Source organism: Lampris incognitus, chromosome 8, assembly GCF_029633865.1.
Source record: "Lampris incognitus isolate fLamInc1 chromosome 8, fLamInc1.hap2, whole genome shotgun sequence".
Lineage (NCBI taxonomy): Eukaryota > Metazoa > Chordata > Actinopteri > Lampriformes > Lampridae > Lampris > Lampris incognitus.
Genome location: NC_079218.1, coordinates 23758616 through 23830704, shown reverse-complemented (window position 1 = coordinate 23830704; position 72089 = coordinate 23758616). Strand labels below are relative to the sequence as shown.

General features: G+C 42.4%; 4 protein-coding genes across 4 annotated transcripts in view; 2 read left to right on the top strand and 2 right to left on the bottom strand.

Annotated features, from left to right (window-relative positions):
- The window catches only part of vps37d (VPS37D subunit of ESCRT-I), a 24134-nt gene extending 20571 nt beyond the window's left edge, over positions 1–3563 (top strand). The window contains exon 4 of the mRNA XM_056285514.1: positions 3015–3563. Coding sequence (XP_056141489.1) covers positions 3015–3563 — 549 coding nt within the window. The remainder of the gene's footprint in view (positions 1–3014) is intronic.
- Positions 3564–19306: 15743 nt separating this feature from the next.
- Positions 19307–20455, bottom strand: kcnj1b (potassium inwardly rectifying channel subfamily J member 1b). Its single transcript, XM_056285461.1, has one exon. It carries the CDS (start codon positions 20450–20452, stop codon positions 19307–19309), a length of 1146 nt encoding a protein of 381 aa, XP_056141436.1. The 5' UTR covers positions 20453–20455.
- Positions 20456–29669: 9214 nt separating this feature from the next.
- foxred1 (FAD-dependent oxidoreductase domain containing 1) lies at positions 29670–39220 on the bottom strand. The gene is made up of 11 exons (XM_056285047.1): positions 38682–39220; positions 38214–38434; positions 37791–37901; positions 37293–37411; positions 36795–36889; positions 36413–36514; positions 36047–36123; positions 34377–34531; positions 33412–33541; positions 33205–33309; positions 29670–32816 (listed from the first exon to the last, which is right to left on the bottom strand). The coding sequence occupies exons 1-11, from the start codon at positions 38827–38829 to the stop codon at positions 32562–32564; spliced, it is 1518 nt and encodes a 505-aa protein (XP_056141022.1). The 5' UTR covers positions 38830–39220; the 3' UTR covers positions 29670–32561.
- A 1619-nt stretch (positions 39221–40839) lies between these two features.
- Positions 40840–69697, top strand: LOC130116689 (tubulin-specific chaperone cofactor E-like protein). Its single transcript, XM_056284686.1, has 9 exons — positions 40840–40869; positions 43720–43820; positions 47660–47814; positions 48047–48186; positions 59265–59452; positions 59582–59832; positions 60033–60159; positions 60329–60445; positions 67323–69697. The coding sequence occupies exons 3-9, from the start codon at positions 47670–47672 to the stop codon at positions 67666–67668; spliced, it is 1314 nt and encodes a 437-aa protein (XP_056140661.1). The 5' UTR covers positions 40840–40869; positions 43720–43820; positions 47660–47669; the 3' UTR covers positions 67669–69697.
- The last annotated feature ends 2392 nt before the right edge of the window (positions 69698–72089 follow it).

Here is a 72089-nt window from a genome sequence, read left to right as displayed (position 1 = left end):
TGGACTTAATTTTCTCCATATGTATGTCCTGAATTTCGGTGGTGCACCAAGCACATTGTCATTATCTCCGCCAGGCGGTTGTGTGTGTGTGTGTGTGTGTGTGTGTGTGTGTGTGTGTGTGTGTGTGTGTGTGTGTGTGTGTGTGTGTGTGTGTGTGTGTGTGTGTGTGTGTGTGTGTGTGTGTGTGTGTGTGTGTGTGTGTGCGCGCGCACAGGCCTGTCCACAGCTAATCTCTCATACTACTGGACCTATCAGCCTAATATTGATTGTGCACAGTTATGACTGTATCATCAAGAACCTCTCATGGTTGTGGTGATTCAAAATGTTTATTCTTGCTACCGCTGCTCCCTCTCTTCATTCACCCTCTAGCTCGCTCGACCAACGATGCTCTCTGTCACTGCCCAATCTGAATCAACCGTAGATGTGGGTCGCACATGCACATGGTTGACTTAGATTGGGAAAGTGACAGTGTCAAAATATTAAGTATTCAGGTATTAGCCTTGAAAATAAATGAGAAGTTGATCATATTTTGCAAGTCAGCAAATTTTCACTACTGAGCTCAGCACAGGAGAACTGGAGGGACACTGGATGAACCAAAAATAATAACCTCTGTCTTTATTTTCATAATATAATAACACTGGGTAGACCAGTTGTGCACACTCAGATCGGGCAGCGACATGATCAAAAGTTATTAAAAGAATTTTGATAATTCAAAAAATGTGTAAGTTATATAGGAACAAACTCCTCTAGGTTGCAGTCAAAACAGAAAGCAATGCATGTGCTTGTCACTGCCTGATCTGAGTCAACATGTTTACTCAATATGTTGAGTCTGACTCAACATATGAGTTGCGCAAGTGTAAGCGGTTTACCCTACTTTATTGTCAAAATAAAGACAGGGTTAGTTTTAGGGGAAAAAAATGGTCGCACAGTAAACCTTTCTTTTTGGAAACTGCAAGTTCATATTAGACTTGGTCGCATTCGTGCGAGGAGGCTGCACACCCACATACTGACAGGCAAAATGTTTTTATTAGGTAGATTAGCTTGAGTGCTGCATATTAAAAAATTAAAAAAGGTTGAATCAGTTCATCGGGATACATTTATTGACAGATACGTTTCATCACTCAACTAAGTGACATCTTCTGTTTAAACTGACTGCAGGTATCCCCACCCCTTATAAACAATACAGTACAATACAGTGCCTAACGACCGAAACCAACGACTAGTTTCATGATCAAATATGGGTGTGTCCATTAACTAGAGGTTCGAAGGCCATGTGTACTATTCACAGAGGATTGGGGAATAGTTGCAATCACAGCACTGTAAGATGGTAACAGATGTACTCTTAGCCCCCCCCCCCCCCCGGTTCAGGGATGGTCATTCCCTCTTAACATAGATGGCCTTTTTGACTCCCTGTTCAAACCAGCATTCCTCCCTGTCAAGGATGTGCACATCCTCATCCTTGAAAGATTGGCCACTGGCCTGTAGATGGGTGTAGACTGCGGAGTCCTGGCCTGATGTGTTAGCTCTCTTGTGTTGTGCCATTCTTTTGGTCAGCGTCTGTTTAGTTTCTCCAATGTACAAGTCATGGCAATCTTCCTGGCACTTAACAGCGTACACTATATTGCTGTTTGTGCCAGGGGACCTGATCCTTGGGGTGGACCAACTTCTGGCACAGCTGTTTTGAGGTTTGAAAGCAACAGAGACGCAGTGTTTTGAAAATACACGCCTCAGCTTTTCTGACACTCCCGCCACATACGGAGTCCGTATGTGGCAGGAGTGTCATTGGTTTCGGTCGTTAGGCACTGTATTGTTTATAAGGGGGGGGGGATACCTGCAGTCAGTTGAGACTGAAGATGTCACTTAGTTGAGTGATGAAATGTATCTGTCAATAAACGTTGTACCCAGATGAACTGATTCAACATTCTTTGGTTTTCTTACCTGGATTATCGAGCATGCGTCAATGCATATTAAAAACTTTTTTTTTCATATTTCCCATTCAATTGACTTGGGCGCTGTACAAAAGCCTTATAACAGCAGGAAAATTTCAGTCCATGTGTGCATGTATCTGTCTGCTGCTAATCTCGCATACTAGTGGGCCTGTCAGCTTAATAATTTTTGTGCACAGTTATAACTGTATGGTCAAGCACCTCTCCTGGTTGCAGTGATTCAAAACCTTTGAAAAACCTGTTTGATACCCCAATTGTGTGCTAACTCCTCAGCTGTTTATTTTTTGCCTAAGTCTGAGCACAAGAGAAGGGGAGATATGCAGCCAGTGCCTCCGTATTTCCCCTTCTCCGTGTAGGCAAAAAAGGGGATGTTTTTTGCAAAATCCGAGCACTGGAGGAAGGGGAGATATGCCTGGTGGCCATTGGCACTCTACTGAGTGCACGCTTCTCGTTTTTTTTTTTCAACATCATCCATGTCAGCTATGTTTTAAGTCTGTCAGATTGCAGCCCAGGGGGATAAAAGTAGCATCCTAGTGGGCTTATGTTGTCAGGAACTCTTCATATGAGAGCTGTAAGGCATTGAATAGTCGTTTTTGTGCCAAAGAGACAGTTAATGTTACTTTGTCATGAAGGAAAAAGTAAATGTGAAACTAGTCATTTGTGACGGTGAGCCTCCATCACTCTTTAAAAGTTTTTAAATTTGTCTATGTTAAAGGAGTGGTTAGTATGTCAGAATGAGTTTGCTTTGCAAAAAATGATGTCACTTGACCACCTAGCTAGGCTGAGCTATCTACTACCTCTCCACATAGGGGTCAAAGTCAGAGACATGTCGCAGGTCAGCCAAATCTTGCACTGTTGCAGCATCTGGTGCTTCATCAGCCATGTAAAAGACACTCATAACAAAGTGCTCCAACTCACCAACTATGTAAAAGTTCATACACAGCCCAAGCCCCTGTCAAAGCCTCTTCAAACACAAAAGTTTGTTTGAACAATTCCCAGCGGCTTGAACGCTTTGTGTCTGTCATCCTGTACTCTGATACCTGTTTATTTGTCTGCACTGCTTCCCAGGAGCTGTTGGAGAAGTTTATGGAAGGGAACATGGCCCTGGAGGAGTTCCTGGACTCATTCCAAAGCTCTAGGAAGGCCTACCATATCCGCCGGGCTCAAGTGGAGAAGATCCAGGAGATCACCCATGCGAAACGGCAGCCAGGTAAAGGGAAGAGAACCGAGGAGCAGGAGAGCAAGACTCAAGAGGTTAGGAAAGACTCCGAGCAGCCCCAGGAGCCTCATCCACGGCCCAACGGCTTTGTAGCCCAGGGACCTCTGAGAGTCTTCCAGCTACGCTATGGCCTCACACCAGCCATCCTGTTGCCCCATTACCCCCTTTCTCCCCCTGCCTCGGCATCAAGCCATCAAAATGCTACATCTCCATCCGAATCGCAGTTAGGACACACCCGCCTCCTCAGTCCCAGCACCCCACTCCCCGGACACGGCCAGCCTGTTGGACTTAGGGTGATCGGACAGTTATCAGGCGGCTGGCCACCCAGTGGGAGACCAGTCCGGGTACAGCAGCTGTACAGGCCTAACCCTCAACAGCCAGAGCCGCCGTACCGATAACTGGCGGGGAGAAGACACAAAGCGAGCCGACAAGTCTTCCAAGACTTGGAACCAAACAGTGGCTGTCAGACTTATGTAAGCAGAGAAAGCCCAAGGATGCTGAACTTCTGTTCTTTATACATGACACACAAATGTACGCAAGATACAAGGGAAGACCATAAAACATGAGATTGGTACAGAAATATAGGAAACAATTGAGAGAGATAGGGGAAATGAGGCATAGGGTTTTTTTTAAATGTGACATTGTTACACTGTCATTGTGACACTGTTATGAAGCACATCTCATGTAGAATGGTAGTTTGCCATAAAGGTCCTAATTGCCCACTCATTCAAACTAAATACTCAATTATGAAATGCCAAGTGACATCAAACATAAATTGATGATTAACTTGTCATGGTGTTGATGATAAATTCTTTTCTTTTTTTTTCATGCATCAGCATTCATGCTTCAAACTTTTCCTAAGCAAATAGATGCATATGGCAAAAACTGTCATGCAGTTAAGTGGAAATATTTAAAAAACAGGTGGACTTTATGGGTAATATGATCAGCAGAGTACTTACTCTCTTGCAATATTGTTTGTAAGCATCTTTTCGACTGCCTTCCAAAGAGTTTTTTTTCTCAGTCGATTTTTCACCCAGAACCCGATTACCATTACAGATGAACACAGAGGCGTGCCCAAGTTCTTCTGCCATTTGGTTTATCCTGAACAGTTCACATGAGTGGGTGATTTATTTATTCATGTAAATCCTATTTTAAATGCCTGACTTCAAAGGTTCTTGTTTACTCTAAAAATGAGAAGCTGCTTTTCCTTTCAAAGCACCCAGTGTTTCTATACCCCCCCCCAAAAAAAAAAAACATGTAGCAGTGAGTGAATTTTATCTCTGTGAGACTGCCAGCATTTTTGCAGGCCTGATGTTATGATTTAATATTGTAAGGTGGCTTCTTTCTCATTTCCTATTTTTCTCTTATCACTCATGCTTTGCTTTTTAAGGGAAAAGCCTCAGTTCGCAGTTCTTATAGTTCATATCTTGAATTATATCTGCGGCATACGTGTTGCTCATAAATAACTTATATAAATGCATGTGTATTACAGAATGGCACATTTTGGAAATGCCTTTTTTTGGGCCAGAACTCTAAACCCAAACATGCCACTTTGTGTCCACTCAGGGTCAGTCAAAAAAAAACATGAGGTGCCACTTATAAACCCTGAAAGTGAAGGTGAACTTGTACCCATGGATTTCATGCTGTCCTCAAGGAATCCATTGCAAGTGCATGCAAGTGAAACCATAACCGGCTATGCTGTGGTCCATTTTTGCCTCAAACATGTTGTTACAGTATGATCATCTTTATTACAAACCGAAGATTATAATTGACTTACAAGTTATGATTTAGCATTTCAGTTCTCAGAAAAATAAGATCTTAACCCATTTTGAAAATGCTGTTTATTGTCACATTTAAGGCTGAGATCTAGTATATTCGGTTATCAAATTGAAAGGGTATTTATGTTGGGCCAGATGATTAACTTGATAAATGCAAGATTGGACAAGAATGTGCTTGGAATAGAATACTCTTAAATTGTAAAATGCTTGATTCTGCGACTGTGGTTTTGTTTGTCGAGTCTAATATATTGTATATTATTTTTTTCTATCAAGGACTTGAAATCCCAGCCACCTCCGTGGAGAGAAAAAAGCAGGAAATGAATTTATAAAAGTATATTGCTTAATAGTTTAAGTACCGTATGGCTGCTCAGCCAAATGCAATTCTCTTTACATGATCCCACATTCCCGGGATGGAGCTGAGGCGGCAGGCTCTTGTATGAGATGATTACAAGCCATGTCAGCGGCGCTTCAAGATAAAACGAGCTAATAATATCCCAGTCACGTCAGTTCAGTCCCCCTGCCTCCGTTTGTCACCGATGTAATTGCATCATCTCAGGCAACATGTGCGGGGCTTCGAAAATAACTGGAAGTCACCCTTCTGGCAGACTGAAATCATGTCAAGTCCCTCCAAAGGAATTTCAGCTCAAACAAATCTCTGGACATTGACCTGATTACACTGGAAGGAAAAAATGACCACGCTCGCCGCTAAACAGTACCCTATAAATCTGACACAGTGAATGCCTTTGAGAAGGGAAACATCTTTGCTGATTTAGTCATGCTTCCCCCCCCCCCCCCCCCATCTTTGGCCATGGAAGTAGCTGATATTTTGCATTACACTGTCTTAGCCTTGACTTAAATAAATAACCATTCAAAATTATGGGCAGCTAACATGCAGGGGCCTCATACAAGGAAGTTTGTGTAGATATTCAAGATTTGCACATGCTTTACGGTTGGAAAATGTGTTGACAATTATGGGCAGATTTTTCCAATTCTGCACTGGTCTAATTAGTACCGACTCCCTTATCATAAATGGCAAACATTGTAAACCATTATCTTGCTTTCCTCCTAGTTGTCATGAGAAGCCATGATCGGCATTTCAGATGAACCAAGTCTGCCTGTTGTTATTGTCATTTCTCGTTGGATGGGAAAAGTTAGTATCAACAGACATTAAAAGAATCAGTGCAGACTGCAGTTGAGGTTCACAGCTTGTCCAGGAAGAAATAGACTAGTAAAAAGTCATTTTTATCAGCATCATCAATAAAAGAAAATACCGCATGTAAAAAGGTAAGAGCTCAAGCGGCAGATAATTATCAGCATTATGACTGCAAGACACTTTTTCTTGCAGACTCATCGTTTCTGTTATAAGTGACAGTGCAGCCATTGTGCATTATTATTCAATGCTATGACAAATAGTTATGATAGTAATTTTAGATATTTTGCTTGATTTTTAAACTAAAAGAAAAAATAATTTCCACACACCAATGTCTGCCTTAAAAACCTTAAATTCCTAATTTTGATCAGTAAACAGTGCGGAGATTTTTGCTCATGCATTGAGGCACAATGAGCTCAAGATGTAGGGTGATAAAAGCTCACAGAAATTTCATTTTTGTTTGGAGTACTTTTATTGAAAGTCCCAAATCAATCGTGCTGTTTGACTAACAGACGTTCCTTGTTCATCGGATCAGTTTGAGCTTCAAATAAGGTTTTATGTGGTGTGGTTGGAAAAACTGCATTTCAAATTTTTGTGCAGCTATGCACAGAATGTCATTTATGGTCCTCAACCAACTGGTGTGTAATCCTTTCAGTTGAGGCACTTTTTTTTTATAGACATTTTCAAGAGAAAATACATGTAAAAGCCCCCCCCCAAAAAAAATCATTATACACATCATGTTTACAAATGCTCCATTAAGTTTTTAGAATATTTAACTGAAAACCTCGATTGAGTAGAGGATGAGACTGTCTATTAACTTTAACTCCCAGACTATCTTTACTGATGTGCACTTCTAACACAGTGAACTGGGGCAGCGTTTTCAGATGCCTAATTCTCATAGACCCCTCGAGCGCAGATGGAAGCACATTCTCCAGTCGAGTGAGTCTGCTGTTAAGTCCACATTATCTGATTCTATGCTCATTTGTTGTGCAAACACACTATTCATATACACTGAGGAGCCAAAACATTATGACCACCTGCCTAATATACTGTTGGTCCTCCGTGTGCTGCCAAAACACCGCCGACCTGCCGAGGCATGGACTCTACAAGACCCTTGAAGGTGTCCTGTGGTATCTGGCACCAAAACATTAGCAGCAGATCATTCAAGTCCTGTAAGTTGTGACGTCGAGCCAACGTGGATTGGACTTGTTGGTCCAGCCCATCCCAGAGATGCTAAATAGGATTGAGATCTGGTGAATTTGGAGACCAGGGCAACACCTTGAACACTTCATGTTCCTCAAACCATTCCCAAACAATGTGTGCAGTGTGGCAGGGTGCATTATCCTACTGATAGAGGCCACTGCCACCAGGGAATACCATTGCCATGAAGGAGTGTATCTGGTCTGTAACAATGTTTAGGTAGGTGGTACATGTCAAATTGATGTCCACATGAATGGCCAGGCCCAGGGTTTCCCAGCAGAACATTGCCAAGAGCATCACATTCCCTCCACCGGCTTATTGTCTTCCCAGTGCATCCTGGTGCCATCACTTCCCCAGGTAAACGGTGCACACCTACACGGCCATCCACATGATCTAAAAGAAAATTGGACTCATCCGACCAGGTGAACTTCTACTGCTCCAAGGTCCAGTTCTGATGCTCACGTACCCATCGTAGGCACTTTTGACAGTGGACAGAAGTCATCATGGACACTCTGACCGGTCTGCGGCTATGTAGCCCCATACACAGCAGGGTGTGATGCACTGTGTGTTGTGACACATTCCTCCTGTAACCATCATTAAAATTTTCTGTGACATGTGCCACAGTAGACCTTCTGTCAGTTCAGACCAGATGGGATAGCCTTTGTTGCCCTCACGCATCATTGAGCCTTGGATGCCCAACACCTTGTAGCTGGTTTGTTGTTTGTCCCTCCTTGGACCACTATCAGTAGGTAGTCACCACTGCCGACCGCGAGCAGCCCACAAGCCTTGCTGTTTCAGAGATGCTCTGACCCAGTCGTCTGGCCATAACAATTTGGCCCTTGTCAAAGTCGCTCAGGTCTTTACTCCTGCCCATTTCTCCTGCATCCAACATGTTGACTATGAGAACTGATTGTTCGCTTGCCATCTGATCTACCAAGACCTTGACATGTGCCCTTGTTTGGAGATGATCAACATTATTTGGTTCCGCTGTGAGTGGTCATAATCATAATATTTTGGCTCATCAGTTTTAAAGTCCAGCCTTATATGATGGTAATGTTTTTAAGCAACACTATTTACTTCACCCCTGTTGAACCTTTATAAAATTTGGATCAACACCAGTATTTGGATGAACAGGGGTGGTTGGCTGGGCTGGACTGGTGGTCAAACACAATGGCCACCACACCATTAGTAACAGGTCCAAGCCCCATGTGAGTTGCCTCTCTAAAAACCACAAGTGTAACTTCTACCCAGAACCCAAATGTTAACCCATCTTGTATTTCTTGTGTTGTGTAAGTGACGCAAGTCATTACTTAGCATTTTCTCAGACCCTGACTGAACCATTTTTTTTTTTTGCTGCAACTTAACCGTATGATTATAGTCTGCAGTACTACTGTCACTTGTCAGAAGTGAGAGTGAAGGGAGGTGGCTGGGCAAGTCCTTGTGCATGCTTAATTGTTCAAAACTGTTCTGCTATCCTACTTACTATTTGCCACTCGTCCATCATGACAATATGGTGAAATATTGATGAACAAAAATTTCAGAGGAATAACATCTCTTATTGCTATGTGACCTGCCACACTCCACCATTTAAGTGACCTTATGAAACGTTTACATATGAAATAATGACCATTATTTTCATCAGGATCCAGATGTTGTTAATAAAGTTCATTTGTTGCTGATTTGATAGCTTCTTGATTTTACAGTTTTAATGGTTATGTTCAGTCTACAATGGTGAAATTGTTTTCCATATGGTGTATGTACGTATGTCTTCCACATAGTGTGTGTGTGAGATTTTCCTCATGGTGTATAAATGAGAAAAAAAAGAAAAGATTTATCAATCTTTCTATCTAAAGTGTAAGAGTGTGTGTGTGTGTGTGTGTGTGTGTGTGTGTGTGTGTGTGAATGAGAGAGAATGATTATTTGGCCATTGTTCCTGAATATTTGCTTGGTCTTTATCATATCAGAAAAGGGTTTCGAGTCAGAAAAATATAAGATAAATTACCATAAACCTACAGCACAGACATAGCAGCTCAACCAATCAATCCCAATCTATTTTTCTCCTTCTTTCCTGCTTAGTACTATTAAGATGCTTGACATGCTTATGAAGCACAGTTGTACTTGTTCTGCAAACGCAGTGGAGGGAAAAAAAGCAGTTTGAAAATCTTGTCTTGTTGAACAAAATATTGAATGCAAGAATGCTTGCTGCAGCAAAATGAAAGCAAGTCCCTGGTCTCAGTTATGCTCTAAAATGCCACAAGGGCAATAGTGGTACAATGACAGTTCGGGGGAGGGGGGGTAAAGAAACTTTTTTTTTTTTTTATTGCAGACAATGCATTATGTTCATATCCTTACAATTCAAAATGAACCCAAAGCCATATTAAAGCCCAAATTTTGAACTATAAATTTGTTTTCATGCCTTTAAACATGTTGAAGTGTACCAATCCTGGGCATGACTTCAAAGCTCTTGAGTCCGTATCATACAGCCAACCCATGGTTAGTACTCAGTGTTAGCTTTCATATGATGTAAGCTTGCAGCCAAGATGTCGGCAGATAGAGTCATAGTCACAGTGTAGTACATAACCTGGTACTCTACTGCAAAACCTGGCCACTCCGCCACGGCCGCACACATGTAAATGCCAGGAATAAGGCACAGCTGTCATGCAAATTGGTTGAAAATTGTGAGGGAGAGTCCGATCTTCCAGAACGGCCAAACAAATGACTTGTCATCACATCTGCAAACATTGTTCTACAAGCCATACAATACAACCAAGATACAGATTTTAGCAGACGACATGGATAAAGACATAAAATGGAGGGAAAAATACATTTTTATATGACTAGTCTGAAAAACAGTACTTTGCCGAAGTTATTATCTGTACGGGGCTGCCAGTTTTGATTAGCTGGCTGGAGTGAGATGTGCAGGTCATGAACTTTTTTTTTCTTTTTCTGCACATTTGCACACTTGATGTCATTTACTAGGCCTAAATGTTTAAACAAATGACAACTAGCTGTTAAGTTTTGCAGTGGAGAAATTTTGCATGAAAAATTCCTGTCTGGACACCAACATTAGAGTACAATTTAGAAAATTTGCATCCTTGATCTTTTATTTGGCATTATCTTAAATCAGCACTACCACAATGGCAAGTTTGGTAACTTCAGGCCCACTTGCTCAAGCTGTGCCCTTAACAAAAAAACAAGGCATACTAATGCAGTCCCTGTCAAATAAAACTCGGAATGGAGCTTTTTTGTTCTATGAGCAAAGAGACAACAACTCTTACACCCACAGAGTCACTTCAGCCCCCCTCCCAACAAACAAACAAAAGTGAAACTCAAGTTTAACTGCCTCGTGTTTTCAATTCAAATCAGATTCAAGGCCTCAACACCTACACCTCTACAAAAGCCAAAGAATTCAAAGCTCTCTTCTTTCATTTGAAGAGGTCTTTGTTATATGCGGCAACTGCACACCAAGACGATTTTTGATAACTTGTGCAGGCGGCTCATATTTACAATGAGCTTCTGTCTATCTAACTCATCCTCATGCACATTATGGATGATGGTGCGCCTTAAAGGAGATGCAGAATTGTAAAGGTTGCCTTGCTTGCCTTCGAGTCCATTTCTGGGCTTAGTTTTGTCTTGTTATGACCGATTCACTGAAAGTCTTCACTCTGGATCTGCGCTAAGAGACAAAGTACAAGTTGATCTATGTTACTCTGTCTTAGGTATTTCAGGGATGTCATTTTCTTAAGGTAACTGATACTCCACTTCCAGTGTGGGAAGATGGGGGTGTGAACTTACGTTTGCGGCAGCCTCACCCAATACTGTCCATGCAGTGTCTTTGTCCACATCTGCGTCTAAGTTTTTGTCTTCGTTTGATGGCTGGGAGAGCTGGCACTGGATCAGCTGGGGGAGCTTGGTCTGCTGCGTCCTGTGGGCCTAGGGACCATGGCCCTGCCTGGAGCTGTGCCAGAGGAGGAAACACTGAGGGCGGTCTGACAGGACACGGAAGAGGGGCAGGCTAAGCTAACTGCTAGCCCATGCAGACCAGCAGTTCCAATAACACCAAGGGCAGTCTGGAGGCGACCTCGCCTAGCATTGACTGTGTTTTTGGTGTCATCGTGTGGAATGCGGGGAGGTGTGTCGGTGTGTGGCTGGGGAAGCTGGCGTTGGATCGGCTGAGGGAGCCTGGTCTGCTGCATCCGGTGGGCCCAGGGACCACGGCCCTGCCCAGAGCTGCACCCGAAGAGTAAACACCGAGGGCGGTCTGACATGGAAGAGGAAGTGGGGAAGGCTAAGCTCACCGCTACCCAGTGCAGATCGGCAGTTCCGACAGTCATCCTGACTGGCGTTCGTTCTCTTGGACAGTGATTTTTTTGTTGTTGCTTATTTTGGATTAGATTAATGTGTTTAGTTTTGATATGTGTGTTTAGTTTGAATATATGTGTTCTTAGTTTGGATATATGTGATGTAGTTTTTGGATATGTGTTTTTGTCTTTGTGTTGCACTGCTGTGGGCTTGGGGAAATGATATTTTGTTTCATTTCATGTACGCAAGTACATCAAGTGAAATGACAAAGTGTTCCTGGTTCCTGATTCCTCTTTAAAAATGTCACTCGGTCTCGTTCCTTCTTGGGTCCTCAATTGGAAAAAGGTACTATAATGGTTAGACTAAAAAACACCCTAATCTTTTTTCTTTTTTTTAAAATGTCTGTCCCACTAATGATGTTCTATGCTCTATTTTTACTTCCCTATCTATTCACCGAATGGCTCCACTCTACTCAGTAGTCATTCTTTAGATTGTCTCCCACTTCTGTATCTTTGTTTCCTTTGTTATTCTCTCAATGTCTGCCTTTGGCTACATCTACTGCTCAACTTTAATGCTTTTACTACATTCAGTGACAACACATGAACATTAATATCTTCACATTTTGGAAGACCAGAGTGCAGAGCAGCCACATTATCTCTGAATCCATCATTATGTGCTTGCCTCTGTCTGTATCTTGGGAGTTTTCTAAAATATTGGACTAAGCCAATTAACCAGGGCTGTCACCTAGTGGTCCATTACAGGTTCTGCAGTTAATATCCATAGGTAAAGTGCATCCAATCAGGTAAGTGGAGAGTAGGCCATATAAAATTTATCATTACTTTTGCAGGTTATTACATGTATCTCTCTGATCTTTATTTTAATCTACCATTGTACTTCCTCCATGATTCTTAACTCTCTCTCTCTCTCTCTCTCTCTGCCTTGTTTCAGTTCCTCTCCCCTCTGTGAAAGGGAAAAAATTCAAGGAACTGAGAACAAATGAATAAAAATGTATCGTTGCACAAAGTGGAGTGCACATCACCCCACTGTGGTATCCAGTCTCTGCCAGAAATCAGCAAACTGGGCATGCAGCAGCTTTGAGGGAAGCTTGCCCAAGGCGGCCTGTAGACCTCTGGAGGGAAGTTCCAAGCTGCAGTGTTGAATTTGGCCACAGCGACAGCAGAGACCTCTCCAGCCTGCAGCCTTGCATAAAAACTCTTTGTTGTCAAGATAAAAGTCTTAAGAGCATCATAAGAGCATGGGAAACATTTTCCAATTATACGACAGAGAACTCTTGTATCAAATTATCTTTGTTCTCTAATTATTTACTTGGCGGTTGCGTCCCCTCATTCTTCACATCTGAGCGCCCCAAGATGCTTTCTCTGAAAACAGTGGGCTTGAGGAACTCTGACATAAGCTTAAGGATCTAAGTCCTCATCCTCATCTGGTATACACAGACAATATTTGCTTGTGATTGAAGCTTAAAGTGATTTTTAGGTGGCTAATCAACTAAATTTACATGCACTATAAACTAAATGAGAATCGGTGTCTCGTATCTATCCATGGGGGGATAGACAAGGATTTGCGGCTACAAGAAAAGGCTGAAATCTAAATCTGGCCAGGATTGCTCAGTAGAAAAACAGATGGATCATTGGATCCTTTAACTCTTCTTGCAGCCTCATGCACCTGGCTTGATTTTCCTCTTAAATATACAAGTTAAGTTAGGCATTGTTAAGGCAAGTTTTGGCATTGCAAATTGGGCATCTTTAATGTTAAAACATGTTAAATCACATCTTAATTAGTATGAAAACACTTCTGGAAATCCCATCACATATTGCTAGAGCAGCTGATCCTATTTGGCATAGTTATTCATATTTTCTAGCCAAAAAAAGAAAATTAACTCAGTCTTACTGAACACAATTAACAAAATCTTTGTGGCTCTGTTGTGGCTTCTGGAAGTGTGCAGATTAGAGGCAGGATGTTTAATTCGCTGAGGCTATGCCGCCTGATTCTTACACATAAGAGGATCTCTGCATATTTTGTGTCACAAAATAAGCAAGAATTCTGTAAAGATACTGCAAGTTATTGATCAGTTGTTTCAAACTGCAAACACATTGGTTGTTGCTTAACAAAAGGTTACATGTCTCAAAAAAATGTCAGCCGAGGATCGTTCAACATCAGTCATATTTTTCTGTTTTGTGTCTACCTTGAATCAGTATCCAATATCAATACTGATGTACTGTACTGATGTACTGATGATAAATTAATTGCATTGCCGTTTTGCATTGCTTAGGTAGTGGCTGTGCAGAGAGGACCAGAAGGCAACTCATGTGTGTTATCTTCTGCTGGAGCAAATAAATGCTGGAAAACAACCCCTTGAGTAGTCACTTTTCATGCCCTACCCACATCTGTTACACAGAGGAACCTCACACATTTCCAGAAAATGCACTTTGCTTTTTTACCACTAAAACCTGAGACCTGTAACTAAATGTAGATTTTACTAAGTTTGCAATTCTTTTTTTTCCCTTGTGGAATCAACCAAACCAACCAAAGGAGCAAAAAAAAACAACAAAAAAACAACAAAAAAATCCAACAGATTCAAATGTTAACAATTCACCTCATAATTCACTGACCCTCTATAGTATAGCACAGGCCGACATTGTTATGCACAATACAGTCACAGATAAACGTTTTTTCTAATGGATTCATACTTGTGTTGTTTGCTGATAATGTCACACAGTTCCCCCACAGAATTGGGTGACCTTGTAAGACCTTATCAGTGTTCCCAAACATTGCATCCATGGTGCTGCAATCAGCTGCGTATATAACCACCCCCATGTCCAAGAACCTCTGGCCGACTCCTTCTCCACTCCAGACTTTAACTCTTGGTAGATTAATTTTCTCACTCGCTGTAAGAAAACACAAACACATCAACTCCTACAGAGTCCCCCATGCACCTTACATTGCTGTGCTATCATGTACTGTATGTATATTGTGTATATAATGTATGAATTCCCTGTGTACATAGTCTGTTTTTTTATTTGTTTTGGGAAGGTTTGTCCTTGTGTCATTTGTCCTTGTGTCCCTTGTGTTAAGGCAGAGAGAGCCAGCGCACAAGAATTTCATTGTATTCGAACGACACATGACAATAAAGTTGAGCTGGAAGAGATGGCTTAGGTCTTCCACAAATGCGAGTGATGTGCTGTGTTGGACCACAGGCATGGCCAACTTCACTCAAGCCTTTGTCTGTGATCAAGAAAAAAATAATGTTTGGCCCATCATGAATCAAATGGGACAAAAAAGTCTTTCATTGTCGCCCCCCTCCCCCCTCTTTTTCTCCCCATTTGTATCCGGCCAATTACCCCACTCTTCCGGCCGTCCCGGTCGCTGCTCCACCCCCTCTGCCGATCCGGGGAGGGCTGCAGACTACCACATGCCTCCTCCGATACATGTGGAGTCACCAGCCGCTTCTTTTCACCTGACAGTGAGGAGTTTCGCCAGGGAGACATAGCGCGTGGGAGGATCACGCTATTCCCCCAGTTCCCCCTCCCCGAACAGGTGTCCTGACCAACCAGAGGAGGCGCTAGTGCAGTGACCAGGACACATACCCACATCCGGCTTCCCACCCGCAGACACGGACAATTGTGTCTGTCAGGACGCCCGACCAAGCCGGAGGTAACACGGGGATTCCGTCCGACGATCCCTGTGTTGGTAAGCAACGGAATAGACCGCCATGCCACCCGGCCGCCCCATTGTCCCCTTTATAAGCATGTCTGCTCATGTAACACGTTCCTTGCAACTGGTGGTGGAAAGATTCCTCCATAGGAAGCTGTAATCTTGGGCTTTGTATCTGTAAGAAGGTTGTTGTTTGGTGGTGTTGTTAGTGGTGGTGGCCAGCTTAACCATTTTGCTGGCTTGTGTAAGCAGGTTAAAATTAATGTTTTTATTTTATTTTGTTTGAAATATCACCAAATCCTGTCTGTGTGCTGTTATTTGTGTTTACTACATTTTATTGTATGTCATTATTTACTTTTATGTATGTTTTATAACGACCGTCATATACTTGTACTGTCGCTTTAAGAGAGAGGTCTTGTGGGTACACGGAAGAGGGAACGCGGGAGAGGCCATTTTTGTTTGGTGGGAGAAGTCTCAAGCAGCGATCGAGCCGAGCCACGCGTGTTTCTGACCGTAGCACAGTTTTGCTGGTTGAGGAGAACGTAACTTTGAGTATCCCTGTAAGAAGATACTGCAAGCTGTGGGATAAAATACTTGTTTATCCTTTCTTACATCGGAGTCCCGTGGACGGTTTCTCCTTCTAACGCACACGAGTGAAGTCCGGGCAGTGGTTGAGCTTCGACCCCCACGTCCGTAAGAAACACCGCTCCAGCTGGAGGACTGGACGTTTGTCGAAGGGTTTGAAACCAAAATAAATGGCAAGGTGGGCCAAATAGAGTCCAGTGTGTCCCCCCTCCTTCTTTGATCATGATGGTGATGATGAGAGACTGAGGGCCCCCCACAACACCTGGGGCCCCACCCAAAATAGAACACAACGCAGAGCTAATGATGAGAGTGACGGGCGTGCAGCAGGCTGACCAGCATAGAACAGCATAGGACTGCCCCCGTTACACTTGTAAGGAGCAAGGTCAGAGATGGGGACTCCACAGATCCTCTGGCTGTGCTGAAAGGGACAGTTTCTTCTCATTTTAGAGTGGGGTTCATGTAATTCGATTTGAAATTACATTGTGGTCACATGAGGGCTGTAGCATATAATATGTGCAATGGAAGAAAAGGGGCTTACCGATTGTATTTCAAAGGCAATCTCACCCACTGGAGCCAGTATCTGTCTGTCTTTCTGACTGTTTTTCTATCCGTTTGTTAGTCTGTCTGTTTGTCCTTCCGCTCATGTGTCTATGTCCTTCCTTCGCATGTACCACCCTATACAAAGGGCCCCATCATAAGATAAGAGGAACCTCACACATTTTCATAAAATGCACTTTGATTTTTTACTTTATTCAGAAGACGGGATGGTTATCACTTCTCCCATCCATGCTCTAATATTAAAGGTTGCACCACTACTTTCATCGCCGCTTACTTCCATACAGAGGAGAACGGTAGTTTTCAGATGAACTAGAGTGAATGGAGCTGATGTGTTAGGGCACCTCTGAGGGGGACTCATTTTGCTCCTCTGGAGTTCTGTTTTGATGCTTTTTTTTTCAATGATGTAGCACAGGCCCACTGTATATGTCAATTGGCAAATTACAATTGCAAATGTACATATACTATGTGTTGTCTACTTCCACATTCTTTACACTAGGTCATTAGGTTCAACTTTTAATTTTGCCACATATTTTGTCGTGTGCTTATATAAGCCTTAAGGGACTTTTCTGTGGCGCTTACCTGTGAGAGGTGGTGCAGTCATGCCAACAACACTGGAATAGAACACTGGAGCAGCAGAGTGGTCCAGTGGTTAGCACTGTTGCCTCACAGCAAGAAGGTCCTGGATTCGAACCCCAGGCCATCCCAGGTCCTTTCTGTGTGGCGTTTGCATATTCTCCCTGTGTCTGCGTGGGTTTCCTCTGGGTGCTTCGGTTTCCCCCCACCATCAAAAAGAAAAAGACATGCATGTTAGGGTTAATACTCCTGTCTGTGTCCCTGACCAAGGCAATGGAAAGAAGAACTGGAGTTGGTCCCCAGGCTTTGCTACTGCTCACTGCTCCTATACAATGGGATGGGTTCAATGCAGAGAACAAATTTCATTGTGACCTACAATGACAAAATAAAGAGGCTCTCTTTCTTCTTCTAGAAGACCTAACAGCCTGCAGCAGGTTGTAAACAATGAGTTGTAAATGTCTTGATGCATGCTCAGTAATCAAGGTAAGAAAATCAGAGAAGGTTGAATCAGTTCATCTGGATACAACGTTGTAGACATGAGTTGTAAACAATGAAGCGACAATGTACTTTCATAAATCAGTGCTGTGGTCTCTAGTTTGAATGATTTAGTTATCATTCTCCTTCAAAGGCTTTCTCCAATAAGAGTGTTTTTTGTTTTGTTTTGTTTTTTTGCCCACTGGCCTGTTGCTTGGTGTTAACAGTCTGGCTCAGTGAACTCCATTCATCTTTTCTGATCTCAAGGTTATGTGTGTAGTGTTGAAAATCAAAACATTTCAAGGGAAATCTGGGGGGGAAAAGTCTTTTTTATTCATTGGCTTCCAAAAAAAAAAACAGCGTTAACTGAAAGAAACAATCTCAGGGCAGTACTCCAGGCAGTAGTTCCCACTATTGGTCACGTCATTGGTGTTTTGTTTTTGTTTTGTTTTTTTAATGATGTACACTTTCCATTTGGGTCTACTTTTTAATCACTGATGAATATGTATTTAAATATGAATATTTCTAAACAGCTTACTGACTTTTTTTTCTTTTGAGTCTGTAAATCGTTGTCATTCGACAGATGAATTAACAGAAGTTATATCCATTTGAGTGTTTTGTTTCAAGTTTCATGTTTAGATGATATATAATTTGGGGGGGGGACAAGACAGTTTTTAAAAAAAAAGAGGTAAATGAATCAAGAACTGATTATGGTATTTTTAAAGGATAATTAATTCATTGACAATGTTATGATGCTTCAACAAAATTGATCATCTATTTTTGAAGCGTTTGAATAGTCTTTTTCTTTCCTTCTGCAAAGTTAGCATTTGAAAAAGCGGTTCAGCGTGGTCATATTTGTGTTATTTTTCATCAAAGGATTGTTATTCATAAGTGGGAGTCCTGCCGGTGAGACTGGATTGCGGAGTTAATTGAAATTCAGTTGTCAAACACCAACCTCTCATACTGTTCAATAACCGCCACCTCAACAACATGCTACATATGAAAATCTCAGAAGATCCCAACAGCCAAAAAACGCAGATGAGTCGCCGTTTTTGTAAAAATGTTAAGTTTATTCTGTCCAAGGCTACAGTTTTCCCTGAGAGCAAGTCATTTTGTACAATGCATGATCTACAACATGTAGACTGGTCAAAATAAAAGTCATTGCCATTAGCAGCTGTGCTCACAGTTTCCTAATAATTATTAAGGCATAAGAGATATGTCAACTTGGAAAAAAAAACCCACCAAAACATAAATTTAGTATTTTTAGTAGCAGTAGTGTCTCAAATCTAAAAAGTATTACCATACCTTTTCTCCCCGAGCCCTTATGGCACAGGGTTTTAATTATAATGGGCTCAGGGCTGGTCATCATCCTTTCTGAGTTCCTACTGTGCTGTGCAATACTTTCCTCCCTCATTTTCTGCATCTCAGCATGTTTTCAGTCCACAATCAAGCCAAAGTCTGGAGTCAGAAAGGTGCCTTAATTGCAATGAACAGTAATCAATGGCAGCTTCTCACAAGGAGAACAACTGTTTGGCAAGGATAACCACTTTAAATGTTTAGTCTATTGAAGACAAAGAGACTGATGAAAAGGTTTACTTTAGAATACCTGGCATGAAGTCAAAAGTATTGATATGCTAATACCTATATCTTGCCTTTCATCCCACATAATTTCCAGTGTATATCACTATGCAAACTCAAGTCTCTTAAGTATACTGACAGTCTAACTGACAGTAACCATATGTACAAAGAAAATAACAAACCCGTATTTCTTCTCAAATGATATCCCAAGTCTTGATGTACTCAGTACCACTTTACAACAGAGAATGTTATTAGCTCTCCTTCTGACTGCTCACATTTTAGTGACATCCATAGATTCATGAATGTCAATCACCTGGAACCCAGGGTTGTTGATACCCAGCTTCCTGTGCTGATGCTGGTTGGGGTTGTTATGGTTATGGTGATCTACATCCGTCTCAAAGCATAGAGCACAGTGTGGTGTGGTGACACATACACTTCTGGAGAAGTTAGAAAAGTCCACTCGGTACTTGCCCACCTTGGTGCGGGAGATGACAGGCAGGAAGCTGTATCCCCATTGGATCTCCTGTGGAATGTACGAAGTCCGAACTTGACAGGAAGAGCTAGTGGACTCTGCCATCCCGTCCAAGAAGACCACCAATTCAAAGTCTTGCTGGGAAAGGCTGTCTGCTGATATCTCATAGAATGGACTTGATTTGTCGATCACATGGTACAGTGTCAGTGGGCACACAAAAAACAAGTTGTCCTTGCCAGCATCCACCACAAAGTCCACATCCACCTGGTCAAGAATGATAGTCTCTCCCTCTGGTGTGATTGTTGTCCTAAGCAGCTTGCCATAGATCTGGCTTCCTATTAATAAGGTCTTTCGTAGGTTGGCCACTCTGATCAGGAGGCAAAGACTGCCTCTCTTCAAACAGATGACAGCTGTGTCACTGAATGTTACAGTCTTTGCCCTTTTCTTAGGTAGTGAGATCTTGGCCAAAATGACTCCACACATGAAACAATTGATGAAGACTCCAATGAGAGACTGGATGATAATAAGAGCCACTGTGCCAACACAGTGCCCAGTCAGTGCTCTGCCACCATACCCAATGGTGGTCTGGGTTTCCAGAGAGTAGAGGAAAGCTGTTGTGAGGCCATTAACGTTGTCTATACACTGGACATGCCCATCTGTACGGTTCTGTCCTGTCAGATCCCCATTGCTCTTTGCAATCCAGTACCACAGCAGGCTGAAAATGAACCAGCTACCTGTAAACGAAGCCACAAAGAGGAGAACGACGAAGCGCCAGCGGATCTCAACAAAGGTGGTCCAGAAATCTGCCAGAAAGGCAAAGTGGCCGCTGTACTCAATGTTGCCAAACTCAATGTTGCAGTGCCCGTCTTTGGTAACAAGTCTACTTCTGTAGTTTCTGCGTCCAATTGGCTGGCCATGGATGTGACTCTGGGTCAGCTGGAACATCTTGGAGCTGGGAAAAGAAGCATAAAGTTACCCTGTTTGGTTCACATGAAAAATCCCCTAGAATCTGTGCAGAGCCTTTTAAAGAAAAAATTGCCATGTGGACCTTTTGATTATTCATATTTGTTTTTTTTCTTTTGTTTTATTATTTGCCCCCTTTTTCTCCCCAGTTGTATCAGTTGTATTACTCCACTCTTCCAAGCCGTCCTGATCTCTGCTCCACCCCTTCTGCCGATGCGGGGAGGGCTGCAGACTACCACATGCCTCCTCCGACACATGTGGAGTCGCCAGCCGCTTCTTTTCACCTGACAGTAAGGAGTTTCGCCAGGGGGACGTAGCGCATGGGAGGATCACACTATTCCCCCCAGTTCCCCCACCCCCCAAACAGGCGCCCCGACTGACCAGAGGAGGCGCTAGTGCAGCGACCAGGACACATACCCACATCCGGCTTCTCACCCGCAGACCAATTGTATCTGTAGGGACACTCGACCAAGCCGGAGGTAACACGGGGATTCGAACCAATGATCCCCGTGTTGGTAGGCAATGGACTGGACCGCTACGCTACCAGGATGACCCATTTCCGATTTCTTTAAATTATGAAACGTTTTGCACGGCTTTGAAGTCTTTTATAAAGCCAGATATTGCTACAGATCTGTACATTTTGGCTTGTTAATCCAGCAGTCCCCCTGCGGTTTCTGTTATTCTTCATCTTTATCATATTCTCCTTTTCCCCAATTGTCAAAACAGAATGAAATTACATCATATTCAAATACTCTTCATTGGAAGAGTTGGTACGGTATCTCAAGCACTGTCACAAAACATGGCAGTTATCGTATGAAAGCAACAGGGGACCCTAGACATTATAACTTTACTGATACCAGTTTGTCTCACCACCTTTTAATTTTTATCACATTTTAGACAACTACGTGTAGTACCAGCTATTACTCAAACATATTTTAGTATGTCAGCATGTAGACATCGAGATTATATATCGACCTTGAATTAATCCATGGCTTAGTTTTTTTTGGGGACAATATAATTAATTCAGAAAATGAAACAACTACTTTTTGGTCACATATTCGGTTGACCTGAAATTATGAGGTGCTATTCAACACTGTTTTAAAAAAAAAATGTTTTATTGGAAACCAGTGTTACATACATGTTAGACACAAAGAACAGATCAGTGTTTCACAACATTTTCCCCCTTTTTTGGTGTGTTAGAACAGAGACCTACAATAACACCTTGTTCCAACCCCCCACCCATCCCAAATTCTTAAAGAAAACAGGGAAGAAAAAAATAAATAATGCACATACAGAACTGAGTAAGTAAATAAGACACACACACACACACACACACACACACACACACACACACACACACAGGGAGTTGATAAAATGAAATAAAATAAAGTAGGGAGGTCAGTGCAATAAAAAGGATGTTCGGGATGCCCACCCCAAGGAATGGATTCATTGATAATCAGTTGGGGTCCAGAGAGGTAAGAGAATTTACATATGAGATAATAGGCTGCCATTTTTTGTAGCACTTAGCAGTTGAGCCTCTTAAAGAATACTTCAACTTCTCTAATGGGAGAAATGACATTAAATCCTTTAATCAGGAGGTAACAGAAGGTGGATTTGGGCTTTTCCTTCAACACTGTTTTTATGTTGTTGTTGTTGTTGTTTTTTCTACTCAAGAGGTCAGCATTTCAATGCAAGATCTTTGCGAATGTTTCAGTGGTGTTGGACGTTGGACTTACTGGTGGCCAGAAGATGTCACAAAGATCATGGAAAAGGTTCTTTTGTATAGGCCAGTCATACACGATAGGTGCACAAAGATGTTCTATCCTTACGGAAGAAAAAAAACTAATTGTTGTGTGTGTGTGTTTCTTTGTTAGCGTTTTCGATTTGGGTTTTTGAGGCAAATCATAGTAAGGGACCAAGCACTTAATCTCTTTTGCTGTAAAAATAGTTTTCTGTTTCTGGAAAAACAAAGTCTATCTTAAATGTATTCTTCATTGTTTGCATTATGTTGTATGTTTTAGCGCGTCATAATGTGCCAAGATAAAGGTTTACAGAAATAACTTTGCGGTGGGCCACCTCATACCTCTAGCATAGCTCTCTTTCATTTCTGTTCTCTCTGGCTCAACAGTTCTCTCATGCAATTGGCATGGCCAGAATTGTACTGACTTCCATATACCACAATATGTGCACTGTACAGGTATAAGATCTATGCAGTTTACATTGCTAAATACAGAAGTACTTCAAGTAAAAGTAAATATGCATTTATTTTTGTGTACTAGTTTCGAACTAAAGAGAAGGATTAGGGTGTTGAAGCTATCTAAAAGAAAACTAGACACATTTATATAACCCCCCCCACCCACACACACACACACAGTCTAACCAAAAAGTGACTTTGCTTCCTATTTCTGCAAATACTACTTTATAAAATCTTACATTTTACCTTACCTTCTAAGTGAGACCATGAGTGAGACCAAAGTGCAGACTGGGTCTTTTTAGGAACTTCACACTCTTTTCTTCTTCCAAATGGCCATGAAGGCGTTAGAGAGATTTTAATCCACAGTGAAATTTCCTAATCCCAGCCACATGCCACCATGTACACTGGCCTCATACAGACAGGGGAGCCAGCCAGAATGCACCCAGTGTGCATCAGCTTTCTAGCAGCGTTAGACACCCCTCAATACTCCCATCAAAATTTCTCAGAGTCCCACGCAACCAGTGTCTTCAGTCTTACCGGATTTGAAATTAGTTATGGTTTTCGCTGAAACAAACCACAGAATAGGAGAGTTGCCTGAAAGGTATGGGTAACTCTAAGAGTTAAATATTCTGGACACAACTTGCCATAGAGCTCACATCACTGTTGTCCTGGCAGAAGGTGCATCTATTGAAGGGGCCAGTGTGGCCACTGCAGCGCCCATGCTGTTTTTGTTTTCAGGCCTGAGAACATTCAGGATTTGTGTTGGGCCTCACAAAGAAATCCTTCAATTGCACTTCCCCGCAGTCCCCCTCCCCCTCCAACCTGCAAGCCTTCTTAACATTTGCATCAAAATGAAGCCCTACAGGAACAATGCGTCTATGGCATACTCCGGTGGCGAAACTGGTTCCAAAAGAGCATTTTTCATACCAGTGGAACTTTTTTTCCCTCCCCAAATCTTTTATATCTGAGTAGATGAGAGTCAGTGGAGAAGGGTGTGCTATGATGGTTCTTTGCAAGAAATAGATTGTGTGTAAATCATAACAGCAGGATCTTTTTTTTCAAGATGTAGTTTTATGAATTCAGACCACCATGACAAAGTCATAATTTATAACAAGTACCAACATCTTTTGTAAATGTATGCGACTGAAACCTCTACTTGCATTTTAATGGTGCTAGATAGGGTGCCCTTTAACTCACTCTTGCACAAATAAGTGCATCTTGAACAACCTTTGTAAAAAAAAAAAGATTTGCTTAATTTGATACAAGTGGATATCTTTGGCACAATTCCAGATGTTTTGCAGACTAGATGACACGAAGACGCTTGATATGGAAAAAATTATATTTCCCGCTGATCATTCTTGTAGTGGGTCTACATTGCCATAGCGCCATCAGCCATGGAAGGGGTCATAATCTAATGATAAATATTGCATCCATGGGCATCCAGATAGCAGTCTATTCCGTTGCTTACCAATATGGGGATCAGTGGTTGGAATGCCTGTGTTACCTCCGGCTTGGATGCGTGGATGTGGGTATGTGTCCTGGTCGCTGCACTAGTGCCTCCTCTGGTCGGTTGGAGCACCTGTTCAGGGGGAGGGGAACTGGGGGGAATAGAGTGAGCCTTCCACGCGCTACATCCCCCTGGTGAAACTCCTCACTGTCAGGTGAAAAGAAGTGGCTGGTGACTCCACATGTATCGGAGGAGGCATGTGGTAGTCTGCAGCCCTCCCCGGATCGGCAGAGGGGGTGGAGCAGTGACCGGGACGGCTCGGAAGAGTGGGGTAATTGGCCGGATACAACTGGGGAGAATAAAAAGAGGGGGGGGGCAAAAAACATTAAAAAATATATGAAAATATAAAAATATATCTTGCACCCATGATTAACTGATGTATCCATGAGAGATTTCCAGTGCAACTGCTTCTCTCTTTTTTTTTTTTTAGCAAACCTTTCCCTCACAATCACTGTTATGAATGTTCACACCTTGGAACTGTCCAGTGCAACAACAGCCTTCTTTCAGCTCCATTGCAGCAGTTAGAGGGGAGTTTCCTTCCCTCAACTTGTCTGAACCAGACATTGAACTTCTGATCTCTGTTGTCCCAAAGTTGCCTCTCCACCTAAATGAACATTTGGTGCCGATCTTCTAATGTTGTGGATTTTCACTCGGCATACCACATAAGCTGGTTAAAACTATCATCATCAAAGGTCAATTGCTGCAATGCTCTCTCACCAGGGTGAAATATCTGTCAGTCCAAAATATGCATTTACTTATAAACCATATGATGTTTGAATTTACTGCTCAGTACAGCAGAGGAAAATTTTTGTGGATAGGACAGAAAGTTCTAGTTGCTTGGTCAGGCCAGTGTTAATGTGAATGTGGGGTTTAAGAAGAAAGGAAAGTGAACCCCCTTTGCAGACAATAAACGATGACTCTTGAATCTTCCAGCGCCTTTATGGCTTGTGTAATAGCCTGCGGTATGAGTCTGTTGAGAACAATTCCAACTGAAATATGAGTATTTTTCCCAACTAAAACGTACAAAATAACTTAACATGTTCATGTGTATCTTGAATAACATTTAGACCTCAAAATTACAATCAGGATATAACTGCAGTTTTGTCAAGCAAATTTGCACTTGCATGTAATTGGCATGCTCACTGAAAACTGCATAGGTCATTGCCAGCTGTCAAACTTGAATATCCAAGTTTAGTAGGCAGGGGGATAAAGGTATTTTGGAAATAATAAGATATTTTATGTGCAGACTGCTGGGAGAAGAACAATTTCACAAATTGGAAAAATACACAGGTTGTGGTTTTTTTACTATATATTATTCAAACATATTCAGTACTGCAGTACTAAGGAACGTTACCAGGAATTTACACAGATGAAATCAAGTCCTTAAGCTTACAATCATCTCAACTGTTTTCAAAGCACTGGGCTCCAGGTTGTTGTGACTCTACTAGGAACCGTATTTGTATGAACCTAATCAGCATTGTGTCATTTCTCAAGTTCAGGAGCTGAACAGTGTGGCCCCTGGAACTCCACTCACTGTTGCAGAAGGAGTGGAGAACATCTATGTGGAGTACCAATGCTAAGAGTTGATGTAGCTGATGTGTGTTTAAACAGTTACCAAATGATATGTTTTTTCCTGTATGTTAGGGAATTGGTGATTCATTGACAGAATGGGTCTAGCACAATTCGCTGGGAAAGCTTAGCCTGCACACGCCCTGACACAATAACACTGAATGTAGGAGTAGAAGACCACAGAAAGGATGAGGCACTAAGCTCTCAGAGGTCTTTGTCACCACTTTGGGTGAAAGGCTTCTTGGGAACTTGTACTGTGGTGCGGCTCTTACAGTAGGTAAGAGTAATGTAAAGGTCCATAGCAGGGCCAGATGGTCAGCACAGCACTTCATGGGGTAGATGGAGAGACCGAGTTTTCGCTATTAAGGAGTTGTTCTAGTTTTCTATATCCTGAAGAGCATGTGGTGGTCCTGCTTGTTGGTTTTAAGATGGGAGGGGGAGTGGAGGGAGGTTAGATTGATTGATGCATCAAGGATAGGTTGCTTAAAATAATGTGACTGGGTCAAGTCAAATTTATCTGTGTAGTCCAATATCACAAATTACAAATTTGCCTCAAGGGGCTTTACAACAACACAACATCCTGTCCTTAGACCCTCACACTGGATAAGGAACAAGTGACATAAACCTCATTCACACATGCCACCTAATGCATTAACTTCCCTCAATTTTATGTATCAGGCTCATGTGTGAATGTGAGCTGTTTTCAATATTCCGTAAAAGTTGATTCAGCAATTTGCCAGCTAAAGACTTAGTCACATGTACAGAAACATTACCAAACAATGGTAGTGTGAACAAAAGCCATCATATTGCCGTATTAATTTCACATAACACTCTTTTACACAAGCGACTGAGCCAGTCACAAGTAACATATCTGCAACTTATTCACAGCAGGCATTTGCCTTAGCCAAGAGATTCGTTTGTAAACCAGCAAAAGAAAGAGCATATCTAAAAATGTCTGGAAAATGGACTGACCTAGAAATAATCTCATCTTGCACAGAGGATGAATTCAATCTGTGGTACAATCATACGGTAAAATGAGAGTGCCATAATAACAATTAAATGATTAAGAGTTACAGATGCGGTAAGCTGACAGCATGGTCAGCCACCGCTTCCTTTCCACCTGCCAGATGCAGGTTTCTCTAGGAGGAAGAAATGCCTGTGGAGGCTCACGCTAGTACTGTACAGTTGGCTGAGGTGACTCTTCCCTGATTAATGGACACTAGTGCGGCCGCATCTCTACTCAATTCCAGCATGTACTACAAGTTGTTTTTCTCACCTGCCATTGGACCAGCCTGCTACTGCTCTATGTGGTTATGATAGCTCCAGAATAGATATCCTGGGTGTGTTCCACGTCCCCATTCACTACAGCTCCAAGCACTTACCATCATTCCCATTTCACATTACTAGGAGGGGGGCCAACCTCTTGGGGCTTGACCTGTTCACAGGCTTGGGGTTCACGCTTAGGGATGATGCCGGCTCTGACTATCACCACATCACCTTCACCTGGCAGAAGAAGTGGCCAGCACTGTTTGATGGCCTGGGCTGTCTTACAGCCTTCACCCACAGGCCTCTGGTGAATCCTGATGTGTCACCTGTCACCCAGCCCCGCGCAGGATTCCCCTTGCCTTGAGGGATGAGGTCACCCATGAGCTCAGGACACTCCTGAACATGGGCATTATCGAGCCAGTCAATGCCTCCTCCCGGACTTCAAACCACGTCATTGCAAAAAAAAAAAATTGGGGGGGGGGGATAAAGATCTGCATAGACTTACGCTTAGTGAATAAGGCAGTGATTCCAGACAGATACCCTTTGCCTACTTCTGAGGAGCTCACCGCACAGGTTTATGACTCGACAGTGTTTGCAAAGCTCGACCTGTGCCAGGGCTATCTGCAGGTGCCACTCCACTCAGCCAGCAAGGACCTCACTGCCTTTGTGATGCACGCTGTGGTGTTCTGATACACTCGGGTGCCATTCGGGTTAGCGGTCTTCCTCGACAACATTGTCGTTCACGCTCCAGACATCAAGACACACAGCAAGCCCTTCCAGAGGGTGGCCCAGGCCCTTCTGGAGAATAACCTGACATTGAATGAGGAAAAATACTGATTTACAGCCCCAGCCATAGACTTTGTGGGGTTCTGCCTCTCAGCCAGAGGGATTGCTCCTCTGCAGTCAAACATCAAAGCCATCCATAGGATCTCGGAGCCAACCTCAGCCACACAGGTGGCCTTGTTTTTAGGCATGATGGCCTACTACCTCTGTTTCCTGCCCCACTACTCACAGACCACTACACCCTTCCACCAGCTGCTTAAGAAAGAGGAGTCATGGAACTGGACCACAGCGTGTTCAGAGGCCATGCAAACACTGTCAGTCCAGCTCATAATCCCCCCTGTTTTGGCCCACTTCAATCTAGACTGCCCGACTATCGTCACCTGTGATGTCTCAGCTTGTGCGATTGGAGCAGTCCTGTCACAGGTACAGGATGGGGTGGAGAGGCCTGTAACCTTTGCCTCCAGGGCCTTAACACCAACAGAATAGCTCTACTCTGTGAGCGTGAGGCACTTGCCTGTGTTTGGGCCTCTGAGAGCACCTCTACCTCTATCGACGACGTTTCATCCTCCAAACGGACCATCACGCCCTGACTGCATTGCTGACAGCATCAGGCTCTGGCCATAAACCCCTGTGTCTGCACAGATGGGGTGAACGTCTGAGGCAATTCCTCTATCCTCAGGGATAGAGGAATAAAACACATCCGCATGGCATACTACAATCCACAAGCAAACTGAGGCGTCGAGCGGTTCAATCAGAGCTTGAAGAATGGCATCCAAGCACACCTAGCTCAGGAGTGTGTGTTTCAGACAGCACTCAACCAAATCCTGATGCGCTACAGGGCCAGCCAGCACGTCACAACCGCAGCCTCTCCAGCACACCTCATGCTGGGTCGGGAAATGGAACTGCTGCTGGACAGACTCAAGGCACAGCAGCACCTGCAGCGAGCAGCCCCCAGGCATGGGCTGAAGCCTCCATAAATAGACACCAGCATCAAATGCAGCAGTATTTCATCAGGAAACACAGGGTCAAGGGCACTGCTATCCAGGAAGGTGACTGGGTCCAAGCCTGTAGGCCTCATCGGGCCAACAAGATGGTGTCATACTGGACTCAGCCCCTCCAGGTTGGCCGCCAGCTGGGACCAGCTACGTTCATGCTTAGTGTCAGATCTCGCTGGCATGCCAAAGGACTGAGGAAAGTGAAGAAACCATGGGAGGAGGCAGTGGTCCCACTAACACCAGTCTCTCCTCCACTGGTGCTGACTAATATAGAGCCACAGGGGGCCCCTCATACTCCTCAGGCCCTACGGCCGCCAGCACCTCAGCGACCACAACCAGCACCTGACCTACAGCCTCCTCAATCTCCTTCTGGCCTCCAGTCAGATTCAGTGCTGAGCCATGCTCCGGGCCAAACTCTAGGTGCCTCCGCAGCTGCTTCGGAAAGGCCACAGCCAGGGGTTGAGGAGGGCTAACCAGTATGAGCAAGGGCCCGTCCTGCTTACTTAAAGGACTATGTCACAGAATTCCATGTGTAGGCCTCAAGGGCATTCTACTTATAGTTGTTCAGCAGGCCTGATAAGGATTCAGTTATGCACAGGTTCCGTGCTTTTTTCTTCTTTTTTGGGGGGGGGGGGATGTTGAGTACACACTGTGACAACCGCTGGGGATTTTGGGGTTGTGCGCATGCGTTGTGAGAATGCGTGCAGAGGTCAGTAAAGAGAACACAAAAACTCAGTTCCGGTCAACTGGATTTATTTCTTGTGGTTTAAACATAACACCAGGTACACTGCAGTTTCAAAGCAGATATACTCAGCCACAGACGTAACAAGTCAGTGCTGGGCCCCAATGCAAGATGGTCAAAAGCCCCCCCCCCCCAGACCTGCCCATCACAATCAGACACAACATAACGTAATGTCAGTAGTGAATGAAAGAAGTTAAGGAAAAAAAAAAAAAGGTGAACGCATACAGCTTTAAAATGACCAGCATGCACTGCATAGTTACAGTGCACAGTTGACATCCAAAAGAAGTAAGATGCAGTGTAAATATTACTAGAAACGTGAGAAGTAGCAGTGGTCAATACACTGGTTAGCAGTTATGCGTTTAATTCACATATTTGACATACTGAAGGATTATATTTATATTATTTCCCTGAAATCAGGAATCGAAGAACCATGAATCTGTTAAAAAATATCAGAAGATGCTTTATTGCTAATGAGAAACTATAGATTCAAAGACAGGTTTTTTTTTAAACATTAAGAGTGACAAATTATTTAAACCAATCACCATTAAACTGTTTCAAGGTCATAGCAATATGACCACCCACACAAACCACACTAAGAATCCACCCATCACCATGAAATCCATTAGAAGGATAGGGGTATCCGGTTCATTGTGGGTCTCTGGTTTAGATCAGGGAGACTGAATAAACAAGGTTCACTGATCCGATGACCCACATGCCACTGAACAGGCCTGACAAAAACAACCTCTCAAGAATCAAAAACCTCCTTTTTACTTAAAGTATTTTAAAAGTTCAAGAGTAGTTACTTAATGCAACAGGAGGATGTTTTATTATTTTTCATTTATTTTCAGTATTTTTATTTTGCAATTAGAAAAGGACTATAAGACTAAAAATGACCTATTGTATTTACCAGATTATAAATTGCTTCGGCATATAAATTTGTTCGTTGACAGTAAAATTGGCATAAATCTTACAACTGAGACTCAAAATATTGTTTATCCGCATTTCAATTAGACAAATTATTTTTAACTTGACGGTTAATACTGACTTTAACGGTACAGCAGAAAGTTTGTGACGATAGTTTGTGATGACCTTTAGCTACAAATTTAAAGATTTTTCTTAAAATCCACTCCCCTGTAATTACAGTTTATTTATTTCATATTCCCTTCAGCTATGGTGAGTGAGAGGATTTCCATAACCAAGAAAGCGCCTTGCCTCCGTCTGGTGGCCACCATTTACACAGCAACCTTTCTACCAAAGTCCTGTTGACAAGACTAAGAAACAAAATTTCAATTTTTTCCTTTTTTACAAAAAATGTGGATAATTTCACAAATGTGTTAACCTTGAGGAATATGATACATAACATAAAATATTACTCAAGACTATCCTTAATTTAGGTCCATGAGCATGCATTTCACAAAAAAATGTTAAGGAAGGGAATGATTTTAATATTTTGTATTTAGGGTTTTTTTTAACTGGGTGGGTGGGATTGATTTTAGGAGTGCTCTGGTGCCATGTTTAGGAAAAATTAAAAGTTAAATATAGTTGTTTAAATGCCTGCCTCAGTAAATTGTGAGAGGGTTACCAAATAGCAAATTACAGCATAAAAAACGTGCACTATTGGTATCCACTGTAAAATGTTTGAGATGTGTAACCTTTTCTGCACAATTACAGTACAATTTCAATGGTGATATTGCAATGTTACAGCACTGCTGCTCATGCAGGCTGCTAAGCAAAACAAACTGAACTATTCTGTTTTTCCTATCTGCCCATAAAGCCACTTAAAATATGTCAGTATTACCCCATCTCATGAATGCCATGGAAAAAATGAAATCCTTAATATGAATATTGATATGAATTAAGTGTTGCTTAAACTTACTAGTGGTGTACCATTGAAAAATGTGTATAGCCGACTTTCTTCTTGTTATTCGGGACATAGAAAATGCTACCGTACAACGCAATATTTTATTTTCTCTACTTTTCATCACAATTTAGCATGTTCAATGCCCTATTCTCCTGAGGTCCCTCTATTGCACAACTCCTACTGTAGTTGGGGGGGGGGGGCTTTCCACCTACATCCTTTGACCCACTAGGCGCTAGCCAAGCATTTCTTTTCACCTGCCAGTTGCGTGTTTCCCTGGGGGAAGATAATGCGCATGGAGGCCCATACCGTTTCCCTCTGATTTCCCAGCAGTTGTAGAGGCGCCCCACCACATGTATGTGGTCACTAGTTGCAATAGTGAGACAGATTACCCCTAGCAGCTCCCCATCCAGGGACATTGCCAAGTGCACTTTATATGCCGAGCGGCTGCTGCTGGCTCCACTACCTCTTTAAAAATACTTTTGTATATCCATCAGTGGGATCAAATTCTAACCTTCAGAAAGCATTATGAATGTCCTGATCTAGCCCACCTATAATTCATGGTCTATTGACAAAAATAAGATTTGGAATTTGTCCCTTGAATTATTGAATTCTATGTATTTTGACTGTTTACTGTATGGTATTTGAGTGTCTTATTGACTAATGTTTTAGTTTTGTAAAGCCCATTGAGGCATACCTTGTCATATCATGCTTTAAATAAATACATCTTTACCAGTTCACAATAGCATACTCATGTATTCATCCTGATATGCTTAAGTTTTTGTCATTTGAAATTCAGGTACAGCAAAAACACACCCTAACAGTAGCAGACCTGCCCAACTTTATACAATGGAAGGAAGTCACTATTGAGGGTTTCTAATCAAGCTTATTTTGATGAAGAGCGATATCAAACCTTAACCTGGTCCTTACCATGAGTCAGTTCTTTGCTATCCGTTTTATTCAACAGCCGAACTGGATGTGCAGCCTTTTTTTTCGGAAACCGTCAATGGTGTGGATAAAAGTGCTCAACAAATGAGGAGCAGAATATCAATATAGATGTAGGTAAAAAACTTTTAATACATACATCTATATATATATATATATGTATATATATAAGATCTTAAAACACCCCCCCCACCCCCACAAAAACAAAAATGTACCAATGTCTCCAGATCTTCTAAACAATGTTCCTCTCCAGCATGGGTTCCTGGGTCAAGATACGTTTGTAGCTGAGGGCACTCAAGTCCAAGGTCTGAAAGTTTCCATCCAGGATTAGTTCTGCCATGGCTCGCCCCACTGCAGGGGAGTGCTGCAGCCCGTGCCCGCTGAAGCCTGTTGCAATATACATGTTGTTGACCACAGGGTGATTGCCGAGGATGGCGTTCTGGTCAAAGGTGTTGTAGTCATAGAAACCTGCCCAAGCACTGGTAACCTGTAAGGCAAGCAAGGTGACTTGGCTGAATTTGAATGGAAATGGTTAAGTTTATGTAAAATATCTTTATGCATGCTCAATAATCCAGTTAGGAAATCAAAGAAAGTAGAATCAGTTCATCTGGACACGTTTATTGAAAGAAACGTTTCATCACTCATCTAAGTGACCTCTTCAGTCTCTTCAGTCTTTAGATCTCTTCAGTCACTGTTTCTGTCCATAAACGTTGTGCCCAGATAAACTGATTCAATTTTCTTTGATTTACGTAAAATAGTTGAGACAGCAATAGGAACAGAAACAAAAGATCTCTAGAATGATTAAAAAGAAATCGAGAATCTCTTATAATGGACTTCTCAAAGTATTTGTATAACAAAAAAGTTCCTGGCCCTACCTTGAGGTTCTCAAATGCAGGAACACGGTGGGCCAAATGGGGCCAAATCCTATCCTCAAAAAAATGGTGATCCACCTCTAGATTAGTGGTATCTGGCTCCTCATCCTGATGCCAGACACAATAAACAGTTATCCATTACAGTGTTGGTGCTAAACATGCATATTGACAGGGAAACAACTATTACTGTTTGAGTATACTGTTACTGACCCCTGCTGGTGATGACCCAGTGATGTAGTTCCCGCCTAACCCCTCTCTTCTGAAGTAAATTCCAGAGTAGTCAACAAGAAAGGGACAGTCCAGCCCTGGGCCATTGGGACAATGAACAACGTAGATATATCTTCAAATACATTTGGGGAGAAAGAAAATATTATATAAGTGCAATAAACCTCACTAACAAAACAAAAAATTCATTATATTTTTACAGCTTTATCTCATCTTCAGAATACATCATTATCTCCAATGTCTTTTGTTAGTTACTCTCAATAATTGTCCTGTTATGAAAGCTGTTATATTCAACTCATATGTCCAATCAACTCATGAGTACAATCCTAAGATATGCTGAGTTTCTTGAAAAAATATGCCTGACTGTGAATGATGGTAATATGCGCCCATTATTTCATGAGCACACATGTATAATGCATGATTACTAACCAAACTGTCAAGCGAAGCAACATATTTTTAATCTGAAATATCATTCTGCGGTAAAACGTCATACAGAATGCTTTTTTTTCCACTTTTCTGAGATGCAGCTTAGAACTGATAAACACAAACTAAAAGGCCATCAAAAATGTAGGTAATTTGCCGTAGGCTACTGACTAGTTTTATTGGTGAAAATACTTATAAGGAGAATATAATCATCCATCAGTGATATGAGAATTAAGTTAAAAATGCTCTGTGATCCATATTTAAATGCCATCTGCCTTTGAACACCTTCTACTCTTTTTTTCTCTCAGATTTGAATGCAAAACAAAGTCAAATTGAAGATATCAATACGTAGACCCTACATCAACCACATCTTGTTGTCAATCTTTGCTAAGGTTCTACTGTGACCGATTGAATCACAGTGGGGGGAAAAATGTACCACATACATAGATCTATTCAAATTTCATAACGTTTCGTGAGAAAGATGTCATATTAACAGAAAAGAAATACACCTTGTCTGAATCATCTACCTTTTCCGAGGTTCCACGGGAAAGGGGGTTTCAGAGCTGGTGGAGTCTAACCCACAATCCATCATCCCTACCAGTTTACCAGAACTGGCTCCAGCTGCATTCACCACAACAGCACATTTCACTGACTGGTACTCCCGGCTATTGGGCATCTGAACCTGCTCAATGCGAGGAATTAACCAGTTAGTATCCAAGATAGCACCACCAAGAGACTGTAAGGCCCATGTTGCAATAGTTTTCCTTTTTTCCCCTTGCCCAGCTCTTTTTATTGTTGGCACTAAGGGAATGTTTGAATGTGCTGTGACAACAGCTGTTTACTCTGGGGTCAAATGTTAGTGTAGAGTGGCAAGATATTTACCAACTAAGCTTCAAGCATGAAGGAGGTGGAGATGGGTGTGTGTGAGGGAGAGCTCGAGCAGACATGAATTTATACTTCAACCTGCCGTACTGGGAAATGTGAAGCCCTGCAAGCCTGATCCATCTCCTTTGTTGACGAGGCTGGTCTCACAGAAACAGGTCCTATCCTCCTTATCATTTAGAATAAATTTTAAAAGGATAGGCTTGTCCACAAAGAGCCTCGTTCACAATTCACTTGGTCTTGTAATAAATCAGCCAAACTTTCATTTGTATAGTACATTTCGAAAATAAAATGCAATAAAATGTGTTTTACATTAAGTGAAACTGAGGACAAACTGAAAACATCTGGCCAAGCAATGTTCTCAGTCAGGAGTTGTGTTAAGCGAGAATTCTCCCATCATTTGCTGAATTTTTAAAGAGTTGATGGAATCAACATAGGTTTGCATTTTGAGAAATCTCAACTTATATTCCTGTCAATTATAGCGCAGATACGCTGAAGTGGAAGGAATATTGCATGGCAGAATGTATATTTATGATCCAAAAAAGGTATAAAAGTAATCATCTTTGCTAAAGCATTATTGAAATGTAGCCTACATGGTAAAGAGTAATTTTGCTGTCTGTGTAAACTAGGCTACTAGCATTTAAAAAGCTCATTCAATATTGCAGATGGGCGCAGGTCAGGTTCCCGTATGGATAAATTGCTTTTCTCAATCTTTCCATAACTTTTTTTTTACTTTTCCCCCCTTTTTCTCCCCAATTGTATGCGGCCAATTATCCCAGTCTTCCGAGCCATCCGGGTCACTGCTCCACCCCCTCTGCCGATCCGGGGAGGGCTGCAGACTACCACATGCCTCTTCCAATACATGTGGAGTCACCAGCCACTTCTTTTCACCTGACAGTGAGGGGTTTCACCAGGGGGACGTAGCACATGGGAGGATCAGACTATTCCCCCAGTCCCCCCCCCCAAACAGGCGCCCTGACCAACCAGAGGAGGCGCTAGTGCAGCAACCAGGTAGTTACCCACACCCGCAGACACGGCCGATTGTGTTTTTGTTTTTGTCTAATTGGGTATATTGGGTATAGAATTTCGTGTAGTGCGCAAAGCTGTTTGATAAGTTTAGCTTTGTGTGATGTTTCTGGTTATTGCTGTTATACTGATATGTGTTCTGTTTTTGCTCGTTGACTTTTAAATAGTAACTGTTGTACTGTTTGACCCCAGGAAGAATAGTCGCTGCTGAGGCAGTGATTAATGGGGATCTGAAATAAATAAATAAAATGTTCATAGCTATCTATGTATCATATACAGTCACACTTACATTAACGTTTTTAATTCTCTTATATTCCATGCTTTCCTCATCAGCAATCATCTTCCTACTCACAGCATACTTAAAACCTGTAGAAGAGACATCAACTTCAATACTGGCCAACAGGCAAAACATCAGGTTAAAGGTTTCAAACAAATTCATGAAACAGGGGACCACATGCTCACAAAAGCGAAATAAAAATAAAAGGCCTACACTTAAATCTGCATAATTCATGTGGAAAATTCTGATAGGTTATAAGTGAAACCAAACTAGTGAATGGTAAAACTTTTATGTAGTAGAGCATGTTCTTCTTTGCTTAGCTTGAGGATATTCATCAGTTTCATCACCGTGTTTGTGTGTCAGTAGACCACAACAAACCTGTGACTTCTCCAAAGCACTGGATAGCTCCCATGGAGATGGCCTTCCTTCTAAAGGCATTCAGAAGAGTCCAGGCATCGAACCAGCCCTCATTCTCTAAACCTTGGTGACAAAGGCAAGCAAAAGGAAGTTAAGAAAACAAAATTCACACAAACATATGCTTGACAGTTAAAAGGAATTGACCTTTTCCCAGATTACTACTGGTGTGATGATCTGGGAAAGTGACGGCACAGCAGAGTTCATCCACAATGTTGTGAAAGTGTTACTGGGAAAAAAAAGGTTTTATTAAACTTTTGTTTCATACGAATGTTCATTACTTGCATTGTCACCATGACAATGAAAGGAGTAATCAACTATCAACAAATACAAAAATTGTGCACACCATATGAAGCAAGTGCTACATCCTTTGTGCTGATCCATGGAAATTTCTCCTGCAGTTGCATCGGGGACAGCAGAGACACTTTGGCTCCAGCTTGCCTAGGGTTAATCAACAACAGTTGTTTTAATTTAAACTGACTCAGCTTTGGGATGCAGTTATATAATCTCACTGAATGTGTGAATTCTATGGTAGAGTTCTGCTTTTTATTGTTATTTTATTCATTTGTGACTGTAGTTCTTAATTTATCCTGCACTGCGTACAGCAAGATTCCCATCACCCCAGACTTCCTTCCTTGTAAATCACATAGTAAAGCATTTCCAAAATCATAGATAATTTTTCTGGTCACATTTGATGTTTACAGTTTGTTTGTTTTTGTTGGTTTGTTTGTTTTTTTGCTAAAAAACGCTGTGTTCCTCTTGTGTTTTTGTGTTAAGCAATCCAGAAAGATCAATGTGTGCAAACTTATATGTCTGTCTAAACTTGAACAAAGATGTCTCTCACCTCTGAGTCTTGATGTTCTCTTCCATGATATGTGCCACATTCTCATTAGCCAGGAAGAGGTATCCTGAATGGTTGAACTGCAGATCCACTGGGTCTTCATTCAGCACACCAAGATGCTCCTGGCAGGACAGAATGCATTACTTGCTCTGACTCACAAATCTATACAGGCAATCAGTTTCTACCAAAAAGAAAATCAACAAAACATTTAGCAAAGGGTAGCTTTAGTTAGAGCAAATGCTTAACTTTACCCTTTGGCACTCCAGTGACCAATCACCTTGCTTAATTCATACTGAAATTGAAACTGAACCAATTTGCCTCTCATCGTGGGTGTGGATATAAATGAGATACTCTGTATAAGCTCTTCCATTCAGAGAAATATGACATGGCTCTCACCTTACGAGCAACAGTGGCATTCATATAAATGCTGTTACTGCCACTGATTCACAGGGCACAGTGACGTGACCAATAACACTAGCAAGTTAACACCAAGTGACCTACGTTGATGTTCCTCATGAAATCAGCAGAGACCAAAGAGAGGTAAATGTTCTCACGCAGGGAGAACTGCTGTCGAATCCCCCCGGCAGATAGCACTGTGGATGCCTGCAAGTACTGAGGAGAGTGGTCCCCGGTTATAAACCAGACTGTTTTTTTGGCTTCATAACCTGTCTGGTTTGTGTAATGAACAATCAAAAAGAAGATGACTAGTTCGCATTAAGCAATGTTAAACAATGTCTCCCAGTTGCTGTGTGTACATGTGTAGTCACTTAATAAAGATAGAAATAATTGGTGGAATAAGAAGCTAGAGTCGTGTGGCAGGTCTGTCCATTTGAAATTACTTCAGCACAAAATGACAAGACAAATACGTAACTTAAACCAGACAATGAGTTTTGAAAATACAGAAGGAAAGCTGGGGCCACTTACTCTTGGGTCCTTCTCTACCACGAGTACTTTAACCCCTCCTCGGTTTCCCTCCTTCGCTTTCAGCCAATAAGCAATAGACCAACCAACTACACCCCCTCCTACAATAACAATGTCAGCCTGCCCAGGAGGCATGTCTGGGTTCATCACATGGGGGTTCCAGTTGCTTGATGGCAGGGCATCTGCCGCCTTCTTCCTCAAAGATTCAAATTGGAACTCAAGGTCTATAACAGATGAAAATGAATTTCATTACATTTTGTAGTCAACCACCAAGTGTAAATGTTTTGGGAACAACAATGAGCTACAAGACTGCAACTACGAGACTACTTGCTGTGGCTTGCTGTAACGAGTAACGTGTCGTTTTTTCAGCACTAAAATACACACATCACCTTTCCTCTAGTACAGAACTGAATCAACGCTTGATAAGCATATTTACAAATCAAGAAAGGACATTGAACTTGTACAAATTACCTTTGAAGAAGTCGTTTTGGTTAGATTTGCTAGTACTCAAACTTTGACATCCTTGTCCACACATCCACGGCTGCTGGATTACGCGGGGGGAAGTCAGTAGACGGCTAGCAGTCCCCGCCGTAACATGAAGTCTCCGCCACGCTAACATTGCTCGTATGCTCGTAGCTTCCCGGCTAGCTAAGATTAGTGTAGCAAAACGCTAAAAACACGGTATATTTTCCATCTGAACGCGTTGGTGCATGTTAAATGCAGCTCCACCTCCCCACAACTCAGTAACAAACCAACGAATTTCCTCCTTCAGGGGGCAGGCAAGTGATTGAAACAACCAAAAAAACGCAACCCAAACCTCATTCCACTACATCTATACACTGGCAGCAGAAACCACGTTCCCAGCCACCCCTTGACTGATTTCAAACTCACGCTACATGTATAGCTTAAATTTCCGTTTGGTATACTGCCAATATAACCGGCTGTTTCGTATGTCTTACTTTACAACGTCATTTCTGATTTTTATATCACAAAAAGGAAAACGTACTTAAACTCTGACCTCCACCCAGTCATACAGCTTCTAACTGTTCGTGACATTTAGTTCTTCTTCTGGTGACCAGTTGCAACAATTGGCGCATTGCTGCCCCCCACAGGTCATTCTAAAACAGCATGATAGTTGCGGGATACAGCAACTGGGTCAGGCGGCGGACTAAGGACACGTCCGACTCCTCCCATCTCCACCTCCTCCTCCTACTTTGGACTTCAGGTTGAGGGTTGGCGGTGGGAGGTGTTGGAGGAGGCGGGGAGGAGTTGAAGGTGTCCTCAGTCCGTCGCCAGACCCATCTCGGATACAGGATCCCAATAAATCTGCGTCCTTCCTTGGCTAAAGGAACGTTAATGAATGGACGAAAATTGAATGAATGGACGAAAGCAGCCCAAATCGAAACGTCACTCTCGCCCAATATAATGCATGTAAGGAAGGTTGTTCTCAGGGTCATTCTCTCTCTCTTTTTGGGGGGGGGGGACGGAGATAATTAAGCTGGACATAAATTGGTCTTTCTTTGATACTCAGCTCTCAGCATCTCGCATCTCCCAAAATTATTTTGGCAGCTTGTCTGCTACCTCGTCCTTCAATCCCAAGTTTTATGGCAGGTCGTTTTATCAATTATTCTCCAAAACGTGTTTGCCAGTATTTTTGGCTAGCATTCCCCTGGTAATTAGTAGTTGTTATTGTAATTTTAGCATTTGCAAAAAACAGACGTGTTCTTATTTAATAGGCACTGGGCTTTTTAATTTGCTTCTTACCATTTGCTCTCCTTTCATCAAAACCCAAGTATTAGGGGTTACACTGTAGTGACCATTACATTGTTTAATAATTTCCATTAATAGTTCCGGTCTTGCCCTTGATTTGCTTTCTGGATTGCGGGTGAAGAAGTGCACACGCTGTTGTAGCAATATTGTAGATAGTAGGGAAGTTTGGTTACGAGATTATCAGTAAAAATTGATAATTAGCAATCAAACGTCATTTATATATTCATATTTCTACTTTAAAATGCAAAGTTTATCAAGGGACCAATTGAAATTGAGGGGGGATACTGACGAACATTTACACAAGACCTAGGCCTAGAGGGTTACAGACCCTGTATAAGGTATGGGCCATCTAGTGTATGCATGTGCTGATGTGCCGTGTTTGGGTAAAATGAATTAACCCTGGTTAGGGCAAGGAATGACTGTCGTGTGAATATTGATGGGTAATGGTGGGATGGATGCGTGTCAACGTGGCTATAAGAAGAAAAAAATATTACAAGCTAAAATAAAAACAGAGGAGGAAGAAGACGAAGAAGACGAAGGAGGAGGAGGAGGAGGAGGAGGAGGAGGAGGAAAGAAAGAAAGAAAAAAATGAACGCCTGAAGTCATCTGGTGTATATGGATGTCATCCATGTAACAGTAAAGACTGCTGTCAGATGATGGCTCATCAAAGACAATGCAATAGGCTGAAAATGTAATACTCTGGCACACTACAAGTGCAATTTATACTGTTTTTGATGTGAACCATAAACGTTTGACCAAAACCTTGCTGGGTTGCCGGATTTCCCAACCACTTGGTTTAAACTACGTCACTTCCCTTAAAGTGGGTGGGTTTTAATTTGTCAACCCAACCGAAGAATAACAAAAACAAACAGGAGAGGGTTCCGGCAGGGTGAGTGCGACAGTTTTCAACTGCATGAATTTCATTTGGTTTCAAAGCTAAATGTTCCTCACTTTTTCTCCTTAGGTGATTTTGATTCTGAAATATTGCGACGACAAAATTTATCATGTCCAGTGAACTGTCCTAGAGCGAGTTGAAAGTCAAACACACTCACACAACCTGTTACTCCAGACACGATTTTGTTAAAGACGATTTTCTCTCGGAAATGTTTGACGAGTCGTTGCAGCCACAGAACGGATCATTTAAAATCCAATATTTGGTTTGTTCTTTATCACGAGCGCGTTTCTGCAGGCTTATCTCAGACACAAGCAAACAAAAAAAAGATGAACATTGTTGGGGTTTTTTTTTACGTTGATGCACAGTTTTATGATGTTGCGGCAAGACAGTCTGCACAGCTCTTCTGCGTTGGATTCATTGTCACCTTGTTCAAAGCACTCCATTCTGAAGACGATCGTTCATTTTCCACCTGTTATCAATTGCTTTTTAACCAAACATGTTGCCACAGCAGCTGGTAGACTGGAGCCTCCCCACCCCCATCTAGTCTTTTGTTTTCTTCATTCTAGCAGGTAACCAGCTGGTCCCACCTTTTGTAATGGGAGTCACTGTTCCTTTTCCCCCATGTGTACTTGGGGCTGCCCTCGCTCACACGCAGTGTCCCAATGTACATCCATGAGCTGCGTGGTACACGTTTTTTTTCTTCTACAACTGTAACGTAAAAATTGTCCGACGTGTCTGAACCAAAGAATATTCTCTCCTTTTTGGTTTTTCTTTGCTTCACTAAAGCGCTTGCCAAAATTTCCTCTCAGCAGGTTATGAAGCGTTTGATCTGATGTGTCAAAACCGTTTTCACTGGCCTTTGATATGCCATAGCTAAGTCCGGGCTTCCTTGAAATATGAAGCCATCTTTGACAGAACATCACACAGAGTCCTGACAGGGCTCTCAGTGGTTTGACAAGTGAACCACTTGAGAAGGGCTGAATGTGTTAAAATGATCTGATGGGACCTGTCTGAAAATGATATGGCTGATCAGAGTTGAACTTTCTTTGTTCTGGTTCTGCACTCCTTAGTGTAACGAGACAAGTTCTTGGTCACATCTGTTTGATCTGTCTGATTACTTTATCACTATAGTGTGCTCTTATAAAGTTAATAAATCTCTTGCAATGGTTATCTATTTGTGCATTTCTCGTAAAGATGAGTTTTACTGAACATGACACTTGGTATTTGTCATGAGGCAGCAGTCAACATCGCTTAATGGTGCTACCAACACGACTCATAAAACTGTATTGCATAATTGTTTAAAAAGTTTCAAATGACTGTAAAATAAACGAAAAAATCTGTTATAACCAGAAGGCTGCACATCAGAATCCATAAATTGACGAAACCTAGAAGCGAAGCAGGGGTGGTGTATGAATAAATAAGCCCCCTACCCACTCCTAATGACTACTACCAAGGTGTAACTGAGGTACTTAAACTTCAGATTGTACTAGCGAAGCTACTCAGCTTAGTGGCCAACAGCAGAAAACTGTGGTTTTGAACAGGGAGGGCTCCCTGGTGGCCATGTTACTGTTTAAATGAGCCCTTATCTAGCCGAGATGTCACAAGACGCTATTGCTACAATAATTCCTTGACAGTTGTTGAATTGACATTAAATCTAATTCTAAAAACTATTAGCCATATATTCTTATGTGTATCTGACCCTTTACTGATTAATGATTTTTTTTGTAGTTTTTCCCAAACATAAGATTGCATTGTTAAGCTCATTACATGTTTGTAGTTTTTATAGCATACATCTTAATATACTGGCTGTGTACAGCATATCACTATGGCATTAGTTTTTAAGGCCATAGATACATACAATATCAGAAACCAGCTAAAATGCTGTGTACTCCAACCATATTTTCACACACATTCATGCAGTTTGGTATGTTATCTCTAGGGGGTGCACTCAGCAATTTAACAATGGCTGGTTTAAATGATGCCATGCCTCACTTGTTTAACCTCCTTGACTTTTGGGGATTTTTGTTGTACTGTACCCTGGATTAGATTTTTTTTTTTAGTACACAGTCATCGCATGATATCCCTGAATAACAGTAATACAATATTTTCATTTTAATTTTGCAAATTTATTTAAAATGAAAAAAAGTATATATATATTTGTTCTGAAGTCATTCCAGTGTTAAAATTGATGTATGGCTGGAGCCCCTGCAGCTGAAAAGCATGCCCACAGTATGATGCTGCCATCTTAAGTTTCCTGTAGAGAATGTGTCTGAAAGGTGAAGACCTTTGCCTAGTTACAACCAGACATAACTTTGCATTGTGACTCAAACTTTATTACATTTGCCCTGTCTTTTTTGTATCTATTTGGAAAATTCCAGCCAAGCCTTCATGTGCCTTTTTTAGGAGCTGCTTTTTTTCTGCCCACATTGCCGTATAGTGGATTGCTGCACTGAATATTGTCCTTTTAGCAAAATATCTCATCACAGCCAAAAAATTATACATTTCTGTCAAAGTGCTCCTTGGGTTCTCGGCACTCGCCGATGTCTTTCTTGCCCATTTTCTCAGTTTGGTGACATAACCAGCTCCAGGAAAAAACAGTAAATCAAGGCTTGAATAATTTTAAAGGGACTGTAATTGCATCCAATTTTGTGTTTCTTTCCATTAGGGTTTGATTTCATTGTGGCCAATACCTAAATGGTGGGTTCATTGACTTGGGACAACAAAATGTGTTAGCTCAAGGCTCAGAACAGAGAAAATCAATACAGTGTTTTGCTCTTTGAACCACTGTTGTCTCAGAGAGATGATGTCATATATATTGTCTGATTACACTATCACTTTTGGCAGGTGCCGCTCTCTCCCTGCTTCATAAGTCAATCAGAGCGATAGATTGTAAGGCCATGGTACAGCCGCTCCAGCTACTGTCTGCCTGACTATCTTCACAAAAGGTGGGCAGGACATCTTCTTGCAACACCTCTAGAGAGGCTTGTGGTACAAATGACGTTATATGGTTCACAACCGTGTAGAGTCCTATCTAAATGACGTTAGTCTAGATGGATGGGGAAACAGATCGTGACATTTTTCTTGTATTTCAGCTTGCCAGTCACAATTTTAATCAGGCACATTGGCAGCTTTTTTCCCCCAGCAGACCATAAAATGGAATGAATTGTTAATTTCACAATGAAAATGGGGAGTAGAAAAAGTTTGGCTGATATCATGAGTGTTAGTTAGTTAATTAGCTGTAGCCTGCAGGTAATTTTCAAAACCAGTGAGGCAGAAGTTTGGAAATTGTACTCTAATTTCTCTGTTATAGTAAAACCATACACTGGTGTCATAAAGTGCACACACGCACGCACACACACACACACACACACACATTGATTATTTCTTGTTTTGCTGTGTTGCAATGTCAGTTTAAAAATCAAGTATTTTTATGAAGATGAAGATGCATCCCAGACTCGAACAAACTGTTTTAAAAACAAAAATTGTGTTAGGTGGGTGAGATATTATGGTTAGTGTGATTTAAAGGTACAATATATACGCTTACCTGCTTAAACAGACAAATAGAAGAAATTCTGTGAACATGCTAAACAAAGTATTGCTTTCCCCACAACAAATTTCCCATTTGTTTTTTTGTTTTTTTGGATTTTCTCCTTTTTTTTCTCCCCAATTGTATCTGGCCAATTACCCCACTCATCCGAGCCGTCCTGGTCACCGCTCCACCCCCTCCGCAGATCCGGGAAGGGCTGCAGACTACCACATGCCTCCTCCGATACATTTGGAGTCACCAGCCACTTCTTTTCATCTGACAGTGAGGAGTTTTGCCAGGGGGATGTAGCACATGGGAGGATCACATTATTCCCCCCAGTTCCCCTCCCCCCCAAACAGGCGACCCGACACTAGCACCAGAGGAGGTGCTAGTGAAGCGACCAGGACACATATCCACATCCGGCTTCCCACCCGCAGACACAGCCAGTTGTGTCTGTAGGGACGCCCGACCAAGCCGGAGAGGTAACACAGGGATTCAAACTGGTGATCCTCGTGTTGGTAGGCAACGGAATAGACTGCCACGCCACCCAGACGCCTCCCATCTGTTTTTATTTTTAAAAATTTGACGGCACTACAAATCAGTGATGTTGTGGTCTGAATTAAAAGACAACAGTGGGTCCCATGTGGAAATGTATGCCTTAGCAGCCAAATAAGTTTTTTCTAATTTAATCAAATTGGTTATTAAGACATTCATTTCCATGCGGGACCCACTGTTGTGTTTGAATTCAGACCACAATGTAACAGATTTTGTAGGGCTGTCCATTTTAAAAAAAATTAAAAGTAAATAGGTCATATAATCTTTTGAGTGTTAAGCAATACTTTGATTAGCATATTCATGTGATAAGTCGACAATTTACGTATTGTACCTTAAGAGAAAGTGTATTCTAAAGAACAGTGGCACATTTTACAATATGAGGAAATCAGATTTTACCCCTTTTGGTAACCCTTCCTTTTACAGTCCCCTAATTACTAAGTGTTTACCCAGTAAATATATGGTAAGTTTCGGTAAATACAGAGAAACTACAACTGAAATACTAAGTAAAACCTCCACTCTTACCCATCAACTCAACTAAGTACCAAGTAGTTGTGACCAGTTTAGGTTGTTAATAACTTGTATATAATTGCGTACTTCCCAGGAAAGTAGGCAACAAATTCTTAGAAACACCTCCTCTATTACCCATCAAGTCAAGTTAACATTTTAGCTATCCAAAGTTTATGTTGGTAACAGCGCAATTTTAATTATGTACTATAGTACTTTCCAATAAATCACTTTTTCTTATATAGTTATTATTCATGGCTACACCCATTTATAGGGTTTATTAGACTTACCTTAGAAACTAAGGAACCGTTTTTATTTAAGTTGAACAATTATATCAGTTGACCTGGTAACAACCTCCGCAGGAACAGGTTCCTCTAGTGTCATTGTACATCTTCTTCAATACTGGGTATGTTCCTGCAGACGTTTTTACAATTTACTCAGTAAGTAAGCTGTAACTGTGCTGTAAAAGGAAGCCTTGTTTGTTTCCGTGGTATTACCTGGTTCTTACCATATAATTTGTAATAGATTATTCCTTTTCCCATGCAATAAGCACAAACTTTTACCATGTGTGTTCTGCAAAGTTACTAAGTAACATTACAATTTACAGAGTAACTAAACTGAATCTGTACTGTAAAGTAAAGCAATGTTTTATTCACATGGTAATACAATGTAAGAACAACTTCCTACCATAGAAAATCAAAACACAGAGCCCTTCAAAATATGTTCAAAATGTGAATATATACATATCCTGTATTTACCATATATTTACTGGCTAAATACTTAGAATTAGGGGACTGTAAACGGAAGGGTTACTACTCTTCTCTGGTTTTAAACAAGGGTAGTTTGTAATCGTAAATATCTGTTTGACTGTCCTGTACCATGAGCACACCATAGATGAATCAATGCCAGGCTGTTCTAAGAAACTTGATGCTATTGCCAGAGAAGCATAGTCATCAAGACACAAATTTAGGTCACCCAGACCCATAGATGAGACTCTGAAATGCTCTACGCCTGAATAATGTCAAACTTTGTCAGAGTTTGCCAAAGTCATTTTCTATAAATCACGTTTGCTCTTGAGCCATGCTAATGAATGCAAATTTGCTATTGATTAAAAAAGTAAGGGTTCTATTGTTTTGGAAATGTAACTTAAACTTTGACATTTTAAGTCAAGTCAAGTCAATTTTATTTGTATAGCCCAATATCACAAATTACAAGTTTGCCTCAGTGGACTTTACAGCAACACAACATCCTGCCCTTTAGACCCTCTCATCAGATAAGGAACAGCTCTCTAAAAAAAAAAACTTTTAACAGGGAGAAAAAAATAGGAAGAATCCTCAGGGAGAGGTTTAAAACCTAGCCATGTGTTCTCCCACAATCCTTCTCTGAAAGAACGGCACCTTATAACAGGGCTTCTCATTTTTTCTGATCCGTCACCCATCTGTGGTGATACTTATTGGCAGTGAACCCAACAAAAAATGTTTTGCAGTAAAACGAGCAATACATCCTCATTACTTGTGAAAAAGCAACATAATAGACAACCTTCTCCGTATTGTTCATCAATGCAGGATTCCCCGATTGAATGAAACAGATAAAGCATGTCAATATTGAACATTTTAGTGGTATTACGGAATACAATTAAATCACTCCATTGTTTGAATTGACTCAAAAACTGTGAAAATGTCTCCATTTTGATTTTTTTTTAAAAACCACCCATCTAATTGCAAAAAATAAATGTGCCTGTTACAGTATTTCTGTCTCCAAACAAAATGTGTTTATTGTGGACATCCCGCAATCCACCTGTACCCCTTTTGCGACCCACTTGTGGGTCTTGACCCATAATTTGAAAACCACCACCATATGATTACAAATGTGCAATCAGTCTACAGACTTTGTTATTTTCTTCTTCCACTTTTCTAAACCAGTGACAACGCTTTGATGGTATTTTTCATTTTTTCCTAAATTTGCTATTTTGATGCCAAAGATGAATGTAAAACCCAAACAGTTAGGTTTAGCAGTAAAATTAGACAATTTGGACCTGGCTCAAGGGCAGCTGTCATTATCCAAAAGTGTTCCCCAGGGCTAAACCATTTGAGTATCCCTTACATAGGTTTTTCACAAAACTGTAAATTTAGATTGAGCCAATTGAATTGGTTTGCACCTGTTGTTTCTCATTCTGTCTCCCTTGCTTACCTTTCTTAGGGCTGGAGCCATGGATTCTTCCTCTGACGAGGAGGAGGTGCGCACCTTTGTTCAAGTAATCAGTGAGAAATACAACCCAGAAAATTTCCCCTACTGCCGAGGCCAAGGCATGGGAGTAGTGGTCCTGCCCAGTCCCCCAGGTTCACCCGTAAAAGGTGAGAGCTCACGCTGGTCCTTGTATAATGTTTGCAACTAAACATTGTCTAGATTTACCTAATCAGTTCACAATGTCACTTGTTGGCTGCTATGTCTTTGACTTACTTGTTTACTTGGTGGTGCATTATCTTGAAGGTGGGAATAGTCACAGCCAAAATTTACACGTTAATATCCATTGAGTTTTAATGGCACAGTGAAGTGTGCAGCTAACAGGAGTATCCTTGTTTGCAGACCGCCTTAATCTGCCTAGTGTGCTGGTACTGAATGACTGTGGAATCAGCAAAGCTGGAGATAGGTTGGAGGTTGCAACTTTCTGTGCGCACGTAGTGGAGCTGGACCTCTCTTACAACCAGCTAAACGACTGGGGAGAGGTGGGTGTCCTTAAAATACCAGATACTTGGAAGATAACTTATCATCCCCAACTCATGTTGGTCCTTGGTGCTTGCAATGATGGGCCCAATTATTGCCCTAGTCATACTAAGTACAACTCTATGTTGCTGTTGATCTGTTGATATAAGTGATTCTCCTGATTTCTACATGTGAAAGATATTCTTAGATCAACATGTCCCTCGGCTGTCATATCACCTATCCAATTGGATTCATGTTAGAAATACAATTAAGGTTAGCATTAGTACAAGGTTAATATAGTGAATGTTGATCTAAGAGCATCTGTCACTTGTAGTATAAGAGGTTCTGAAATGTCATTATAAGTGGGGAAATACTACATTTCCCCAGGAAGTGCGAGAATTGTTCATGATGTAGCGTTTTTTACCACTTGAGGTTAAAAATCTGTGGTGTTTGTGAAAATTATATACACTGATGAACCAAAACATGATGACCACCTGCTTAATATACTGTTGGTCCTCCGTGTGCCGCCAAAAGAGTGCCAACCCGCTGAGGCATGGACTCTACAAAACCGCTGAAGGTGTCTTGTAGTACCAAAACATTAGCGGCAGATCCTTCAAGTCCTGTAAGTTGTGAGTCAGAGCTGGCGTGGATCGCGCTCATCAGTCCAGCACATCCAACCAGTGCTCAATCGGATTGAGATCTGGAGAATTTGTAGGCCAGGTCAAAACTTTGAACACTTCATCATATTCATCAAACTATTCCTGAACAATGTGTGCAATGTAGCAGGACGCATTATTCTGCTGAAAGAGGCCACTGCCATCAGGGAATACCATTGCCATGAAGGGGTGTACCTGGTCTGCAATGATATTTAGGTAGGTGGCACGTGTCAAATTGATGTCCGTATGAATAGCCGGATCCAGGGTTTCCCAGCAGTACATTGCCCAGGCCAATGGCGCACACGTACATGTCCATCCACGTAATTTAAAAGAAAATGGGGGTGTCCGGGTAGTGTAGCAGTCTATTCCGTTGCCTACCAACACAGGGATCGCCGGTTGGAATCCCTGTGTTACCACCGGCTTGGTCAGGTATCCCTGCAGACACAATTGGCCGTGTCTGCGAGTGGTAAGCCGGATGTAGGTATGTGTCCTGGTCGCTGCACTAGCACCTCCTGTGGTTGGTCAGGGTGCCTGTTCAGGGGGGAGGGGGAACTGGGGGGAATAGCGTGATCCTCCCACAAGTTACGTCCCCCTGGTGAAACTCTTCACTGTCAGGTGAAAAGAAGTGGCTGGCAACTCCACATATATCGGAGGAGGCATGTGGTGGTCTGCAGCCTTCCCTGGATCGGCTGAGGAGGTGGAGCAGTGACTCGGATGGCTCGGAAGAGTGGGGTAATTGGCCAGACACAATTGGGGAGAAAAAGGGGGAAAAAAGAAATAAAAGAAAACGGGACTCATTGGACCAGGCAACCTTCTTCCTCTTACTCCAAGGTCCAGTTCTGATGCTCGTGTGCCCATTGTAGGCACTTTCAATGGTGGACAGGGGTCATCATGGCACTCTGACTGGCCTGCAGTTAAGCAGCCCAATACGCAGCAGGGTGCCGATGCACTGTGTGTTGTGACACATTCCTCCCATAACCGTCATTAAAATATTCTATGACTTGTGCCACAGTAGACCTTCTGTTGGTTCAGACCAGACGGATAGCTTTTGTTGGCCTTGTGGATCCGTGAGCCTTGTGTGCCCAACACCCTGTCATTGGTTTGTGGTTTGTCCTTCCTTGGACTACTCTTGGTAAGTACTCACCACTTCTAACCAGGAGCAGTCCACAAGCCTTGCTGTTTCAGAGATGCTCTGACCCAGTCGTACGGCCATAACAATTTGACCCTTGTCAAAGTCGCTCAGGTCTTTACTCCTGCCCACTTCTCCTGCATCCAACACCTTGACTATGAGAACTGATTGTTCGCTTACCATCTGATCTACCCAGACCTTGACATGTGCGCTTGTTAGGAGATGATCAGCGTTATTTAGTTCACCTGTGAGTGGTCATGATTTGGCTCATCACTGCACATGTGTGTGTGTGTGTGTGTATTAAGTGCTGTCAAACTTAATGCATTAATTTTTACGATTAATTTGAGATATTTACCGTGTTAGAAAAAAATTAATGCAGTTAATGCAGGTGCATTTTGTTTACTTCCTGTGGCGGCTGTGCAAGGTTGTTTCACAGGCATATAGGGGATTCAGTTGTGTATGGTGCTAATACAGTCTCATCAATTCGTAACTCATAAAACTGATCTGTATCTGTGCCTCTAATTCATAACTCGTAATGCTGAGTGAGATCTGTCTTTTTCCCCTACTCTGCTCCTCACTGGACTTTTACAGTGGGTAACCTTCGTCTCCACTTTCTCACAGCAGTAGACTTTATTTGTTCTCAGCCCTCATCAACTCATGGAGAATATTAGATAGTGCTATGCAGTGCCATTGGGGCGTGTATGGGGTTCTGTGATGCACCATTATGAACACATGATGAATGTTGTGAATTCATGACACTTTAAATTCAACTTACACTTGAACATGGAACACATTTTTTATTGTTAATTATCATTTATATTAGTGCACAGCTAGGCCTGCAACTAACGATTATTTTGGTAGTCGACTAATCTGTCGATTATTTTTTCGATTAGTCGACTAATCTAACGATTATTTCTTTCACACCCTCCATCTCTGCTTCCTGAGGGCGCGGATCCTCTTCCGGGCTCCAGTGCATGTTTTACCTCACATGCTTAAGTCTGCACACCTGTGAATGTCGCCCTGTGTCTCTGTCTTAACATAACACGATCCCATAGCGAATTAAAATAATGCATAACACGATCCCATAGCGAATTAAAATAATGACTCATGAAACATTTGAATTTGGAACTTGTTTTGGAGCTACTTGTTTAATCAAATGCATCATCAATCATAATGAAAACTAAATAAATACATTAAATAATACAAATGAAAGTCAATGCATTATCAATCATAATAAAAACAAAGTAAATAAATTAAACAATGCAAATTAAAGTGCAAGTCAAAACGTAAAGATAATGTGCAAATAATGTTTTAAAAGTAACTCAAAATAGCAGCCTCTGCCCCAGCACCGCGGTTCTGATGGGGCTGTTAACCTGGTCCAGGAGGGGGACGTGGATCCACTCACTAGGCTCCACCATCTCCAACAGGAGGGGAGGATGAGTCAGATCAGACAGACTTGTAGGTCTTTTGTTTGCTGTGTGTGAGTGAGAGGAGCTGTGTGTGTGTATATGTGTGTCTTACTCTGATCTCATGCAGTTCATAAATGCTTTAAATTGCAGTGCAGGAACGTGAGCATGTCGACGTGCTCTGGAGTGAGGCTGGCTCTCTTCTTTGAGGCGATGTTCCCAGCTGCTGAGAAGAGACACTCAGAGGGAGTAGAAGTAGCTGGAATACACAAAAACGATTTGGCTTGTGATGCAAGGGTTGGATACTTTGCCTCATTCAATTTCCACCAAGACAGGGGACTTTCTGTCTTTGAGAGGGGCTGCTCTCCGAAGTACATCAGCACTTCATTACTGATCGCTTGGTTGCGTGCATCCTGTTCATCATTGGTCTCACTGCCACTGTCTGTTGAGTCACATCCAAGCAGTGAATCGAGAGCTGAAACAGACCTATTTGGAGTTCCCTCAGCTGAGTCTGTGGCATCCTTGTCAGCTGATGCTGCTGTGGCTTCTTCATTCCCACTGGTGTGCTGGTTATTCACAGTACTCCCATCCTTGGACTGTAGGGCCAGAGCTTGTACTTTATTCTGAACAGTAAACCTCTCCTCTGGTGTCAGGAATTTCAGTTTTCGAAATCGTGGGTCTAGTGCAGCTGCAATGATCTGTTTGCTTGGGTCATCATCTGTGATGGTGACCTCTCTTGACCAGCGTGCAGTGGTCTCCTCTGAAGCAGCCGCCTGGAAGGCCTGCACAGGAGCTGTATTATAGGCAGTGTGGGTGGACTTCAAAAGCCCTCTGACTAGTGGAGGCAGGGCGGAGACTGTCACATAGCTTTCACCACTCAAGTAGACAGTGGCACATTCAAAGGCCTGGAGAGCTTTGGCCAGTTCATCTAGCAGGGTCCACTGATCAGCTTTGAGGTCTAGGTATTGTTTCCCTCTCTGTGTTACTGCCGGGTCAGACAGAGTCGCAGTCAGTGGCCATCTCTGTTCCAGCATGCGAGTCACCATATAATAGGTGCTGTTCCACCTGGTAGAGACATCTTGGACAAGTTTGTGTTCCGGGGTCCCCATCTGTTTCTGCTTTGTCTTAAGCTTGCTTGAAGCCAGTTCGCTCCTTTTAAAGTGCTCGACGAGACACCTCGCTGCTCCCAGTGCTTTACTGATCTGAGGGTGTTTCAGTGCACGATTGATCACCAACTGTAAAGTGTGGCCTGCACAGCGGATAGACACCCACCCATGTTTTTCCTGCAAGATGTTTGCAGCCAGTACGACATTGGAGCCATTGTCATGAACAACTGCCACAATCTTGCTTGGAGGGATCTCAAACCTTTCCACAGCCTGCTCAATCCATGCAGCAATGTTGGGTCCAGTGTGCCGTTCTTCGAGTGGCATGGTTGTAAGGCAGAAGCTAGTGAGCTCCCAGTCATCACTTATAAAGTGACAGGTGATGCCAAGATATGCCTCTGTCGCGACACTGGTCCAGACATCAGTTGTCAGGGCAATCTTGTTCTTGGTTGCTTTAAGAGCATCTTTAACCTTACCAAAAGTAGCTTCATACTTTCCCTCCATAAGCTTAGTAAAATGAGTTCTGGAAGGTAAGGTGTAACCTGGATGGAATGTGGTGACCATCTGCTTAAATCCCCCATCTTCAACCATGGATATTGGTCTCATGTCATTGACGAGCATGTTGAGGATGCTCTCTGTTAAGACTCCAGCCATTTGAGGGGTGCATGAGCCTCTCTTCAGGATGAACTCATCCACACGCCTTTGCTTAGTACTAAAATAGAAAGAGAACAAAACAGAAAGCTGTATTAATTATCATCACAAGTTGTAGGCTATGGTATCAGTTTATCTTAGTGTACTGCCTAATACCAATTAAACCATTTAAATGAATAAATATCTTACAACTGAATTATTGATATGCTCCAACCCAGTCTAACTAGCTAACGCTACGACAAGCTATAGCTGATTAGAGCGCACTGTGAAAGCTAGTTGACTGTCTAGGCTACAGACAGCTCACGTTAGCACCGTGTCGTGTTTTTCTAGACTGCAGATTGACTAGCTAAGTAAGATAGCTAGCTAATGTTAGATGGTGCTAACGTTCCCCGTCTCTGCAGTCTTGCCTGCGCTTTAGCCCAAAAAGTTCAATTTTTTTCAACTGAAAAAAAAGAAACCTAGAGCTCATAGCGTAAGTTACTGCAGAGTCAGTGAATGTTAGAACCCGTTAACATTTAGCTAACGTTAGCAATCTTAACTTAGCTAGTTAATACTCCAGTCTGCAAAAACACGACACTCGGTGATAAATGACGGAGCTAAACAACTCTAAGCTGTAGTGTGCTATGCTGCAAGCTTGGTGCTGTTTAGCTAATGTTACATACAGCTCGTTGGTGGATACGCAGAATCCACATAACTGAAATAGCGTTCGCTTAGCAAGCATCACCCTTGAGACGTTCTGTTTTCCAACATGTAACTTAAGCTAACGTAAACATTACGATACTGTGGCTAACTAGCTAAACTTACCCATGATCCGAAGTAGCAATCATCGTGGCTCCAGGGTGCTTGTGTTTCAAATGCTCGTGCATCGCCGTAGTGCTGCTGTGGAATGCCAATTCGGCTTTGCATATTCTGCATTTAACTGACTTCTTTGGCTTGTCATCTGTGAAATACTCCCAGACTTTTGATAGTCTCGGTCTCGCTGGTTTTTGCTCTTCATTAGCCTCATTCGCTCTCCTTTCCGCCATCGTTCGTACGCTTTCTTCTTCTCTTCGTCGTTCATGCAAAATGCAGTTATATCAGACGATGGAAGCGATACTGCCCCCAGCACTTCCTATAGGGCATTGCAGTTACAAATGAACATTTGTGCGGTTTTGAGTTAACGTTACTGGCTCTGATTGTTTTTATACGACGCGTCGAAGCTAAAATTCTGCGTCGACGAGTTTTTATGATCGACGTCGTCGATTATGTCGACTAATCGTTGCAGCCCCACAAATTATTGCCTTCTAAGCGGATATCTAATGGCCTTGATGGTAGATTCTCTCCTGTAGTTAACAGGAGAGAATGTGTTCAGAGTGAAAAAGATGCTATTAAACAATAGTATTTGAATAAAGATATATGTCCTTAGTGTTGATTCTACATTAATTCCGTGATTTTACAATTAAATATTGTTTATTACAAGCTTCAGTCTTAATCACACAAATTGTGTAATTAAATCAATCAACAGCCCTTATATTTGAAAAAAATATATATAGATGTAGGAAAAAATTTTAATACATAGCAGAACAAGCTTGTTTCATGCGTCACGCACTCATCAGCTGCCAATGTGGTTAAATGTATACTTAGCACAAAAAGTGAGGAAATTTTTGTTTGGTAGATTATTTCTTTGTTGTAACAATGCTTCTTGGCAAAAAATCTTATACCGTTGGAAAGCCTGTTTATTTCACTTTTAAATGGTGCCAGATTTGTAAGGAACATGCATTTGTGGGATGAGCAGCAGAGCTGAGTATGTGGGTTGCACCCATGAAAAATTTGCCAAATCTTCTCTGCCAATGCCAAACAGCTTATTTTGCTGTTGCTATTGACTCTTGTTTTGAGCTTCTGGTACCCCAGGTGCTGACAATCAGGTGCCTGATATAAGATGTATTGCCAAGACGTGTTGTTGCAACAAAAAATCATGTACCAAACACAAATTTCCTTACTTGTTTGTGCTAAGATTATATATATATATATGCACACACACACACTACATATACAAAAGTATTGGGACACCTGGCCATTACACCTACAGGAGCTTTTATGACATCCCATTCTAAATTCATAGGCATTAATCTGGAATTGGTCCCCCCCTTTGCAGCTATAACAGCTTCCACTCTTCTGGGAAGGCTTTCCACAAGATTTTGGAGTGTGTCTGTGGGAATTTTTGCCCATTCATCCAGAAGAGCATTTGTGAGGTCAGGCACGGATGTCGGACAAGAAGACCTGGCTCACAGTCTCCATTCTAGTTCATCCCAAAGGTATACAAAGGGGTTGAGGTCAGGGCTCTGTGCAGGCCAGTCAAGTTCTTCCCCACCAAACTCACCCAACCATGTCTTAATGGACCTTGCTTTGTACGTTGGGGCAGTTGTGCTGGAACAGAAAAGGGCCTTCCCCAAACTGTTCCCACAAAGTTGGAAGTGTAGAATTATCCAAAATGTCTTGGTATGCTGAAGCATTAAGATTTCCCTTCACTGGAACTAAGGGGCCTAGCCCAGCCTGTGAAAAACAACCCCATACCATTATCCCTCCTCCACCAAACTTTACAGTTGGCACATTGCAGTCAGGCAGGTAACGTTTTCCTGGCATCCGCCAAACCCAGACTCATCCATCAGACTGCCAGACAGAGAAGTGTGATTCGTCACTCCAAAGAACACATTTCCACTGCTCCAGAGTCCAGTGGCAGCGTGCTTTACACCACTCCATCCAACGCTTGGCATTGTGCTTGGTGATATAAGGCTTGCATGCAGCTGCTCAGCCATGGAAACCCATTCCATGAAGCTCCCGGTGCAAAGTTTTTGTGCTGATGTTAATGCCAGAGGAAGTTTGGAACTCTGCAGTTATTGAGTCAACAGAGTGTTGGCGACTTTTACGCACTATGCGCCTCAGCACTCGTTGACCCCGCTGTGTGACTTTACGTGGTCTGCCACTTCGTGGCTGAGTTGCTGTTGTTCCTAAACACTTCCACTTTTCAATAATACCAATTAAATTGACCATGGAATATATAGCAGGGAAGAAATTTCATGAACTGACTTATTGCAAAGGTGGCATCCTATGACAGTACCATGCTTGAATTCACTGAGCTTTTCAGAATGACCCATTTTTTCACAAATGTTTGTAAATGCAGACTGCATGGCTAGCTGCTTGATTTTATACACCTGTGGCAATGGGTCTGGAATGAAACACCTGAATTCAATGATTAAGAGGTGTGTCCCAATACTTTAGTCCATATAGTATATATATACAGTGCTGCTTGAAAGTTTGTGAACCCTCCAGACATGGTCAGTGTTTTTGTAAAAAACATTAAGATAAGCTTATTACACATACATCCAAATCCCAATTTGTAAAGCACACCTTCCAAATAATGGACACACACACAAAAAAGATATATTTTCATTATTTAATTCAACAAAGGTGGTTTATTTCACAAAAACTGAAAATTTAACATGTGCAAAAGTATGTGAACCCTTGTATTAGTAGCTTGTGGCTCCTCCTTTTGCAGCCATTACTTCAACCAAACGTCTTCTGTAACCACTAACCAGTCTCTCACATCTGCTTATGGGGATTTTTGCCCACTCCTCCTTGCAGAACTCCGCCAGTTGAGAGAGGTTGGAGGGACATCTGGTATGTGCCAACTTCTTCAGGTCTCGCCACAACATTTCAATTGGATTAAGGTCCAGACTTTGACTGGGCCAATCCAGAGTACGAATCCTCTTTCTCTGAAGCCATTCCTTTGTAGTTTTACTGGAATGCTTTGGGTAATTGTCTTGTTGCATAATCCATTTTTGTCCCAGCGTCAACTCCCTGACTGATGGCAAGAGATTCTGGTCAAGAATTTGTTGATATGCCGGAGAATTCATGGTTCCTTGGATAATATGGAGTTGTCCAGGTCCAGAAGCAGAAAAGCAGCCCCAGACCTTCACATTTCCACCACCATGCTTCACTGTTGGGAGGAGGTTCTTTTCTTCATATGCAGTGTTGGCTTTTCTCCAAACATGTTGGTTTTGATTGTGACCAAATAATTCTATTTTGGACTCGTCTGTTCAGAGAATGGACTTCCAGAAGGTCTCTGGTTTGTCCAAGTGCTCCCTGGCAAAGTTGAAATGGGCAGCTTTGTTCTTTTTTGAGAGCAGAGGCTTCCTTCTAGCAACCCTCCCATGAATGTCATGGCTATTCAATTTTCGTCTGATTGTAGACGCATGCACATTTGTCCCAGATGCTATCAGAGAGGTCTGCAACTCTCTAGAGGTGATGTGTGGGTTGGCCTTTACCTGATTTATTATTTTTCTGGTGCTTCTGGGTGATAGTTTTGATGGGCGTCCACTTCTAGGCAGAGTTGCTGTCATGTTGAAGGCCCTCCATTTGTAAATTATATGTCTTACAGTGGATGGATGGAGCTGGAATCTTTTGGAGATGGTCTTATATTCCTCCCCAGACTGTTGGGCTGTCACTACCCTCTTCTTCATGTCCTCGGATATCTCCTTTGCTCTCGGCATTGTTGATTTGTATGGGACCACAGTGGTTTGGTTGATTTCCTCTCTCTTTTAATTCGTGCAGGCCAAACCCTTTCCCAAGGATGTCTCATTTCATTGGTCTGCTTAAATGATTAATTAAGCACCCAAATGTGTTTCACCTAAGTCTGTTACCTGCTTGACTGAACCAATGCAGCTGGGGGTTCACTTACTTTTGCACATACACTAATTCCATGTTTCATGTAGTTTTTGGGCTACTTAAACAAGGCCACTAAACAAGTACATGAAATTGATAAACATATATCTGACATTTCATACATAAAAACTGGTGATGATAGAATAAGAAAATCATGGTAAAACAACAGAAACACCTAAACTGCTCAAGGGTTCACATACTTTCAAGCAGCACTGTATATACATATAGAGAGAGAGAGAGAGAGAGAGAGAGAGAGAGAGAGAGAGAGAGAGAGAGAGAGAGAGAGAGAGAGAGAGAGAGAGAGAGAGAGAGAGAGAGAGAGAGAGAGAGAGAGAGAGAGAGAGAGAGAGAGAGAGAGAGAGAGAGAGAGAGGAGAGAGAGAGGAGAGAGAGAGAGAGAGAGAGAGAGAGAGAAGAGAGAGAGAGAGAGAGAGAGAGGAGAGAGAGAGAGAGAGAGATGAGAGAGAGAGAGAGAGAGAGAGAGAGAGAGAGAGAAGAGAATGCTGCTCAACCCTTTCACATGGAATGTGGTTTGTTGTGTTATTGTAATCTTATGTATCTTATTGGATGGACAGCATTTATTGTGTTCAAAGTTACTGACAATGACCTGGGTACCACAAACTTTCAAAGTCCATCCTGGAGCAGACACTGCTGATATTCAAAGAGAGAAAACTAATTTTAAAAAAAAGTTGGGGGGGGGTGTCATACCCATTTTAGTTACAGTTTATTGATGGTGCTTGCTTCCAACATGAGCAAAACTGAACAACTGTTGTCCACTGGGCATATACATAACATGTCTAAAGGTCAAATGAAGCCCTATTCCTGTATATTGTAACATGAGGGAGGGCTCATATTACTCTGTGCTGTTCCAAGTTGCATATAGTGCAATGGCATATAAATAGTCTACTGCTGACTGACTTAAATAGTAGTACTTCAATTTACTTCAATAGAATAAAGCTCAATTTTCTGCATTTACACTCTACATAGAAAAGACCTTATATTCTTAAAGTTTCTTTAACCTCACTGGCACACTCATAGATTCAACTTTCATAACGTTTTATAAATTTCTTAACGTTTTTACACGAGTGACCCACATTGTCAAACTCCTTGTATGTCTGAACTTACCTCTCTAATAAAAACAGATTTTAATTTTTATTCTAATTCCTATGGAAATACTTCATAGAAATGTGAGCATTGGATTATATGTTTTCACTGTATAAGAAAACATGGTCATTTAAATGTTATACATGACACATTTGTTTTCATATTGTCTCTGCACATTACATGACTAATTGCTTGCAGGTACTGTATTACATAGGCTTTAGTTTCCTCCCTGTAGTTAGATTTATTTTACAATATCCCCTTAAAAAGATTCACGCTTGAAAACATTATATAATCTCGAAAAAAATACTTTGAGAACTGTTCCATCGTAACTTTTTTTTTTTTGGGTTGCCAGATCGGCACCATTGTATCCAACACCCCCCACCTCGAGTTCCTAAATCTCAGTATGAATCCTCTGAGTGGAGTGGGACTGGAGCCCAGCTTGGCCCAGGTCTTCTCCAGAGTCCGACGACTGGTCCTTATCAACACACAAGTCACCTGGGACAATGTGCACACACTCACACAAAACACCCCAGAGAAGAAATCCTCCACAAAAAGCAAATCATATTCCTATGTTCCAACTGTTGATCCTATTCTCATCCACGTTCATATCAATTTGTACTGTTTACCTGACCTCGCTGTCTGACTGTGTTGCGGCCCCTTACAGGCTGGAGAACTCTTCTTGTGTCTGAACAATTACAACACTGTTCTAGAGTCCCAAGCACCTTGTCCATCGTTACGCCGGCTCCAGATTACAGACAACCAGCTGCAGGAGTGGGCAGAGGTCAGGAAGTTTGGATCCATGTACCCATGTCTGGACACACTGGTGTTGGCCAACAACAACTTGAACTCTGTGGAGGACACTCAGGCTACATTACAGTACCTCTTCCCAAACTTGCGCAGCATCAACCTCAACAACTCAGGTGTGACGCCGCTAATGACTTGTGAAATAGAGAAATTTGAATTGTGATACTGATTCTAGAAAAGCAGAAACTACAGCCCATAGAATACTTTTATTTGGGGATCTCCAAATCAGGTGATTCTTCCTTGATTTTGGGTTTTGTCAAGTAATTTAGGAGTCCAGCTAAGATTCTTCAGTCATGAATTTACATCTGTTGTTCAGGACTTTGCAAGTGGGAGGATATCGAAAGGCTGAATTTTTTCCCCAAACTGGAGGAAGTCAAAGCAATGGGAATTCCCTTACTTCAGCCCTACACACACCAGGAGAGACGTAGCCTCATTGTGGCACAGTGAGTCAATATACATACATACAGCTCTGTCCACAGAAATTAATTAAATACACGTGATGAATGGCCGAATAATAAGCAGTAGTATAATCCCACATTTGCTGTCTCATATGTGCATTTATTCATGACCTTCCCACAAACAAAGTGACATACAAAATATTTGGCTATGCAGGCTGCCATCTGTGTCGGTTCTGAATGGGAGTGCGATAGCAGATGGGGAGAGAGAGGATGCTGAGAGGTTCTTTATCAGACACTACCAGAACTGTCCAGCGGAGGAGATTCCTCAGAGGTATACATATTTCAGGCAACTTAATTGTATGCTATTTATCAAGAAGTCTGGTGGTGAAGAAGGTGGCTGGTGTGACAGAGGACGGGAAGAGATGGAAATGGTTGTAGCAACTCCTAACGGGAGCAGCCGAAATTAGTATAGTAGTATCAAGAAGTCTATGTTTTCACCAGATGTGAGTTTGTCAGTTCTTATATATCAGCAAGTCAAACACTGGAGGGGAACATACTGTAAATTGTAAACATTGCATATTTGAAAAATACTATATTGTCAAAAAATGAAACATGAACCACAGCCTTATAATCAGGAATAAATATCAATTTGTCAATGTACACACTTGTGGTAAGGATCTATCATGACAACCTAAGTGAGGAGAGCAAGTACCAAATAAGGAGTTTAGATAGGCCAGTGGGCCAAGTCATAGAGTGTTAGCTACTGAAAAACGTAAATAACAATGACTGTGTAATAATGCTTGATTGATAAATTAACCCACTACAGACTGAGCAAGATTCAAGTGAATTTATCGAGAATACCAATTATCATTATCATTATCAATTATTCTTATCATAGAGTTTAAAGGAGCATTAGGCAGCCACCGATTTTTGGCAAAATTTTAAATTTCTTATTATATCTCGACAGTTATCAATAGTACTCAAAAAATTAAGACGTTTGTCACCAAAATGAAAAAAAATCCATCGTTCCTGTAAGGGGCAGGAGCTAAAACAACAACATCCAATCAAACGAACGACCAAGTCAAATTATTAGGACAAGCGAGCTGTCTATCAAACCCTCAGTGACACGCGCATTTTTTATGCGCATAACAGTTGCACGTACACAAAGGCCGGTTGCTAACACATAACACACCTTTTTCTCTTACGTGTGTGACATCCATTCGGTACAGCTAATTCGGCTCTGCACAGAATGATGCTTGTCTCAGGTGAAATGCTTTCGTTTCAATCAGCTTGTGTGTCCGGCATGTGCATGTGTTTTCGGGTCGTGGCTTTGGAGGCATCCTGATGCTTTCTGATTGGGAAGGGCAGTGTTGAATTCAGTTTGAAAATATTTCTAAGTTCTGCCCAAAATCAACGGCTGCCTATTGCTCCTTTAATATGAGTCAGTAATTACCAAAAAATTACATAGCCAACTTCACATACTTAAAGAATTCAAGATGGCGCTGTGGACGGTAGCCTCGATTCAGCGCTCTCTTGTACTTTCTCTGTTTTTGTTTATTTTAGATTCCAATGTCCAGTCACTGATCACATACAGCAGGGAAAACTTTTAAGCTTCCAACTATCCACTGGACAAACTGAACAGATTTTTTTTACTGACTTTGACTGAATGTTTTAACGACAGTCTTGCCAAGGTATAGATTAGTACGGCCCTGTGTGCACTATGATGAAGACGCCGAAGGGGTAAGCGAGCGGGGGCGCTCATTAAACTGTGACAGCGGGGATTTAGAACCATGCTCCTGTCAATTGGGTGAATGTCCGCTCTCTGGCCAACAAGATGGATGAACTGCTACTCCTAAATGGAAAAAACTCGGACTTTTCCAGATCTGCCGCCCTGTGTTTCACTGGAACCTGGCTTAGTGAGCATATAACAGACAATACACTTCATCTGCAGCAGTCTCAACTCCTCAGAGCAGACCGCAAAATAGAGCTATCAGTGAAAAAAATGGGGTGGCGGCATATGCTTCTACATAAACAAAGGTTGGTGTATGGATGTCACAGTGTTGAAGAAATCATGCAGTCCTCACTTAGAGACTTTTTTCAATGACTGTAAACCATTCTATTCACCGCAGAAATTTTCGTAATTTATTCTGGTTGGTGTCTATATCCCCAGGCCTGTGTTAAAGAGACGTTAAAACACCTGGCTGATCAAATTACAAACATGGAGTGCAAATATCCAGACTCCCTACACATTATCCTTGGGGATTTTAACAGCATAAACATCACTCACGAACTGCTGAAATACAGCATGTGAAATGTCCCACCAGGGACAAAAACACTCTGGATCATTGCTACACAATATTAATGGATGTCTATCACTCTGTCCGTGCAGCCTTTGTACTCTAATCACTGTCTGATTCATCTTATCCTAACCTACAGGCAGAAACTAAAATCTGCAAAGACTTTAGTCAAAACTGTGAGGAAATTGACCAATGAGTCAAAACTGGAGCTCCAGGCCTGCCTCGACTGCACTGACAGGAGTGTTTTTGAGGCTGTATCTACAGACCTGGACGAACTTAATGACACTGCAACATCTTACATCAGCTTTTGTGAGGACATGTATGTGTCCACAAAAACTTTCTGTACCTTCAACAATAGTAAGCCCAGGTTCACATACTCAGGCTGCTTTGTCAGGCCAAAGAAGAAGCCTACAGCTGTGGAGATAGGATCCGGTACAACAAAGCCAGAAATACACTCGCAAAGGCGATCAGAGTGGCAAAAAGGTACTCTGAAAAGTTGAAAAACAGGTTTTCTGTCAATGACCCAGCATCAGTCTGGAGAGGTTTGAAAGACATTACCAACTACAGGAGACCATCCCCCCACACTTCAAGGAACCATCAACTGGTTGACGATCTAAATGGGTTTTACTATAGGTTTGAAAAGCAAACTTTCACACCCCTCACCCTCTCCAGCCACGACATACAACCAACGGCACTCCCTGCCAGCCACTCTCCCCTCCAGCTCTTCCAGAGACAGAAGACCAGGAAGGCACTGGGCCTGGATGGTGTGTCACCCTTCTGTCTGAAAGTCTGTGCTGACCAGCTGGCCCCCATTTTCACATTGATCTTCAACAGATCACCGGAGCTGTGTGAAGTTCCCTCCTGCTTCAAGAGCTCCACTATCATCCCCGTCCCCAAGAAATCCTGTATCACAGGATTAAATGACTATAGGCCAATTACCCTAACGTCTGTGGTCATGACATCCTTCGAGGGACTCATGTTGGCCCACCTGAAGGAAATCCCATGCCCCCTGCTCGACCCCCTGCAGATTGCCTACCGAGCAAACAGGTCAGTGGAGGATGCCGTCAACACGGGATTTCACTACATCTTTCAACACCTCAGGTCCTGTTTGTGGACTTCAGCTCAACGTTCAACACCATTGTCCTAGATATCCTCCACTCCAAACTCATCCAGCTCACTGTACCAGCCCCCAACTTCCTGACAGACAGGAGGCAGCTGGTGAGGCTGGGGAAAATCCCAATCAGCACTGGTGCCCCCCAGGGATGTATGCTTTCCCCTCTACTCTTCTCCCTCTACATAAATGACTGCACCTCAGGTGACCCGTCTGTTAAACTCCTGAAGTTTGCAGATGACACAACCATCACTGGCCTTATCCAGGTTGGTGACAAGTCTGCATATAGACGGGAGGTTGATCAGTTGGCCATTTGGTATGGCCATAACAACCTGGAGCTGAACACACTCAAAACAGTGGAGATGACAGTGGACTTCAGGAGGAGTCCCCCAACACTGCCTCCCCACACCATGCTCAACAGCACTGTGTCTGTGGTGAAAACCTACAGATTTCTGGGTTCCACAATCTCACGGGACCTAAGGTGGGCATCTAACATAGACACAATCATCAAAAAAGCCCAGCAGAAGATGTACTTTCTCCACCAGCTCAAGAATTTCAACCTGTCTCAGGAACTGCTGATTCAGTTCTACACTGCAATAATCCAGCCTGTCCTCCGCACCCCCAACACTGTCTGGTTTGGTTCGACCACCAAACACGACAGGGACAGGCTACAATGGACAGTTAGGTCTGCAGAGAAAATCATTGATGCCAACCTGCCCTCTATTCAGGACTTGTATACCTACAGAGTCAGGAAACGGGCAGGCATCACTGCAGACCCATCACACCCTGGGGGGATCTCAAGGCATTCCCAGGCCAGATTGGACATGTAGTCCCTCCAGCGAGTTCTGGGTCTACCCCGGGTTCTCCTCCCAGTTGGCCGTGCCCGGAAAACCTCCAAAGGAAGGCACCCAGGAGGCATCCTAATCAGATGCCGGAACCACCTCAACTGGCTCCTTTTGACGCGAAGGAGCAGCAACTGTACCCCGAGCTCCCTCCGAATGTCTGAGCTCCTCACCCTATCTCTAAGGCTGAGCCCAGACACCCTATGGAGGAAACTCATTTCCGCCACTTGTATCTCACCCTTTCAGTTGCGATCTCACCCTTTCGATCACTATCCAAAGCTCATGACCATAGGTGAGGGTTGTAACGAAGAGCTTTGCCTTCCGGCTCAGCTCCCTCTTCACCACAATGGTCTGGTGCAATGTCCGCATTACTGCTGATGCTGTACCAATCCGCCTGTCAATCTCCCGCTCCATCCTACCCTCACTCGTGAACAAGACCCTGAGATACTTGAACTCCTTCACTTGAGGCAACAACTCATCCCCAACCTGGAGGGAGCAATCCACCATTTTCTGGTGGAGAACCATGGCCTCAGATTTGGAGTTGCTGACTCTCATCCCAGCCATTTCACACTCAGCTGCAAACTGCCCCAGTGCGCACTGGAGGTCGCGTTTTGATGAAGCCAACAAAACCACATCATCTGCGAAGAGCAGAGATGCAATTCTGAGGTTCCCAAACCACCCAGACAAACCTGGAAAATTGTGTTTTTTATTGGAAAGGGCATTAAAAGGTTCTGATTGTGGTATCTCTGTGACCGATGGATTGCTTCTCAGATGATGTAGATAGATCCAACCAGGTCACCGGCAATAAATATTCTGCCAGAGATATGGAAGTTAAAAAAAAACTTACAAAGAATTGAGGTATTTCAGCTATAAGTGGATTTATTAGTAGAGAGTAAAATTACCTAGATATACATTTAGCCACCTATTCCCATGGTGAAGAAATCTAAGCTATGTGAATACCTACAAAGCCATGCTTTCACAATGACTTTTCCTTTTGTGTCTTCGATATATTTTTTGTGATATAATTTTTGGGAAGAACTGCCAGGACCTGACATCAGTAAAAACATTTGCCCACGCTTTGCACCAGCAGCATTCCACTTAACCTCACAGAATGTGGGGAGGGATTTGTGAAGGAAGGTGCGGTCCCTGACTGGGGGAAACTAACCTTTGGGAGACAATGCCACCAGTCTCTCCCCACTCAATGACTCCTTTGTGCCTGGAATTCTCTGATTAGAAAAGTGATACACGAAGTAGCAGGTTGATTTTTTTTTCATGTATACACCTCCTGTGTCAACCTCAAACATTAAATTGAGAGATTAATTTGTTTCTGGATGTCAGTAGAGTTAAAAAAAACTGTGGATGAATGACCGATCTTATTGTGACACAGGCAAAGTGCCATTTTTCAATGGGAAGCGCTCTATAGAGTGAGTTTTCCCATCCAAAAGCCAGCGTATGTTGTCCTTTTTCCCCCCAATTCCATTTAGCTTTCTGTGCGCCTTATTTTTTGTTTCACTACTTCCTGCCTGTAAATGGGATATTCGTGGTCTTGGTTCTGAACCCATTTCTCAGTGTTGACTCTGCATTAGGGACCCTGCGTTACTGCAAAGCGAGCAGAGGGGGGTTGAGGGGGTGTCATGAAGCTGTTGTTGGACGCAGTTAGTGAGCAGTGGATAGACTGCTATCCTCTTTCCATGTGGATGGGGCAGTGCCCCGATTGCCCTCAAAGATCAGAGCCAGTGGGGCGGGTTGCAGCCTCTCAGGTGAACACACAGTCCCCGATGAACCCATCTTTGAGTAACCATAAACTCTAAATTAAACCAACTTGCCAACTACCCAAAAAAAACATGTTGAAACTTATTTTCTGATAGAGATGATACAGATGGTAAGAAAGAGAGAGGTAGGCAATGGAGGGGGGGGGGCTTGCCACTATTACGATAAGGAGACACCAAAAAAAAAAGTAAAAAATGAATTTACTGGACAGGAGGGAATAGCAACAAATAAAGGGTGAAAGAGAAGAAGACCAAATTGGAACAGAAATTTGAGAATCGAAGTTGTCTTGGAATAAGTAGAGAAAGAGGAGTGGGAAGGAAGAGGAGGGGAAAGAAATATGCATTTCAGCTTTTTAGTCGGTTGTCTCTCAGCCAGCGGATTCAAGAATGGTGAGTGAGAGAATTAGCTAGTATCAAACACAAGAGGAGAAGTCAGTAAAGATCTAGGCTAGATAGTGTCAGTATAAGCCCCAGTCCCTTGAGCGGTGCAAAGCACACAGCTCTTAGTGCGCCTACGTTTTGACTCCATTACCAAAAACAGTTGAAAATTAGATTTGGGATTCCTGCTTGTTATCACTTCCTTTATTATTTATCTCATTATACCATGCTTACCACATTAAATGAGGCCTTTTAGCTCAGTGGCTTCTCATAGAATGGCACTTTGTGCACTGTGGACTTAGAGGAGAATTCCCATGGTGCACTAGAAGTTTTGGCCTGAAACCACCAGTCAAGGGATTTGCATTGTGGCAGAGTTTTTTTGGGGGGAGTGAAGGGAAATTGCTTTGATTGGCCCAGCTGTTACAGTAGCTTTGAAAGCGCGGGTCTTTTCTCCTGGATTTTATTTAATCGTTCCTGGGCCCTTATCTCAAGCCCATATTCCCCTGAGGTGGCTGAGAGCTTTCTCACGGCAAGCAAGAGGCAGAGAACTCAGTGTTTCTCTGCCTTTCAAACACACACGTGCGCAGGTGCACGTGTGCGTGCACACACACACACACACACACACACACACACACACACACACACACACACACACAAAGTCACATTCACTCCTCTGTACTCAAACAATCATAAATAGTCCTCTCTATTGTAATTATGTCTTTATACTATTGTCCCTCCCTTTTCACTTATTATTCAGTAATCTGGAGCAAACTGGATTTGAACTGACACTAACCTTGATCCCTTCTTTCAGGTACCACATCCTTGTATCCAAGTATGGTTACCTAGCACCTTTAGCAGAGGTGGACCTGAGTCCCCGCAGTGCCTTGGTGGATGTGCGCTGGGGTGAGAGGGTGGAGACAGTTAGCCTGCGGCTGGAGCATACTGTGGGGGATCTGAAAAAACAACTTAAAGCACTGGTACAACTCCCCGCTAACGGCATGAGGCTCTTCTACATTGCAAGAGATCTGGGTTCCATCGTGGGGCCAGAGGAGTTGAAGTCCGGGTGCCGGGCCCTCCATTCTTATAGCATTCGGGACGGTGATGAGATTCTAGTGGTGCCCAGAGACAGAAGGCGCTGCATTTCCCTGGACTCTTGAGCAGCAGTCTCATTAGAATAATGAGATTAATCTGCCTCAGGAAGTCCACAGAATGAACACCTACTGGATGCCACAAGCTTCTGTGTTGAGTTTGTTATTTTCATTCAAAATAATTTCGTCTTTCAACATCAAATGTAAAGATGTTTGACATAAACCTCAATCATGCTGTACAAATTTGCAACAAATATGCACATAGACTTCAAAGAGACTCATAGTCTCTATATTATGAATATGATTGTTTTTAAAGCCGCATAAAGGGATCTCCGCCCAGTGGTGGAAGGTGAAGTGGCATGCCATTTTAGTCGACCGCGATTCCAAAAAACTTTCACGTCGCTTGAATGACACAAGAAAACAATTGTAGATCATGGCTTCTAACTCTGACTTTTTATATTTTTTTATTTGTGTATAATCAACAAAATTAGAGTAATCCATTTCAATTTAAGTCGCGTGAATATAACATGCACATTAGATAAATGCTAGTCTATAAATACATAAAATGCATCACTTCCTGTGCGCCAGTTGCGATTTCACAGAAAAGCACAGGACGTGCTCAGCAATCGGCAAATCTTTTTTTGTTTTTTGGATTTTACCCCCTTTTTTCCCAATTGTACTTGGCCAATTACCCCACTCTTACGAGCCATCCCGGTTGCTGCTCCGCCCCCTCTGCCGATCTGGAGAGGACTGCAGACTACCACATGTCTCCTCCAATACATGTGGAGTCACCAGCCGCTTCTTTTCACCTGACAGTGAGGACTTTTCGCCAGGGGGACGTGGCGCATGGGAGGATCACGCTATTCCCCCCAGTTCCCCCTCCCCCCTGAACAGGCACCCTGACTGACCAGAGCAGGCGCTAGTGCAGTGACCAGGACACATATCCACATCCAGCTTCTCACCCGCAGACACGGCCAATTGTTTCTGTGGAGACGCCCAACCAAGCCGGAGGTAACACGGGGATTTGGACTGGCGATCCGCGTGTTGGTAGGCAACGGAATAGACTGCTATGCTACCCAGACACCCCTTCATATTAAAAAGTTGTTTTTTTTTTTTTTTTTAATTTTCATTGGGGCTTGGGGGGGTATTTTCAACACTAATAGCAATTAAAAGGTAATATTTTACCATAAAATAATTCCCTTATGCAGCTTTAGTTTCGTGATTGTTAGATAGCAGTCCTGTTGAACTTTGTATTGGTATGATACCAAATGGCATGTCCTGGGATAACCCTAAAACAGAAATGAGGAGTGCGGCGTGTTGAGGATAATAGTACTTGTGTACATACATCATGCGGATAATGTTCACCTCAACTCAGTCAGGATGCCTGCAGAAAGATGAGATGGGAGGAAAAAATAGGGGGTGTTGGATGCTCAAGTTACTGCAGTTTTTCTTGCTGTCCAAGCTGTGAATGGAACAGCTCTCTCTTTTACCATGAAGGGGGTTAAGAAAAGATGGTAAGGCCCAGTCTGTATGGTAATCACACACCAGCCGCTGTGTCATGGCCACTTCCCCTGCTTTTAGGCTACAATGGGTTCACCCACCAGGTTGTTGCTCCTCACCCATTCACCTCAGTTTCTCCCTTACAGCCGTCTCACTTCCCCAGCGCCTCCAACACTTACACTGTCACAGGACCTGCGATAACTATCTTTTTTTCTTTTCTTGTTTTTTTGTTTTGTTTCCAAAATCCAAAATTTGCTTCAACTCATGGAGAGATGTGAAGCTGGACAAATACAAATGTCGGGTTTTCAGTTTGAATCTTGAGTACCCCTGCTTTTGCGGCTAGCTTTTCCCAGTAGAGAACATTTATTTGCAATATTTGCAATACATTTCATTCCTCCTCAGTAAATGAGATGTATTGAATAAAAATTAGGGTGGTATTTTGCTTTCAGAGGACTCACTGCAATGTATGAATGTTTATTGTAATTTTAATGTGATTGTTTCTTTTGGTGACCATGTTTAACATGGATATGCAGATTTAAAAATTCTTATCTATTAAAATTCTACCAAAGTTGTCTGAATAAACAGTTGTGGACATGGAAAAGAGTCCATGTATGTAGCTGTGTATATTTTTGTGAAGTCAATGCATCAGAGTTTGTCTAACACAATTTGCTGTGTAGTTCGAGTGGTCCACATTGCTGAAATAGATCCATATTTGAGGCTAATGGAGTCAAGTCTCGGGCGCCACTGTGTGTGTGTTAGCGCAGTCGCCTCACAGCAAGAAGGTCCTGGGTTCGAGCCCCAGGGTAGTCTAACCTTGGTGGGTCATCTTGGGTCGTCCTCTGTGTGGAGTTTGCATGTTCTCCCCATGTCTGCATGGGTTTTCTCCGGGGGCTCTGGTTTCCCCCCACAGTCCAAAGACATGTAGGTCAGGTGAATTGGCCATACTAAATTGTCCCTAGGTGTGAGTGTGTGTGTGGGTGTGTGGGTGTGTGTGGGCCCTGTGATAGCCTGGCAGCCTATCCAGGGTGTCTCCCTGCCTGCTGCCGAATGACTGCTGGAAATAGGCTCCAGCCTCCCTGCAATCCTGAGAGCAGGATAAGCAGTTCAGATAATGGATGGATGGATGGAGTCAAGTCTAATTGAAATGTTTCAAGGGGGTTGTTTGTTCTGGATAACTGGCCAGTCTGTGAACATTTTCATTGTCTCACTAGACCTCTCTTTAAAATAGTCTCAAGTATAGTGTTGCTTAAAAGTGTACTTAAGTGTGTTTTCGTGAGATAGGTTTCTGCCACCATTATAGCGCTGTCTAAATGACTCCTCTTGGACAAAGGACACACACAGGCTTTCTTTTTGCATTTAGCCGGATATCTGTGTGGGTTTGTTTTTGGTTAACTAATATGACGTACTCCAGACTTAATTACGGTGCATGCATGAAAGATAATGCGATTATAGTAATGCATTTTGGTTGATCGGAGGCTGGTCATATTGCATTTTGTGGGTTAGCATGTGGTGTTTTGGGTGCTGACAGTTCTGAACTGATGTCTTGAACTTTAACCATCTAGTCTTTGATCTACAATTTGGGGTAATTACATAATCTTTATAACAAACATTATTGTTGGGAATGTCACAAATGAAGCCTTTGGAATTCTGACAAAATATTAAGAATATGTTGGTTGTTCCAATCTTTTCTTTGTCACCCCTGCTGTTGTCATCTGGAGTTGTGAGTATGGCACGTGAACAAAGATTTGTATATATATGTGCGTGTGTGTATATATATATAAATATATATACATACATATATAATCCAGTGAGTCAAGTAAATTCTTAATGAGACAGTACAAGCCTGTTTCATGCCATCAGTAATCATCTCATAAAAGTATGGGCTTTTTAAGTTTACAGACACTTTCTATATACTGATGATGGTATGCCTGTAAACCACAGCTGGTGTTCAGTTAACATCACCTGTCTATCTGTAAATAACTGTACTACGATTTCTCCTGTTGAAATTTGATATTTGAGCTTTCTTGAAATCGACGGGATTGGTACAGTACGTCTTGTACAAATACATCATTTTGCTTTCACTTTCACTTCTTCATACGGTAATTAAATGTGAAATGATAATGGTGAGCCCTGTGATGGCCTGGCGGCCTGTCCAGGGTGTCTCCCCGCCTGCCGCCCAATGACTGCTGAGATAGGCTACAGCATCCCCGCGACCCTGACAGCAGGATAAGTGGTTTGGATAATGGATGGATGGATGATAATGGTCAAAATTTAATTTTCAATATTTTTACATTTTTAATTGAAGTAAAATGAAAAATGTAGCAGCTTCGAGCTACTGGTATTACTAAACAATATCTACATATCTCCTGTTTCATGGACTTCCTATTTTCATTGCATACAGTTCTGTAAAGTGAACCACCACATTACTTGTCCAAAATATAATGTATGAAATGAAATGTCATCCAACAGAGATAAAGCTTTTTGGGGGGGGGGGGGGGCTTTTTTCATCCCAATTGTACCCGGCCAATTACCCCACCATTCTGAGCCGCCCGGTCGCTGCTCCACCGCCTCTGCAGATCCAGGGAGGGCTGCAGACTACCACATGCCTCCTCTGTTACAAGCGGAGTTGCCAGCTGCTTCTTTTCACCTGACAGTGAAGAGTTTCGCCAGGGGGATGTAGCATGTCGGAGGATCACACTATTCCCAGTTCCGCCTCCCCCCTGAACAGGCACTGTGACCGACCAGAGGAGGCAGGGATTCAAACCGGTGATCCTCGTGTTGGTAGGCAACGGAATAGACTGCTACAACACCCGGACGCCTCCAGAGATAAAGCTAAAATTGATTGTAACATTGCAAAAACTTGGCTAAGGTCATCTACTCTGTATTTACAAAAGCCACAAGTTACAAAAGCATATCATATACCATATGCATTGTGTAAATTAATCTTGGTAAAATCAGATAATTACACCAAATATATTTCAAAATAACAG

What these genes read in the sequence shown, in the direction of transcription:
- foxred1 (XM_056285047.1), bottom strand. Translation starts at nt 38,829, where the DNA reads ATGTTAGCGTGGCGGAGACTTCATGTTACGGCGGGGACTGCTAGCCGT. An exon ending in CCAAAACGACTTCTTCAAAG is followed by an intron (nt 38,435 to 38,681) that starts GTAATTTGTACA and finishes CATCTGTTATAG; the next exon opens with ACCTTGAGTTCCAATTTGAA. An exon ending in ATTTCATGAGGAACATCAAC is followed by an intron (nt 37,412 to 37,790) that starts GTAGGTCACTTG and finishes CTGTCCTGCCAG; the next exon opens with GAGCATCTTGGTGTGCTGAA.
- kcnj1b (XM_056285461.1), bottom strand. Translation starts at nt 20,452, where the DNA reads ATGTTCCAGCTGACCCAGAGTCACATCCATGGCCAGCCAATTGGACGC.
- LOC130116689 (XM_056284686.1), top strand. Translation starts at nt 47,670, where the DNA reads ATGGATTCTTCCTCTGACGAGGAGGAGGTGCGCACCTTTGTTCAAGTA. An exon ending in AGCTAAACGACTGGGGAGAG is followed by an intron (nt 48,187 to 59,264) that starts GTGGGTGTCCTT and finishes TTGGGTTGCCAG; the next exon opens with ATCGGCACCATTGTATCCAA. An exon ending in CGTAGCCTCATTGTGGCACA is followed by an intron (nt 60,160 to 60,328) that starts GTGAGTCAATAT and finishes TTGGCTATGCAG; the next exon opens with GCTGCCATCTGTGTCGGTTC.